Source organism: Manihot esculenta, chromosome 4 (genome assembly GCF_001659605.2).
Source record: "Manihot esculenta cultivar AM560-2 chromosome 4, M.esculenta_v8, whole genome shotgun sequence".
Classification (NCBI taxonomy): Eukaryota; Viridiplantae; Streptophyta; class Magnoliopsida; order Malpighiales; family Euphorbiaceae; genus Manihot; species Manihot esculenta.
In genome coordinates, this window is record NC_035164.2 from 9,763,959 (window position 1) to 9,836,047 (window position 72,089).

Consider the following 72,089-nt stretch of genomic DNA (forward strand, 5'->3'; position numbering starts at 1 on the left):
ATTAGCATATTCATGGATGAAACTTCGAACTAGATGCCTATATGTACTACTATTATTTCGATTCAATTTATGTCATAGCACATCGAGAATGCCCTTTTGTTGATTGCAGGCAAAACTAACCTAAGAACCTTATTATTTGCCATCATCAGTTAGTAGACCCCACACTAAATTAGTTATTGATTCAGTCTATTGACTCTAATGATATGTCTCGTTAAACAATACAAATCATTTCCTTTTATATTTGGATTCATTGGCAGATTGGATAAATTATTCATCATGTTGACCACTCTAAACCGTTGTTGTTGAGTACAAATTGTTATTGGTGTTCTCATTAAAAACACAATAATATTCTATAATACATTAAAAAATAAGACTCAAATAAAAATAATTTATACACAAATTAAATTATTTTTCTAATAAATATTGTGACTTAAATTAAATAATTAAATAAATAAATAATTGGGATAATTTTTCATATTTTTTTACAGTAACATAAATTTTTATGATTTGTTTAAATATATTTCTACAAATAAAAATTTAATTTTAAGTCACAAATATTTTAACATTATTTGAATAATTTAGTACTTTTCCGGTGAAAAAAATCTACTGTAAATAATTGAAAATGATTAAAATAAAAAAATATGCATTTGCTAAACCAAGTGTCGTTAAACCTGAACGATGCGTCGTTTAATGTAAAATACCATGATATCTATACAGGATGACATGATGATTGAAACACTGAGAAGGCTGCATGATGTGCTTCATACATGATGTGTGTCTCATGCGTGCAATTTATGCGCACCACTATATTGACACCTTCAATATTTCATATGTCTGCTATGGGAGTTTTTAGATACATACTTTTCATTGGTGGGTTTGTTTGAAAAATATTACACCACTCAATGGATTTAAAAAACACACAAATCTTTAAATGAAGAGATCTTCTTCAACCTCTAAATTTTATCAAAAAAATTTCACAATTGGGTTGATTGTTTGTCAACTTTAAAGAGCTATAAATATCTAATTTTTATCCAAATTGATCATGCAATATATTGTTGTAAAAGTGTGACATGTCTACTTTATATTAGTATAAATATATGAATTAATACTGAACTACATAGTGAGATATAATTGCATAAAATAGATTTGGTGAATATATTTATAAAAAATTTAGAAAATGCACCAAAAATTTCAAAACCAATTTTGATTATTCTAACTCATCAACATGTTAATAACACATCAAAAATAGAAAACAAAATGTAATGACTCTAGTATCGATAAAAGAAAATATATCTAAGAATTCTAATCTTGAACCATGCATTAATCCAAAAAATTTATTATACATTATTTTACTAGTATAGATATTAATAATATATTATTGTACACAAATTAAACTTATAATTTACAGTCTAAATGTAATCTTTAATCGCATAAATTAAATGCTCACAGGTTGATTATTTTGAGAGTTTTGCAAGAGTCAAGTAGAAATCTTTCCAAGAATAAAACTTTTTCTCATTCTTAGTTTTTTTTTTTTCACCAAAACTTTTTGATATATAAAAAGTTTTGGCCACTTTCGACCATAAAAGTTAGCAATTTATTAACGTTGCAAATCCCATGTGCAGTTGCATTTCCATTTCCTTTTCTTAATAACTTATTTTATTATATAATAATAATAAATAATATAACCCAAATTATTTTAATCCAAAATCCGAGAACTTTTTACAATTAAATCAAATAAATTAGAGCCTAATAACATTTCCTAAAAAAATTTATAAGAAAAAATAAAAATTTATATTCATGCCAATTTTTCAAATATAATTGAAAATTAGTTTTATGATTTATGAGCAAGTCACCGTATAACATATCTAAATTAAAAAAAAAAATTTAAAAATAAATAAGTATTAATAAAATTTTTAAATATGAAATTTTTTAAAAAAATATTTTAATTAAAAAATATTATATACTGATTAATTTTTTTAAATATCTCAAATATCAAAAAGTTAAAAATATTTTCTTCAAAAGGATTTTCGGGGGAATAAACCGCTACTAAATTTTTAAAATTTAATTAAAACATTGAAACTTTGAGATTAATTTAAATTTTAAATAACGCAATGAGGAAAGTGAATATTAATTCTTTTAATAAATTAAATTAGATTGGATTTCATGGTCGCCCCTGCTGCTGCTGCCCCCAGTACTACCACGGCGGGAAACTGATAAAATCGCTCCCTCCAAAATCCTCCCAATCCAAATTCCTCCTCTTTAAACCCTAACCCTTTTTTCCTTTTTCCAATTTCCCAAAATCTCCCGCTGAAATTAACAATCAGGGAGAGCGAGAGAGCAAAAGAGCCCATCTCTCTCTCTCTCCCCTTCCTCTGCCGCTCCCACCTTTCCAAAATTTTTCTGTTCCATGGCATTTCTCCATAAGCGTAAATACCACCACCACAAAATCCAACGGCCACCACTTGGGCGCGAGTTCGACGAAGAAGGTGAAGCAGAAGAGGATATTAACGTTGATACCCACACTGACGCGCCACTGCGATACGTTTCTTTGGACCGTGTCTACTCGTCTGCTTCTCTCTGCGTCACTGCCAGTGGATCCTCTAACGTCATGTCCAAGAAAGTTAAGGCTCGGAAGCTCTTGGTCCCTGATATTGATGATCCTCGTCTTGATAGACCCCCGATCCTTCACGTCTACTCTCGTCGACCCAAGAGACTCCGGCATTCTCCCCCAACACCCTCTTTTTTTGAGTCATTGATTCTACGCGCTGCTGAATTGGTGCCCAAACTTCCAGTAAAGACTGAATTTTGTGGGTTTGAGGATTCGATTGACAACAATTTGAAGAGAAAAAACAAGAAGAGTAGGATTGCGAGCAGTGAGTTGATCAAATTGGGGGTTGATTCTGGTATGTTCGAAGGGGTTGAAAGGCCGCGGTTGAGGGATTGTCGCAACCATAATGTGAATAGTAATAGCGGAACTTTACGGAAGAAGAAGCGTGACTCTTCACAGATTTCTAACAAGGTTTTGTCACTGCCGGGTTCTTCTAAGAGATGGGTCAGGTGGGTTTTTGTTTGTTTTCCAATTATTGAAGAAAGTGATCTAATTAGGTGCTGGGATTATTACCGGGTAAAGCGATTGCAAATTAGTTGCTTTGACATTGTCGACCTTTACCCTTTTCCCCATGGAGATGTATTCAACTGCTGCACTTGATATGCGAAATATGTATACACTGTGTTTGGTATAAAGGTTTTCTGGAGGTAAGTAATGTTTATGTTTGAAAGGAAGCTTTTTCTAAAGCAAGGTAAGGTTTTTGGAGTTTTTAAAACTCAGAATCTTCACTTTTTTAACCCACTAAAAATTGGAGAGTTCCGGAGGTCTTTCACCTTCCACTAGTTTGCTTAATTTTTTTTTTTCTAATAAGAATTCCCTTTACTCCATTCAAACACACAAATGTCAGGCTTGCGGGAGCAAGCATTCTACTGGGTAATATATTATAGTTTGTTTTTTCTTAGTTTAATAGTGCAAAGAGATTGGTATTTGGTATTACTTTTGTTTCCTTCACTTATTCTGCTGGTACTTTCCCTTTATTAATGTGAATGATTCCTGAAAATTTTGGTTTGATGGATATAATGTTAACTTGCATAGGTTAAGTTATGATGATGTTGATCCAAAAAGGTTCATTGGGTTATCTTGCAAGGTATGCAAATATCTGCGATTTCAATTCTTATATTTTGAAGTTGTTATATTTCCTAATTGCAGACATACATTTTTTTTTCATAATTAAAATGTTTGTGCACAGGTTTATTGGCCATTGGATGCTGATTGGTATTCTGGTTCTGTTGTTGGGTACAATTCAGAGACTAAACGACATCATGTGTGGTTCTGATGCCTAATTCTTTCATTGTCATTTTAAAGTTTTGATGTTCTTGGTGCGTCAAAGTACATGATGACACTTCTGTTGATTATAAATGAAATATAATGCAGATTGAGTATGCAGATGGAGATAAAGAGGATTTGATTATTTCAAATGAGAAAATGAAATTTTTTATTTCTCGCGAGGAGATGGATCACCTGAACCTGATTTTCAGTGTAAAAAATACTGATGGTGATAGCTATGACTATGATGAGATGGTTGCTCTAGCTGCCGTTTTGGATGACTGCCAAGATCTCGAGCCTGGTGATATTATATGGGCAAAACTTACTGGTGTGGACTAAGTGCATTTGATTGTTGTATTTTTGGCTTTTCTTCCCAGTTTGTATAAGCTGCACGCTAATTTAAAACATAAACATCTCAGAGATGCTAGTTTCATAATTTTCTTCATATCATGGGATATGCTTGGGTCATTTTCTTTCCGCTACACATTACCTTTCTTAGTGCCATATGAATGGATTGGTCAAGTGGTTTGCTTGTAACTTTCCAAGTGTGCTGTTGCTGGTTTCAATTGCACATGTTGATGAAAACCATGCTTCTTACGTTATGGGTCAATAAATGCGAGTACATAATCCCTCTCCTTTTGGTTGATTGTATAAGAGAGACGGCTAGTGTGAACGTTTATCAACTCATTTGGAGATATTGACTGAGATATGAAAAGGAAGAAGAAACATGCATTTATCATACTTGCACCTGCACCAACTTAACAAACAATAGCTCATTTTTGCAACTAGTAAACTAATAAAATATGCCAGTCATTAGCACTTGCACATTAGGTTTTTTTCCAATTTTAATTTTAGCATGTTATTTATAATTATTATTATTTAACATTTTTGGTTTTACACAACTGGTATGTTTTAATTGCTTTGGTGCAGGTCATGCCATGTGGCCAGCAATTGTTGTGGATGAATCACTTATTGGTGATCATAAAGGCTTAAACAAAGTTTCTGGAGGAAGATCAGTATTTGTCCAATTTTTTGGTACCCATGATTTTGCCAGGTTTGTGTTTCTTTTCAAGCATGGAAGAGAACTAATGTGTGTAGGATTACTGTGTTTCTCAGAGATTGATAACATCTTTATCTTGTTATTTTTGTTATTTGTCAGAATTAAACCGAAGCAGATAATCTCATTTCTCAAAGGCCTTCTTTCGTCTTTTCACCTCAAGTGCAGGAAACCTCATTTCACACGAAGCTTGGAAGAAGCAAAAATGTAAGCTATATTTACTAGCATTTAATATATCAAACTGGCATTGGAATATGGTATTTCACACAAAAGCATGTTATAGGTCATAATTATACCACTTTGTTATCAGGTCCATGACAATTGTTCTAGGCTTCTAGCTGCATAGGGGTCATTGTTATGTGCCTTTATTATTTTGTCGGTCAGCATTTTTACCACCATACAAACATGTTAACTGAGACATGAATAAACGCATGTGTAGTAGTTAAATAGACTGTAAAACAAGCTTACAATCAATAGATGCTTCTGATCCAACTATTTGTTCATAAGGCTAGAATTGGTTAAATTTTTGCCTAAAGGCTTAATAATATTCAAATTGAGGCTTTTTGGTATCACTTGTATCATAATTAGTTTAACATAGCATGGATAGACTTTACCATCCAGCGACCCTGTCCTTGCAATTTGCTGCTATTTAAAGACTTCTCAATCTGAAATTTCAGTATAAAGTTATTCTGGCTAAGTGTAAACTTCTGTTCTTTTTGTTATAGTAGTTGCAATAGGAGATGTGGCTTGTTTTTGCACTAAGGGGATGCTGGTTTCACAACTGTTTTTATTTGGTCTTTGACCAGGTATTTGAGTGAGCAAAAGCTTCCAAAAAGGATGTTACAGCTGCAAAATAGCATGAATGCTGCTAGTTGTGGCAGTGCAAGCAGTGATGATGAAGGGAGTACAGATTCGGGTGAAGACTGCATAAAAGATGAAGGCATACAAAGGATATTGAGGGGCCTTGAAACTTCTCCATATGTGATTGGAGATTTACAAATAATAAGCCTTGGTGATTTTTCTGCCGTTGAAAGTTGCTCTTAGCTTCTTTAAAGCTAAGAATTAGTTCAAACGTTATTGGTCATGTAGCAACTTTTTCATTTCATTATTGATGGCTTAGTTATGATCATCATTAAGAATTTAGATTTCAAAGCTGAGCTACTGAGGACATGGACGTTTTCACTTTAACCTCACCCACACCCCAAAAAACGGGGATACAGAAATTATGTGCTGTTTACTTGAATGACTTGACATATTCAAGCAGTAAACTTTTGAGACATTATTTCCGTTATTTTTTGGTTTAAACTTTAAATCTACATTATTTCACCTCAGGGTAATCTTACTACAAACAACTATAAATGTGTAGGAATTGTATTGGTAATAACGTTTTTTATGGTTATTGGGACGTAATAATTTTTTCTTTCTGTTTTGGCAAACTTTTGTTACAGGAAAGATTGTCAAGGACTCAGAATATTTCCAGGATGACAAATTTATCTGGCCTGAAGGATATACTGCCTTGAGGAAGTTTACTTCAATAACAGGTGGCTGTTTTCTACATAATCTCACTATCTGGCCTGAAATAAATTTTGTATATCTCATTTATATTTTGTATTTGCACAATCTCATTTTAGTTTATGGTTTTCAGATCCAAGCATTTGTACCATATATAAGATGGAAGTGTTGAGAGATGCTGAGTCTAAGATTCGGCCTCTATTTAGAGTGACATTAGATGGTGGAGAGCAGGTCAGCTACTATTACTAATATAAAGCTACAAATAAAGAATGACTCCATCAAATCAGTTGGTATTCCATGTCATATCAGTTGGTCACATTTATCTATGGCCAAATCAACTTCTTTATGTCCACCAAATCTGATTTGCGATTGGTGTTGCAAAACTTGTGTTATTTCTCAATTTACTAAGCTTTTCAGTTGCTGAATGCAATGTTTATTCATAATAATCTCTTTTCACAGATCAAGGAATCCACTCCATCAGCTTGCTGGGAAAAGATATACAGAAGAATAAGGAAATCAGAAGATCGTAATTGTAATGGTTTTATTGCTGATGGTGAAGTAGAAAGATTCTATGAATCTGGTTCTGACATGTTTGGTTTCTCTAATCCTAAAGTTATGAAACTTATAAAGGTATTTTTTTCCTTCAATATCCTGCACCTTAACCTGGGAAAATTGCTCATATTTATTATTGGTGTCAGTTTTGCATCTTATTTTATGGTGGTCTTTTCTCAGCAACTCAACTTATTCTGCTGATAGATAATGATGGAGGTGACTTTTTGACTGTTTCGACGTAATAAAATGCTAAAATGTACTACTTTGTTGTTTTATGTCACTGATGGTGCAGTGGAAAGATTCTATGAATCTGGTTCCGACATGTTTGGTTTCTCTAATCCTATTTTCTTTTCAATCACCTTAACCTCTGGAAAAGTGCTCATATTTAATATTGGTGTCAGCTTTTCATCTTATTTTATTGTTGAAGTCTTTTCTTAGTAACTCAACTTATTATGCAGATAGAGAGTGATGGGGGTGACTTTTTAACTGTTGCTATTATAATAAATGCTAAAATTGTACTACTTTGTTGTTTTAACTTTTATGTCAAATTTTTATCATTAGATCTTAAAGTAGCATGTTTGAGTTTACTTTGAATTTTGAAATTCTAAAGAGCTCAGTTAGTGGAGAATTGTTAGAGAGTTGTACTTTCACCTTTTTTTTTAAGCTGGCTGTTCTTTTGACATCTACCGTCGTGCAGATATTGTAGTTTCTGAATTATATGTCTTGCTTGCCACTGAAATATATTTTTGTTTAAAAGTAGAATTGAGATATTCTTAAAACTTGTCTTTAATTTTATTTCCTTACTCTTGGTTATATTTTTTCATGTTCTTAGACATGCCTTTGTTAGTACATTAACTAACCGTTGTCTGTGGTAGATAAACAAGATAGAATAGGAAGATAACATTCTATCCACTGGATTGAATTACATCCTAGATAATATATATCCTAAAACGGGAAACTAACAATACAGAGATAAATTAGACTATAAATTAGGCTATAGTGTAGGCACTACTCTGCAGCCGTAACTTATTCTAATATACAGGTACAGCTAATTACATCCTAGCATATGTTTTTAATAAAGTTGGAGCATAGATTATCATCACAGGGAACTTCTTGTTTAGTCTGGACTCAGACAAAGTTGTCCTTAAGGGCCTTGGTAAACATAGCCACAGTATGTTCCTTTGAAGGTGTAAATAGAGTGCAAATCTTCCTGCTGCTTTCATAAAGTTACAATCAACTTCAACATGCTTTCTACATTTGTAGAAAACAAGATTGCTTGCAGTGTGAAACTGCTGTTTGATTATCAGTGCATAGGAATAGAAGCCATTTATCAAATATCAAAAACTTCTGGCAGTGTCTTCAACCATATTGGTCGACATGTTGAGCCGGGGTACAAATACAATGCTCAGCTTCAGCTAGATCTAGATACAGCTGTCTGCTTCTTGCTTTTCTAAGTTGCTAGGTTACCTCCTATAAAGTTGTGGTAACTTGATGTTGATTTTGTCACCCACCGGCATAGTTAGATTATGAAAAACTGACTAGATCCATATGTTTATTCTATTTCAACCGCAGACCTTCCTGGATTTTTCTTGACATTTCTCAAAATATTGCAAGCAGCCTCCTGCTCCGGTGTCATTTATGTTTCTCGATAATCTGACTAGTCAGTGCCAAAGCATGCACACTATCTGATCTACTCACTGTTGAAAAATAGTTTGCATAGTGTCTTCAAAGTCTTTATCCATAATGCATAGCTTGTTGCTGTTTCATTATCACAATTACTACAGATATGTGTTGCATCCAAATGTGAATTATTTTTTCTCAGGATATTTATACCGTGTTTCCTGCAAATTTTGTAATTAGCATTGGAGAAATTTGAAAGAGTGAGTCTTTGCTGTTTGCTTGGTATTTTATATTGTGTACTGGTGATGTTTTGATCTTCTTGTGTAGTTTCATGAATCCTTCTCAGCAAATACTCAGAACTTTGATTGTAGGCCTATAATCTTTTCCTGTTACTGACAGGGATTATCAAAATCCAGGCTATCTTCTAAAATGGCCTTCTGCAAGTTAGCCTCTGAAAGATATCAGGACTTACCTGCTGGTTACAGACCTGTCCGTGTTGACTGGAAGGACCTTGATAAGTGCAGTGTCTGCCACATGGATGAGGTGATCCTTAGTGCTGTATCTTAACAGTATTTTTCAATGCACATTTTCAAAAGAAGGAAAAAGTAACTTCCTATTCCCATTACCCCACAATATTATTTTCTTGTTCTTTCTGCAAATCTCTATCTTCAGTTGCATCTGAAGATTGAATTTCTTTTCCTTGCCTTGTGGTTTTCATGTTGGCATTCTAACTATTGGATATCTGCTTTTTAGGAATATGAAAACAATTTGTTCCTACAGTGTGATAAATGCAGAATGATGGTAAGGGTTCCTATACTGGATGTCCTAGTATTAGTTTCACAGGATATGCATTGTGGATTGTACAATTGCAGCAGCTTATGAAAATTTAAGTACATTTTCAGCATTGTTTTTGTTTGGTTCAATATGTTGATCATTATGACAATGTTGTTCTCCAGTCCTTCCTATTTCATTTTGGAGCAAAAAAAGAAAAAAAAATTATTTGCTTGATTTGATACTGTTCAATAGAATTTTCTAGTCTCTTCATCAGTTTCATCAGAAGTAATGCACTCTCAGGTCCATGCCAGATGCTATGGAGAATTAGAACCTGTTGATGGTGTGCTATGGTTGTGCAACTTATGCCTTCCTGGGACTCCTGATTCTCCACCACCCTGCTGCCTTTGTCCTGTTATAGGTATGCTAATATTACAAGGTTTCGGTTCTTATGAAGAAATGGGTGCATGCATTACTGACTTTTTTCTTAGGTGGTGCTATGAAGCCTACAACTGATGGGCGCTGGGCTCATTTGGCTTGTGCCATATGGATACCTGGTATGGGACTGTAGCACATTAATTCATCTGTTATATGTCAAGTCTTGTTGACTCAATTTATGTTGCAGAAACTTGTTTTTCTGATGTCAAGAGAATGGAGCCTATTGATGGGTTGAACAGGATCAATAAGGTATATATATTGTTTTTTATTTTTTGGTTTTTTTAAACTATGTTCTTCATTGCGGTGCAATAATTCCTTTTTTTTTGGTGTGTGTTTGTTATTTTATTTCTCAATATTTTCCTGTATTAAGCTTTAGCCATGAGAACTGGGTGGTGTATTGTTGTCAACTATTATTTAAAAATAATCTTGAGTTGAGGGTTGCTATCGTTAGATTCTGTTATATTTGGAGAGAGTTCTGGACATATTACATATTAATTCATTTTTGACGCAGGCTTGTGCAAGTTATTGAGTTGGTTTACACATTCAAATGACTAACCAATTTAGTGCTACAGTTCACCATTTATATTATGCCTTTTCATTCTTTTCATTTCTACTGCAGAATTTTTTAACCAATTCATTTTCCCGCACTCCCCCTTTAGTGCAACCACATGGTTGTCACTTGATAATTAGTTAGTATTAACCATTACGGGTTCAATTACACAGCATTAGAGGCTAAATCACAGTCCAAACTGCTCTGATATCACGTTGAACACATTAATCTAGTTTCGATATGGGTATACAAGTAATTAAGTTGCTAACACATCAAAATTACATGTCAATTCCAATAGCTTAACCATTAATATTATGTCCTTTTGTTCCTTATACAATATGTAACCTATTCATTTCACAAGATCTAATAAAAACACCTAGTGTAAAGGGTATATAAAGGTGAAAGACTATTAGTAATTTTTAGTTCTATCCTTTAGTTAGGGTTGGTCCAAGCCTAAATTTTATATTTCAGGGATTTTAGCTTGTATCGCTGTTATTTACCTCCACCTTTCAATTTGAAATTCTAATAGTGAGTTGGACTTGACTTTCAGTTGAATTTCCTGGTGTTGCCGTCACAGTCAATTTCAATCTGGTTTGGATGTTTAGTCCTAGTGAGATTCAATTTGGTTTTAGGGGGAGGATTTCAAGTGCTAATGTTGTCCAAAGTCCAATCCAGCTGCCACTTGAGGGGAAGTGTTAGAATCTAAAATCTAATAAAAATAGCATGATCAAGTGTATAAGATATATAAGGTGCAAGGCCGTTTAACTAATTGGTTGGTCCTAACCTTTTAGCAATAGTTGATCCAAACCCAAGTAAGCCCGATATCATACTTAATGTATTTTAGCCTCTAGACCAGTTATTCTCCTCCACCATTCAATTCAAAATTCTAATAGATCCTTCAATCATAGGCTATTTCTTTTCCCTTTTAACATTTTTTTTGCCATTAAACAGGATCGTTGGAAACTCTTGTGTAGCATTTGTGGTGTAGCATATGGAGCCTGCATTCAAGTAAGCTCATAATTATTCTAATAAGAGGATATATTTATGTTGATCTTCCTTGTAATAGTGTAAGCATGGTAAATTTACATTATTGATTTATTGTAATATGTTTGAACTCAGGATAGCTTAGAAGCTCAGTTGGTTTGCTGCTTTTTCTTTGTATATATTTCTGTGTTCATTTTTGTAAGGTAGCAATAACTTCTCATGTAACCGACTGTTATTTACTAAAGAAATTTAAGGAATAATGAAATTATAAAAGTGAGAATGAGAAAGCAAGTAAAAGAAATGTGTTTGCTTTAATAATGATTGATTCGAAAAATTTATGTGCTTTATAAATGATGCTATTGTGGAAAAACTCAGTTTTACTTCATTCTAGCTATATGGGCCTCTGTATGATCTTTTCTCCTCACTGCTGTCTTTGGTATAGATGCAGGTGATCCTATTGTTTTAGGCTTAGAAGTGGTGGGTAGATGCTCCTACCCTAATTCCTTGGTTCTGCTCTCAAGTCACCTTTGTTGACAGTTCATGCAGATGCTTAAGGTTGATAATGAGTAGTAATTAGAAGAAAAATAATGCAATAACGAAGAGGTTTCAGGGGCTGTTTGTGGTACAGTTTTGGTGTTATGAACCATAATACAAGTAGCATCTTGTGGAAAAATTTGAAGTAATTGATGCTATTTGATTAGGGTTTGATGGAAGTGTGATTGCTGATTAATTATATTGAAATTCTCTTGTGAAATTGCAGAAACGCGATGAGAATTGAAGCTTGACATTTAGAATCTTATTTTCCTTAGCATCACACATAGGGGGCTGAATTGAATTGCTTGTTGCTGGAACTTGTCTCAAGTCTAATAAGTGTGTGAAAAAATGTGGCATGCAATTTATAAATTTAAGCTATTTAAATTAATCCTCTCAAGTATTATAATGATCTAGTAGATTCAACAATTTATAGTAAAAATCAATGTTGGTCAAAGAAAGTGCAAAAGGTCTAAGAGAACCGGATCATTTAGTCAAATCCCTTGTTATGAAAGCCTTAGTTATAATAAGGAAAATTGAGATAAAATCTTATCAACAGTTGCTGCTGTTTCTTTATCTACTTGCTGGGGATTGAGAAACAACCTATTTTTATGTTAGTCCTGTATTTGGAAATTGATTTATATCAACAATCTTATCAGTCTCCAGTTGTCCACTTGTCCTGCTTTTGGCTATTGATTGGCCCTTTTTGGTAAAATTGTATAGTGACTGAGTCTGAATATAAATAAAAAGTTAATATCTGAACTCATTTACTTGGTCTAAAAGGCAAAGTTGCTGTTTTCAAAAAAAGATTTTTTTTAACAATTAATTAATTGTCTATGTCTTAGTAGAGAATGTAGCTTTAAGGAATAGATGTGAATTTATAACCATGGAAGTAGCAGGCTGTAATTAGCACCTATGGCATTTGAAGCATGCTGTACAACTTTTGGTGTTTTCTAGATGCATTGGCCTACGTCATCTTTGCTTATTTTTTTCCTCTTCATCGATTTATTTCCTTTTTAATGTTCTTTGTTTATAGTGTTCAAATAATAATTGTCGGGTGGCATATCATCCGCTCTGTGCACGGGCAGCTGGCCTTTGTGTTGAGGTATTCTTTCTTTTTCATTTCATGCATTCAAATTTTTGTAGTTATGCATATGTTTCAGTGTTCCCTTGGCTGTTGGCAATGTTGCTTGTCAATAATATAGCATACATGTTGCTGTAATTTATCTTTCTGCATGTTTGCGTAGCTTGAGGATGAGGACAGACTCCATCTCCTTTCTGTAGATGATGATGATGAAGATCAGTGCATTCGCCTTCTTTCCTTCTGCAAGAAACACCGGCAGCCATCTAATGAGCGTCCAGTGACAGATGAACGGATCAGTCGAGTTACTCGTCGATGTTCTGACTATGTTCCTCCATGTAATCCGTCTGGCTGTGCTCGTACTGGTATGCTTCTCCATATTCTTATGCAAGTACTTACAGTACTCCTGCTGCTATTCTGTTTGTGGAATATAATTTAAAGCTCTCTCTCTCTCTCTCTCTCTCTCTCTGTCTGGGTGTGTGTTGCTTGGGCATGCTGTTCCAGCTTCAATTCTCATTCTCAGGCATATATCCTCTGCTTTTGCTAATAATAATCATTGGTTTCAGTCATTGCATCATTGCTTGCACATTTGGTTTATTTCATATTATTTGTTTATCTAGTTAATTTGTGAATTTGTCAAATCAATCTGGCTGATGTCGTGTTGCTCAAGTATTTCCTTTTATTGTTGTAGAGCCTTACAATTATTTTGGAAGAAGAGGGCGGAAAGAACCTGAAGCTATTGCTGCTGCATCCTTGAAGCGCTTGTTTGTTGAGAATCAACCTTACTTGGTTGGTGGTTACTGTCAACATCAATCATTGGGCACTAAACTACCTTCAAATGGAGTCGTGGGCTCTAGATTCTCTTCAAACCTTCAGATGATAAAGGCCTCGCAGCTTGATGCTCCTAAAAACATTCTCTCTATGGCTGAAAAGTATAAATACATGTGGCAGACCTTCCGGAAGAGATTAGCTTTTGGTAAGTGGTAGTTTTTATTTCATAATGTGACAATTGATACCAGGCACCTATATCACTTGGGATTCTTGAAGTGTGTTTCTGTCTTCTTTTGCTTTGTTTTACTCTCAAACTTTGTCCATATATTTCTTTTTAGCATAGCATACTCTAAAAAAGCCTACTTGCTGGCCAGAAAAGCAGCTCTGTCATGCATTAATTGCAAACAAAGATGTTGGCCTTGGAAAATTGTGTAGTCTATTTGTAATTACCATCATGATAAGTGTTTTAGGCATCTCAAAAAGGCAACTTTTTTAACAAGACCTTCCAAGGTTGGGGACAACTGCAATTGGTTGGATGTAGCAAATAGCGTACTTTAAGTATTCCATATGATAAACTGTGTAGAGCGTAGGCCAGCTTCAATGGGTTAGTATTTAGGTTACTAAATGGTGCGATTTATGAGGACAAATTGGTGTTTTTATGGTTATGATTAGGCGAAACTAGAAAAGTCTTGCAGTGCAGATTTTCTTGTGTTAAAATATCTGTGAGAAGTATTTTCCCATCTTTTGAAGGTTTGTCTTACTGTGTTACCTACTGAATTGATTGAACTTCCACTTCAATGTTTGAAGCTCTATGATCTTTTTTTGGGCTCTTATTCCTTAATAACATATGTTGAAGGGAGCATATTTAATTTTTTCTTTTAACTTGGTCTCACGGCCTTTTTAGTTCTAATTTTTCCATTTTATTTGCTAAAGTATTCTTAAATTCTTGCCATGAGCAGCATGGACTGTACATGCTTGTGGACAATTTTACATGTTCAAAATTTGAATTCAAATTTATGAAGGAGCATGTTTATGGAGCAGGATTCCCCATTTCAGAGAAGAGTAGAAATTAGAGATAAATAGAGAAAGAAAGGGAATGGAAATATAAGAGAAGAAATATAGAGAGAAGTGGTACTTAGCTGAGAGAGAATAGAGGAAATTAGAGAGGGGAAATGGTTATTTCTTGCGTCGATTCTTTCCAGCTGATAGACTGTTGCTTGTTACTGTTTAGTGACAGGGGTAACTGTTCCCGCCACTGAACCTCCATTTTGAATTCACTAACTAATTATCAGCTACATCATATTCTACTCTCTTCACCATACAATTACAGTCCCTTATTTTCCTTATTTGTCACAGTAGAGCATTTGGATGTCATTTGATTGCTTCTCGCTGATAATTTGAATTCTTTGGTTCAGGCAAATCAGGAATTCACGGGTTTGGTATTTTTGCAAAGCATCCACACAGGGCAGGGGACATGGTAAATGAATTTGCTAACTAGTTTGATTTGTTTCCTATGGAATGTACATTTAGTGTTGAATTTTATGATATGTAGGTTATTGAATACACTGGTGAACTTGTTAGGCCTCCTATAGCTGACAGAAGGGAGCACTTTATATACAATTCGCTGGTGGTATGTTTCTCTTTCAGTTGAGCACTGGTGTTCTTGGTATGCATATATTTGTGCTATAATTAAGTCTAACTTGTGTGTTTACTTTGAGAATGTTGAGTTAAACTACTAGTTTTTCTGTTAGAAATCAAAATGTTATACTTCTTTTAAATCCAGGGTGCTGGAACATACATGTTTCGCATTGATGATGAACGAGTCATCGATGCAACAAGGGCAGGAAGCATTGCTCATCTGATTAATCACTCATGCGAGGTGCATTTCTTCTGTTTCTTATTTCCTTTCTGCTTATAGCTATAATGGAAGTTTTGTTTTGGTTCCACTTAATCTAACAACTGATATTTTCCTTCCAACTTGCCAGCACTAGTTTGAAGATAAAGATCACACTTTTTTTTGTTGCTGACTGATGTGCAATTATATCAAATTTGAAGTACCCTTTTTTCTTTTGTTTTGGTACAGCCCAATTGCTATTCAAGAGTAATAAGCGTTAATGGTGATGAACATATAATTATATTTGCAAAGAGAGATATTAAAAGATGGGAAGAACTCACATATGATTATAGGTATTCTCAATCCCTCTTATGAAAATTCCTTTTATATTTGTTTTCTTTTGATGCTGATTTTGTTCCTTCCAGATTTTTTTCTATTGATGAACAACTTGCCTGCTATTGTGGCTTCCCACGATGTCGTGGTGTGGTTAATGACATTGAAGCTGAGGAGCAAGTGGCAAAGCTACATGCTCCTCGCAGTGAATTGGTAGACTGGAGAGGCGAATAAAAAAGTAAGCATAATTTAAGGGCTATTGATCCTGTATATTTTCTTGCTTTCTCAGCTCAATTTATTAAGGCACACTACAAGTTGGCTGCCTCAAATTGTTTTATCTTATGCAGTACCTATGTTACGAAATATGTTATGAAATCCTAGTGTAGTACCCTAAATCCCAATAAAAAGGAAAAAAAACAAGAGAAGTAATGAGAGGCACCATATCCAATATTTGGTACTACACATGTTAATGCCTGCGATCTAGCATCTTTATATCTAATAATAAGCTTGTCCTCAACCTGAACCCTATTAACTCTGTATTGAGTTTCAAGAAAGTGAAGGACATGGATTAGTTGAATCTCTTAAAAATTAAGCATAGCTCAATTTAAAAAAAGAATCAAATAAATCACCTATTAGAGATAGACCTAGCTTATCTTCAACAATTTCCTCAAGCCTAAAGATTAATCTTTTGCCAAAATAATGAAGAGAGCAGCTAACATTAGAGTTGGTCATTTGATGCTGTTCCTCATACCATTAGCAATCCTACCAACGAGTCTAGCATTGCAATCTGCAACTCTTAAACATCTCAATCTCCATCCCCAAACCTCATCTGCATCAATGACATCTGATTGCAATTAACTGTAACTTTTATGATGACCTCTGTAAACTCATTTTCGACAGAATTTGGATAAAACCATCAACCCGCCAGTGGGTTTAACTTAATTTTGAGTTTTGACATCACTAAGTATATTTCTTTTTTTTTCCCCCCTCGACTTTTAGAGTATGTGCTAGAGAATCTTATTTTCTTCATAAATGTAAAACCTCCAACCCTCCAAAATTCTCTATCGCTCACATATAGGTATTTGTCAAATTAACAATTTAACAATCAATTCGTACAAACTGGATTAACGTCTACCGGCATCAGCAGAGTCTTCAATAAAAATTAAGGGAAAAAAAGGAAAGAAAAGCATCTAGAGAAGAGATGGGATCCCAGAGGCAGCTAGTAAAGGAGAAAGAAGAAAATAGTTGTGCAAGCAACAAAAAGGGGAATGAATTGGGAGGCAGCAGGGGCAGAATTAAGAAAGGGGTCCTGAACCATCATTGTTTTGATTGAATGAATGGTAGAGTATAATAGATGAGGGGAAAAAGAGAAAGCATTGAGGGGCTAGAAGAAAAGAAAAGAAAAGAAAAGAAAAATTAGAGTTGGAGTGGAAACAATTACAGATGGATGAGAAGGATGATATGGGGACACACACACACAACCTGGTTGTTTAGAACCTGAGTTTTTACTGCAGAAAGATCCTAAGAGAGCAGTATTTTCTTGGCTTCCTTTTTTCTTTTTGTGGTTTTAATAGATTTGGTGTGCATGAGATAATTGTAAGATCACTTGCACTGTGGAATTGACTATGGAAATTTAGATGAAATTATCATTTATAGAAAAGGAAAATAAATATAACAAAATATTGAGGAGCTACTAGGTGCACGCCTTACTAAGGTTCCCTTCTTTTCAATGATTGAGGCAGCATGCGAATAACCATTATGTTCAGATGCATGGCCTGTGACTAACTTTAAGGCATTGCCAACTGTGCTGCATGCTAATCTTGTGCTATCTTCTTGATTATGTATATGTATTTATATTGAACTTATTATATAAGATAAATTTAAATTATATTAAAATAAAATATTTAAGAAGTAATCACATATTATAATTGCAATGAAATATGTAAATTTATATATTTTATCAAATTATGGTATGAAAAACAAATTATATCAATAATTGATTTAAATGTGTATTAACTTAAATTATTATATTATTTAATAATTTTAAATCATAAAAGTATGTAAAAACATTCTTGTTATAAAATTTTATTATATTAAAATTTATTATTATTGATGCAAGTATCTTTATTATCATGAAAAGTTTATTATAAAAATAGTATTATTTAAATCTAAAATTTTGAATTTCAAATTATTTTTTTAAAGTTATACTTTGAAATATAAGTTTATTTTAATATTACTTGTAACATATATCAAATTAATAATAATAACAAATGCATTATTTTTTTTAAAGATATTATTAAATACGTGATTAATATTTAGTCTATATCGGTTAAACTCCAGTTTGACTATGGTTGAACCTTTAATTCTCGGACCCTCTTGTCTTTTTCGGTTCAATGACTAGGCCGGTTTAAATGGCCTTGCTTATAGACATAAAGCAATGATAGAAGTATCTCAGAGATATATTTACAGATAACCATAAGGCTTTGCAAGGTCTGGATATATTAATTGAAGGAAAATTTCTGCAGTCATAGAGTCCAAATACATTTCATTCATTTCCTTCCTCTCTAAAAGGAATAGGTCTTAAGCTATTTACAATACTATTTTAACCACTGTGAATAGTACCAGTGGACATAATTCTGGGGAAATTTACCAAAACAAATGTTTGGATACGGTTCTATGGAGCAGAATATTGATATAAATTTTATCTAAATATTTGAAATTCAGGAAAAATGTATTCAATGCAAGAGATTAGGGGTGTGCAATCAGTCGGTTCTTTTCCGAACCAACTGAATGTGATTAACCGGAAAACTGGATTGCTTAAAACTTTAGACCAAACTGAACCAATATATTAAGAATAACTAAGTCAAACTGAACCGAAAAGTATCGGTCAGTTTGGTTCATTTTGATGGAAACTGAAAAATTACTAGAAACCAAAGAGATGAACAACTCTACAATGGGTTCTCAATTAAGAATAAAACTAAATCCAATAGACAACATCAAATCACATTATATTATTTGTCAATTAATTCCAAACAAAATAAGAAATTAGATGGTTACAATAATATTAATTTACATAAACAAAACTGAAATCCCAATTTGTGAGAAATCAAATCCCAATCTATGAACAAAACCCCAATCCATGAACAATCACATTCTATTTGTGGCAAACAATAAACAAATCAAATCAAATCCCAATTTGAGATGAGTTTAGAAGAACCCAAGCTGCAATCATTGATGAATGAAGCATGGTATGAGATGAGTGGAGAACCACCCAAGTTGCAATTGTCGATGTGGTAATGTGTCTTTGTTATGGATTTGGTCTATCCGTTATCCATAACATTCTTCTTCAAGATGCCATCCTCCTTAAAAAAGGAAAGTAATGGGGACTGGTGAAGCTTGAAAAAAATCTAAGAAGTGGGCATCGAAGATTAATCGGTGAGAAGAAAGGGAGAGCTACTGTTAGAGGATAATTATCGATTCGGTGAGAAGAAGAAACTATGGAGAGATTTAGGGCTGACTGAGATTGGGAATGAGGATATATATATGCACACACATGCATATAAAGTGACAGTTTATGTTTTGGTTTGGCTTATTTTTTTTGGTTTTTGATATAAATAACCGAAACTGAACCAAAAACCAAAATAATCGAAATAAAAAACCAAACTGGACCGATTGGACTGAAAAAGGAAAAATTGAACTGATTGAACTGAACCAGGTCAATTCAGTACAGTTTTTTGGTTTAAACTGAAAAGTGCTCAGCCCTGCAAGAGATTGGAGTCGTATGACTTGTCCACATCCTATAGAGATATGGGCCCTAGAAAATTAAATGGATTATTTATTTCCGTAGATGAACTAAGTTAAGAAATACATCCATCCAGACTTGTGGAGAAGAGGGAATTGCAACAATTGCCCTTCTTTGTTAACATAAAAGAAAAATCTGCAAATTTATAAGTTAAGGAAATATATAAGGAAATATCGAACCAAACTCACTATTAAGTAAGAAAGTCTAGTCAAACTTCCAATCAAGCTTTTTATTATTGTATATAAATCATTGCTTGGGCATTACATCCAGCTTTGGCACACATTTTATATTCAACCTGCCATTGCAGGCTGTTGTCTCAAAATTTAGAAAAGAAACTCCAACCTCAACATCAGATAGGGCCTAAGCCTACTTGAATGATCAATATTTTATCACACTTGCTGTTTCACTTTATCATAGGAAGAATATTTTTATCACTGCTAGAATTGGAGTGGGTTGAGTTGAAGGGGACAATATTAGCCTTTTCCATAGCATCACTATTGTATCCAGGAGGAAGAGTAAAGAGTTCGAGATATGTTGTTAGGGTACTATGTTGATTATTTTATTTTATTTTCTTTTGTGATGCATCTGTATAGATTTTCATTTTGAGTTTGAAGAGATTTTTTACACCCATAGTTGATGGTTTTCGACTGGTATCTCATATTTGAGGTGAAGCATCATTGGTTAAAGTAATAGGAAGACTAGAAGTGGTAAGGTAGTTTTTGGACATGGAAAAGGTACTGATTCATGGTCTAATTGATTATAGTATTATTAAATGAATTATATCCTAATGGTTTGGTGAAAAAAACTCGAGGTGTCATTACTTGTAACTCTTAAAAATAGTCCTCAACAACTGGTTATTAGTGTAGGCAAAATTTTAATGAAGTCTGATCATTAGAGGATACTTTTTCTTCCTCAGTTTATTCCATGCTGGGAGGCAATTTTGATGTCACTATTGTGGCTGCTGAAGTTTTTAGTGATTCTAAGAGGAATGTTGGGGTGTTATTTCTAGTTTGGATTTTGAGAAAGCTTAGCACGTTAGAGGTTCTTGACATAAAAATGGATAGGAAGGCTCTTAGGTTTGCTTAAAGTCAGAAGCAGAATTTATCATTTGTGGTTGTCTTTTTCATTGTTATTGGAGAACCTAGGTTCCATTAAATTCTTTTGGGAGATGTCTAAGGATGATCTTTTGGTTTGCTCCTTCGGTTGGTATTCTTAGATTAATGGTGAGTAGGAGTACTGAGTGGTGGTTATATTGCTGTTAATAGTCTTTTATTAAATGGAAAAGGGACAGTGGGCATGAATACTTAAGAGGGGGATGAATTCATCGGGATATATTGATGGTCTTTTACCTACAGTTTGTTTCTTTTGTGCTCTTTTTTTTTTTTGGTTTAACCTTATTATAGATTTTTGTGGGGCTATTGCTTGAGGATTAATGTATATAAAAATGTGTTGGTATTCCTTCACATCATTAGGTTGTGTCACCTTTTTCTAATTTTCTTCTTTGGCAGAGTGTTTTGATTGAGGATAGGACTGCTAACAATTTTACACGCGAGTTATATTGGGGGTAGGTAAAGGTCAGTTGCTTTATGGCATCTACTAAGAATGCAGGCATTTCTTCACAACTAGATGGATGGAAAGGTGCCTTCCTTTCCCTTCTTTCATGGGTCTTAATGAAACTTGTCCGTATACTGTTGATTCTGTCTATTTAGGATTCTTGTGAAGGTGAATGCTAAGATTGAAAAATTCATGACAGATGTTCTTTAGGCCTAATATAACATGGTGAGAGGGCTTGGCTTTTGATTATTTGGTGTCCAAAAACTTTGCTCTAATGGTAAAGTGATTGTGGCAGGTTCCTTTGAAGCTGGATTCCTTAAAGTGTCCATTAGATAGGAGTAAGTATGGCTTTCAGCAAAATGGTTGGCATGGTAGATAGCAATTGATGCCGCTCATTGAAGCACAAACATTATAAAGTTGGTAATGCTTCTTGAATGCCTTTTATGAGGATCTGTGGGTAGGGGATAATTCACTTGTTGATACCTTCTTTTTATTCTTGGTCTGCTCTTCATGAAGTCAATTTCATGTTTTATAATACCAACCTGGTAATTTAAATAGTCTTGTGCTACGTTTGAATATCAAAATTTGAAATTATGGATTTAGTTTTAGGGGGAGAGGGCTTGGTTTAGGTATTGGATGCACTTGCTAGCTGATAGATGTGCAAATAACTAAACCAAGTGATTGGTAAGCTTTCAAAAAAGCAACTGATAGCTGATAGGTGGTTGATGTAAGGCTTATCAGCTGCATTTTGGATCAACTATAAAATTAGAGCTGTTTTCCATTAGCTATCGGCTGTTTTGACTTTATTTTTTTTATTCATACTATATTTCCTTTTTAAAATTTATTAATTATAATTTTTTTAAATTAAAGTTTCACATCAATAAATTATTTAAAATTACAAGACATAATAAATAAATTAAAAATAGAATAAATAATAATTAAACTAGTTATAATATGTATATGCATGAAAAATTATTATATTTTAAAATTTTGTTTTTAATTATTATATATGTTGTTATTTATTTCATTAATATAATAAATTGATAATACCAAAGATATATCATCTACAATAAGTTACAACTATCAGTTGTATCCAATTGCTAAACCAAACAGTCCCTTAATCTTAGTATAGACTATTGATAAACATGGATTTGAAATAATACCATATTACTTCTATCTTACAATTCATTTCAAATCCACATTAAAATATAATGATCTCTATATGATCGACCAATATATATATTCATTGACTAATTGAAAAAAACAAAGCATAGAACTTTTTAAGGTTAAATCCCATATTTCAAGTTCTCTCATCTAGACACGGTTAAATAATTTATTTGGTTGCCAATTTTCAACTAATTTGGATTGTGGTTTAGTCGAGTTTAATTATTTTTATTTGACAACATTCATAACATTGGCAAAGGTCAAAATTTTCGAAAAACTTCCATTGCTTAATCCCAATTATAAGTGGGCCTTCATCTGCAGTATCTATCATCACCTTCTTGCATGCCTTGTTGCTCATTGTATTGATACTGTCATTTATCTGTACTTCATTCAGAAATCAGAATTGGCTTCCACTTCTTGAATGTACCTTTTAAATCTCTTAAATCAAAGTTACTTTTTCCTCTATTTTTTCCCCTTGTTTTCATCACTCGATTGCTTCGTCTTTGCTAATATTAGTTTTTGTACACAGCTCTTCTGCACATCGTACTGATAATTCTTCCCATTTTCCTTTGTGCAGAAATCTCAAAGAGAGATTGTTTTCTCTCCACAATCTGCTCATCATCATTGCATGCCATTTTGCCAAAGACTAATGGGTTGTGGAGCTCTTGTTTATCATCCCATCTTTTGCTGTTTTCACTTCTTATTGCCATAATGTAAAATCTTCTTTTCCTCCGGCCGGTTTCTTCACTCAGTCTAGAGTATATTAACATCTACTAATCAAACTCCTAATTTACTGAACACTTTATTTGTATATCTCCCTCAGGTATCTTGATTCCCTATTTGTAAAACCTTTGTAAATGCCTTCTCTATTTTGCAAATGAAAAGTTATTCCTAAGAAATTCTGTGCTTTCATTTTTCCACCTCAGTTATCAATTGAAAGTTTCCAGTGCACTCGTTAAATTTGTTTTCTTTACCACTTGTCACCTTCACGTTTTGCATTGCTTACTTAGAAAGGCCAATAAAAAGTTACAAAAAAAGTTTAGAAAACAAACATTATCCATTTCTGTTGTTGAGGCTTAATTGACAAAAGCTCTGTGGCATATTATATTTTCTGCTAGCATTATAAGAACAACATTGATGATACTAAATTTTGAACAAATTATTTTTAGGAAATAAATCCAATTAAGCTTTAGTACTTTGCTCAAAGGTCAAGTAAACTCTATTCAAATTTTTTTTGGCTAAATAAGTCATTTGCTAAGGGCAAATAAAAATGTTTGGCTCAGTTTATAAGCTGATAAAATCAGCTTATAAGCTCTTAAAACTTAAATAACTTGTTTAAGTTGCTTATAAGCTCTAAAACTTAAATAATTTGTTTGTAAGCTGGTTTCTTAACTTTTTATTTTGATGTTTTTAAGCACCATGTTTATAAGCTAGTTTGACCCATGGTACTGAAAGACTTGTAATGGTCATAACAGTGAGTTTATTATGGTGCAATGTTTAAATTTTTTTTTTAAAGTTTATGAAATTGAAAATATTTAAATATAGAGTTAATTATACTTTATTCTCTAAATTTTAATGTAATTAATTAATCGATTTTTGTATTTTTAAAATTAAACACTTAAATTCTTTTATAATCAGAGGTTTTTTTATTCATTTTTGCTGTTAAACGTGTGGAAATGTCTTTATTATCATTTTAAACGGACTTGAATTTTTGAGTTTTAGCATAATTAACAGATTGATCATTATATTTTTAAAATCGTATATTTAAATCTCTTTATAATTAATTCGTTCTCATCTATTATAATTTAAATATTTTGATTCTTCATTTTTTTATTTAGAAAAACACTTAAATCCACATTAACTTTTGTTTATAATATCGTTTAACTAATTTTTAACACTTTTTGTTTTTTAATTTTCATTCATTAAAATATTTCAATATTTATAATTTCAGAACTTTTTGAAAATATTTGCTAACTTTAGCTATTTTTAAAAGGTACCAAATAACTTTTAAATAAGTTGTAAACTTTTATAAAGAGTATTTTAGGAAGAAATTTTACTTTCAAAAGAAATTGGACCATCTACTAGTTTTGAACTTATATCTATAATGGATGGAAGAGCTATAATTTTAGACGAATTAAATATAAAATTATAATTTTAGACAAATTAAATATAGATAGATTTGAGGATTTAGTTTTAAAAATACAAGACTGATTCGTCAATTATGCTAAAATTTAAGGACAAAAGTGCAGTATATATAATATAAAATTCTTCACCTATATTGGAAAGGATTTAAGTGTTCATGAGGGTGTTTTAGGTATTTGAAATGTTTATTCTCTTTTTGGCTGGTTGACTAACAGAATTATGGATGGAAGGACCTTCAATTTGAATCGATTGATTATATAGAATTTAAATGTTCGATTTTAGAAATACAGAGTTCGATTCGTTAATTACATACAAATATATCAAATAAATATATAATCTATAAATTTTAAACATTATATATAGTAATTTACCTCAATTATCACCAGAATGAGTGTCTAGAAGTTCTTGAGTAGATTCACCATCTTCATTTTCGTCTTGTGATTGAGAGCTTTGATCTTGATGACATTGATAGTATTATAATGAGTTAAAACTGAAGAATGAACTCTTACTAAATTGATCACCAAGATTGGACTGCGTTTGGGTTTGGGTGTGGGAGAATGGTTGCTCTAATGAAGACAAATTAGAATATGATGAAGACAAATCAGAATATGATGCAGGAGGCTGATATGAACATGGATATAGATTTGAGTATTCCTTTTGAGAATGTCTCTCCATATCCATAAAGGCTGCTTCTATTGAAGATTTACTTGTACTATATAAGTTTCATATTCATAATTATTTGCATCTATAGAACATTCTCCATGTATATCTTTTCTCTTATCACCACTACCACTTGAACCGTGGAACTTGTGATATGTATGTTGCAAAGATGAAGATGAAGCTGGAGGTAGAAATGGCCTGTTTTTTTATATGATGAGGTATATCGTGTGACTGTAATGGACTAGTAGCTCCACGACTTTCACCCACCACCGTCATCATCCTTCAGCTGAGAATTTTCTTCACCATCAAGCACAGGATTTTTCCTTTCCTCCAATCAAGGATTTAGTGGATCGTCTTTCTCAAAAATGTAATCCAAGTTAATTGTCTATTTTAGCTCATGTTGTCTCCTACTTAAAATTTTCAACTTCAGCTGCATATCGTAGTGAATAAAACAAGCGCTGTAATTCCTCATCTTTGTATATATAAATGAAAAAGCGCTTCAATGTATTTTATAATTAGATGCAGAAGTTGTTTGATTCAATACTTTTGCTGTAATTTTTTATAGTTCAGGAGCACTTTCACCTAGGGGTGAGCATTCGGTCGGTTCGGTTCAAAACCGAACCGAACCGAATAAACCGAAAACCGAAATTTTAGTTTTTATGAAAACCGAACCGAACCGATTTTGGTCAGAAACCGAATCGAACCGAACCGGTCTGATTCGGTTCGGTTCGGTTTGATCAGTTTTGATTTTTAATATTTTTTTAATTTTTTACTCTTTATTTTTAGTATTTTAAAATTTAATTAAAATATTTTAATTTTAATATAATTTAATTTCTCTATATTATTGAAAAAATATATTATTATCCCTAATCGGTTCGGTTCGGTTTTTTCGGTTTTTTTCTGATCAAAACCGAACCGAACCGAAATAACCGGAATTTCTGAAATTTAAAACCGAACCGAACCGAAATGTATAAAAAACCGAACCAAATTTTCAAATCGGTTCGGTTCGGTCGGTTTTTTCGGTTTGAACCGGATTCTGCTCAGCCCTACTTTCACCATAATGTATTCATTATTCTGCTGCATTAAAACATAATAATATTAATAATATAGTTTATTGTTTCAAATATTTAATATTTGTATTTTAGAATAGTAAAAATATAACATTAATGTGTAAATATTTTATTTTTATTTGGATCCATGAACTTAATGGCTTTTTGTGCTATTATTTAGATTAGTAAACTTAATGGCTTTTTGTGCTAAGGTGAATTTAAAATTCTCCATTTTATACTATTAGAGTTATATCTATACCAAAAAAATTATTTATTTTATTATACATGCAAATGCTAAAATTGTTTATTAAAATTACTCAAGTTAGGTATATATTATATACTTGGTTAAATGTAAGGCATTGATTCATCAAATCACTCTCTAGCAATAACACTTTTAAGGCTCGCTTGATTTCACTATCATTTCTAATATCATGTGAACCATATTGATATAGAGTATTTAAAAAATAGATTGCATTATAAAACTATCATAAAAATTTATAAAACATAAAAATTAGTAAACTATTAAGTTTGTGTTTCTTACCCGTTGCATGCAAATTTGAAAATTTCATTGAGTATAGAGATATTTCTAGTAGGTTGTAGTAGGTTTTTGTATTTTCTAGTAAATACCTTGTAGACTTGGATCACCTATAAATAGGTGAGGTATGTATACTGGAAAAATACTTCAGAATATACAATACCAATATATGTCAAGATATTATCATTTAATCAAGATACTATCATTCAATCAAGATGGTATCAGAGCCATCAATTACCTAACCTCTTTCCTTCTCCCGTCCAGAGACTCGAAGACCCAAACTCCTTCCTTCTCCAAGCTTCCTCTGCTCTTTTCCGTCTGCAACTTCACCGACAAATTTCTTCTCCATCCTTTTCAAATTTGAGCTGTTTCTGCCTCTTCATCTTCTACTTCAATTTTCGGTTCAAAGTCGAAAGTCATCGTCACAAGAGAACGAGGCAAAAGCGGTAGAATCCGTCTCCCCTCACGATCAGAAACATTTCATCGAGACCTCTCTTTTCTCCAATCAGATATTTCCCTGAAAAAAAAATGACAGAAAGCAGTTATGCTAGGGCACTGAGCAATTCGGCTCCGACGATCTCCAAGACGGTCGATGATGCCTTGATGCTGCAAAACTCAGATAATCCGGCGATGCTTCTCGTGTCTGTTCAATTAAACGGAATCAATTATCGAGGATGGAGCCGGGCGATGCAGATTGCTCTCGGTGCGAAGAACAAACTCGCATTCGTGGAAGGAAAAATCGATGCACCTGAGGACGGATCTGAGGAATACGAGAAATGGAGACGTTGCGACTATATGGTGACGTCGTGGATCCTCAATTCCATTTCGAAGGACCTCGTCGGAAGCTTCCTCTATGCCACCACCGCTCGAGAACTGTGGGTTGAGCTAGGAGAACGATACGGCGAAAGCAACGAACCAATGATCTATCAAATCAAACGAAGAATAGCGTCCATCTCCCAAGATAATCTCTCTGTGACAACATACTATGGCAAATTGAAGCAACTGTGGGACGAATTGGCCAACATTGTCCCTATACCTCCATGCATCTGCGGGTCAGAGAAGCTAGCAACAGAGATTCACAATGCGGACCATCTCATGCAATTTCTGATGGGGCTCAATGATACCTTTGATCAAGTTCGTAGTCAAATCCTTCTACTGGATCCATTACCATCGGTGAACAAAGCTTTTTCGATGGTTCTACGGGTAGAGTCTCAGAATGAAGTTCAATCCAACCTCACAGAACACTGTGAGGTAGCTACTTTGGCCATCCGATCTCAAGGTAACAGACGAGACTACAAGAAATACGACGCAAGGAAGGGCCATTGTGACTACTGTAATTTGGATGGACATACACGAGCTGGATGCTTCAAATTGATCGGTTATCCGGAGTGGTTTAAGAGCAAAAACAAGCAATTCAACAATCCAGGGACGTTCAAGCCGAGATACACTGCTCACATCTCACATTCTGAAAGTCACAGTATACAATCTACCCCGAAAACACCGTTGGCAAGTGCTGGACCGGTCGCCTCCAATGAATTAAGCAGGATAGAAGAAGTCAATACAAAGCTGGAGCTACTGCGACAAGAGATGATGAGATTGGTCAAAGGGAAAACGGTTGCCTCAATAAACACAACCTACTGTCACAATCCGGCCAACTATACTGGTAACGGCTTCAGCTCTTTCAGTCCGACTGATTGTTCTGGTAATGGCTCTTTAAACTCTTTCACTTATAAAATTTCTTCAATATTCGCCTGTTGTGCTATGATAACTGGATCAGAAGCATGGATAATTGACATTGGTGCATCAGATCATGTCACACCGTATAAACATCATATGAAATCTATATGTTCTGTTACTGCTCCAATAACTGTACACTTGCCGAATGGCTCTTCCACACAGGTCACACACACCGGAAATGTTGCATTAAACACACACATGCAGTTAATTGATGTCCTCCTTGTTCCTGATTTTAATATGAATCTTCTGTCTGTATCCAAGCTACTTAAGCATGCCAACTTGACAATACAATTTTATTCATTGTGTTGTTTTTTTCAGGACCAGAAGAATAGGTCTGTTATAGCTGTTGGCAAAATGATTAGTGGTTTATACATTTTAGACAATAATAGCTTCTCTGTTTCCAGTATCCAGTCCTGTGTTGACTCTGTGTGTAATAAAATTGCCCCAAACCTCAATGTAAAAATGGCTGAGCTTCAAAAGTGCAATAAAGAAGCTACACATCTTGCAAATTCTATAATAAAAATTCCTTTCTCTGTGATTCATGCTAGATTAGGAACACTCGTCTTGTCATAAAATATCTCATATACCTATGCTAAAGCAGATTGTTGACACTAATCACACGTGTACTTTATGTCCTCTAGCTAAAATGTCCAGATTGCCCTTTCACAATAGTAATATGGTTACTGCCAATCCTTTCGATCTTGTGCATATGGACTTATGGGGACCTTTTTCTATTCATTCTATCACGGGTGCTAGGTTCTTTTTAACTATTGTTGATGATAAGACTAGGGCAACTTGGACCTATATGCTTAGATTTAAAGATCAAACATATTCTGTTTTGACATCTTTCATTCAATATGTCAATACACAATTTGGAACAAAAATTAAAAATATAAGGTCCGACAATGGAGGAGAATTTATTAATAAAAGGTGTACTTCTTTGCTTTCTTCATACTGTATTGTTCATCAAACTACTTGCCTTATACACCTCAACAGAACGGGACAGTAGAAATTAAACATAAGCACCTTCTCAACATAGCTATAGCCATCCAGTTTCAGGCTCAATTTCCAAAAAATTATTGGTCTGAGTGTATATTGGCTGCCACCTACATCATTAACAGAATACCAGTCAAAGCTTTAGGATGGATAACTCCTTTTGAAGCCTTGTTTCATAAACCACCCAGTTATGATCAACTAAGAACTATTGGTTGCTTGTGCTTTGCCATTAATAACAGCCCTCAAAAGGATAAATTTGACCCTAGATCTACCAAATGTATTCTCCTTGGATACTCAACTACACAGAAGGGGTATATATTACAAAACTTAGACACAAAACAAATTTTTGTTAATAGAGATGTTCTTTTTCATGAATCCACTTTCCCTTTTCGACATAATCCCTCTCAGGAGTCTTCCTTTTCAGATATTGTTCTTCCTGTTAATTTAGTTGATGACGAATCAAGCTCTTCCTCTAATGTTCAGGTTCCACCACATCCGGGTTCTGTTTCCTAATCACGTTCCCAGGAACAGGTCTCTTTTCCCACTCTTCCTTTAAGAAAGAGTACCAGAATTCATAGTAAACCCACTTGGATGCAAGATTTTGTTGTAAATCATCTATCCACTGTTTCTAACGTCGGTTTGTTTGTTTGCTTTACACCTTCACATCACATTTATCTTAATATAATTTCTCACATTCATGAACCCTGCACTTACACTCAAGCCTCCAATGACCCTAATTGGATTGAAGCCATGGACCATGAACTTTCAGCTCTTGAAAAAAATGGAACATGGATTCTCACTGATCTTCCAAAAGAAAAAAAGGCCATTGGTTCTAAATGGGTATACAAGGTTAAAACCAAGCCCAATGGGAAAGTTGATAGATATAAAGCTCGTTTAGTGGCTAAAGGATATAATCAAATAGAGGGATTAGATTTTAAAGATCAGTTTTCTCCTGTAGCTAAAGTCGTCACCATTCGGATCTTTATTGCCTCAGCTACTTCTAAAAACTGGCCTACCTTTCAAATTGACATTAATAATGCCTTTTTACATGGTTTCTTGGAAGAACTATACAGATTTCTTCGAATTACATGAGGATTTGATTCTTCTAGAATGGGAGATACATAGGAAGCAAAGTATCACCTAGGTGAAAATCTCAAAAACACAGTTAGTCAAGTCGATTGTACAAGTCCTGATTTGGTTCAGGCAAGACAAACGAGTCATAGAAGATAGTGAGATCAAACCTCATGTTGCATTAGGACACTTTGATAAACCCTGGACATCCTCCAGCCTTCGCTAAAGTAGGGGGAAACTGTAATGAAAGGTTTGAAAAAGAATGAGACTTGTCATTCCTACGTCAGAGAAGAAACTTGTCGGCTATAAATGGGTGTTCACTGTTAAACACAAGGCTGATGGTTCAATTGAGAGATACAAAGCTAGACTGGTGGCTAAATGATTCACTCAGACGTATGGAGTAGACTGCCAAGAGATGTTTTCCCTTGTTGCAAAGATGAATACAATAAGAATTTTGCTATCTTGTGCAACCAACCTTGATTGGGATCTACAACAGTTTGATGTGAAAAATGCATTTTTCCATGGAGGCCTAGAGGTGGAGGTATATATGGAAATTCCTCTAGGATTTGCTGATAGAAAAAACACAAGGAAAAGTATGCAGGTTTAAGAAGACTTTGTACAACCTGAAGCAGTCTTTCAGAGTGTGGTTTGATAGATTTAGCAAAGCCATGATCTCTTTTGGCTATCAGCAGAGTAACGCGGATCATGCCCGGTTCATTAGGTACCACAAGGCAAAGTCACTCTTCTTGTAGTTTATGTGGATGATATATGATGACAGGAGATGACTCAACTAAAGAAACTTATGACCCAAGAATTTGAGATTAAAAATCTAGAAAAATTTCAGTATTTCTTTGGGATTGAAGTTGCAAGATCAGAAAAAAATATATTTATTTCTTAGAAAAAAATATATTCTAGATCTATTGGAAGAAACGATATGCTAGGATGCAAGCCAATAAAATCTCTCATAGAAAGCAATCACAGCCAACAAGCGAGGATTGGCGAGACAGTTGATATGAGATAACAGAGATTGGTGGGAAGACTAATTTATCTATCGCACACTAGAGCCTACAAGCAAGGATTGGCAAGACAGTTGATATGAGGAGATAACAGAGATTGGTGGAAAGACTAATTTATCTCTCGCATACTAGACCTGATATAGCCTATGCAGTTAGCTTAGTAAGCTGGTTTATGCATAACACTCGTGAGTCACACATGCAGGGTATCCTTCGGATTTTGCGCTATCTGAAATATCTGCATCAAGAAGAGGGCTCCTGTTTGTTTATAAGCTTTTGTGATTACAAAGATTATTGGAAGAATTGAAATTATTGAAAGCATTATTTGATTTCACAAGGTTGGATGTTGCACTAGAAGAGGAGGCAAGATGGGACAAGAGGCACTTGAGACTTTGTATCTCAACAGATAATATTTCCGGAGAATGTTGTGAACGTTCATGCTAATTTTTTGATTTCGAGGTAATGACATTATCCCCCTTGATTTATAATTTTCAACACAACATTTATTCCCAAAGTGCAATTTTGATTTATAGGGTGTCTGGCTTAACCTATACAAATTATCTTATAAGCACGATTACATGTTTAATTAAAATGTTTATAAGTAACTGATAACAGTTGACATGTTTGGTAATAAATGGCTTATAATAATATTTATTATTAAAATTATTAAAAAGGATATTAAATAAAGTATGTGATGAAATCTTAAAATTAAATGAGGGTAATATAATAACTTTTTTTATCAAACTAATTTATAAGCATCAATATGAAGAGTTAGTTCGTGCAACTTATTTATTAATTTATTTTTAACTTATAAACTCAAAAAAAATTATGCACAAACAGTTCAGTTCAAATTGATCCAAATAACTGTTGGACATACTTTTTCACATTACTTAAAATGATTAACCCAAGTTATTTAATAGTATTAAGTTAGGATTTATATATTACCAATTTAATTGATAATTTGTCGATGTGGGACTCTTTCGCACGAGCAAGCAGCTGAATATTACATAAGGCAAATACATTCTGAACTTCATTTTGCTCTCTTGTAGTTGTCATTCAGCGTAATAAATCCACCTGTTGTTTTTTGGTGCTGAAATTTGATTTTCTGGATGTATTATCTTTTATTGCAGATAAATGATAAGTTGCACAATCCAGCAAACTTAAGGAACTTGTCACAAATAGACAGGTTTGTGATTTTAAATTTATCACTTCAGGTATTTTGCTGTTCCTTTTATTTCTTTTAAAATTTATTTTTCTGTGCTTAATGGGAATTAACCTTTGCATTTGCAGATTATTTATTTTTTCAGTGAAAACAAATTCTTTACTTGATGTCAATGCTTGATTGGTCAGTTCTTTCATCCCTGTGAAGATGGAGAAGAAACTCTGTTAGTAATTATATGCAGTTGATACTTAAACGCAAGTACAGATATACTTTTGAGCTCACTGAAAATTCAGAGCTGATTTATCTGTGTAATTGATAATCTCCATTTTGAAAGAAATGGAAAGACTAATGCAGAGAATGTAAAATTTAAGGCTAACTAGAAGCTCAAATTTAGTAGTTTCTAAAAAAAAAAATAAAATTATTTAGTAGTTTTTGCTCGCGTGTTTCTAATACATTCGAGTATCGGGAGTTCTTAAATTATTTGAAGGACTTCTTAATTTTATGAAATGAAAAGGATAGAGGGGGTAAGAAAAACACATTATTAGCCATTGCAAGTACTGTGCTGTATAATTTATTTTTGTGTGCCGATGAACTTGCAAGTGCTGTGCTGTATAAGAAAAATTTTAAATTTGAAATGCTAAGAATATTAAATTTTATTTTTGAGTTTAAATACTTTTAGAATGTATAGATAATTTATTTGAATTTATTTAATTTTTAATAATATTAAAATTAATTTAGATTTGAAAGATAAAATTTAATATTTTTAATATTATATAATTCTTGACTAAATCTAATATTTCTGCTTTCGAAGTTGTAAGAACCTTTTAAGCATTTCATGCAAAGCTCACCGGATATTTCAATGTATAACGGTACGATTAACAGAAGATGTAAGGAAATTTTTAGGTCCACGTGCACCATTATTCCACAGAAATCCGTAGTCAATAAAAACAAGCCATCATTTCAAAAAAAAAAAAATAATAATAATAAAAAAAAATAAAAACAAGCCATCAATCATGAACACTGTTTAAAATATAAAATAATTAGTATTAAATTTTATTAATAAATTCAAATCTATTAATAAATTTATTAGTAATTCACATTTTAATTCATTGATAAATGTGAAAAAGTGTTTGAAATTATTAATAGATTCTAAATTTATTGATAATGTGTCTATAAATTATTGATGAATTTAGAAATTTATTATTAAATTAATAAATAAAAAAATTAAATTTTATTGGCTGATGAAATTTATTAATAAATCTATTGATAAATTTAAGTTTAAATCACATGTAAAATTCAAATGTTTCTTTTTTAAAATTTAAAATTTTCACTTATCAATGAATTTTTAACGAATTTTAAATTTATTAATAAAAGTTTAAAGGTGAAAATTTTTTTATTTTTTAAATTTTAATAAATGAATTGCGAATTGATTATTAAATTTGTTAGCAATATCCTCTTCTTTTACCATTTATCCATTCTATCATTTTTCCTTTCTTTTATTTATTTTTTATTTTTCTTATTTTTTTTATTTTTTTATTATTTTCTTTCATTTGTCTCATTTCATTTCTATCATTTCTTTTTTCTATTATCCTTATTCTCTCATTCTCTTCCTGTTATCTTATTTTCTTCATTTTCATTTATAATTTTCCTTTCTATTACTTTCTCTATTTTCTTTTCTTCCATCATTTTTCTTCTATTCTCCTTTCTTCTTTTTTTCTAAAATTTTTATGAGTTTATCCCATTTAATTTATTTTTTTCTATTATTTTCTTTCTATCTTTTTTTTTTAAAATAAAAATTAAAAATTAAAAATTAGGGATTGGAGAAGTAGAATCTGACACATTTACTCAAATGCACTTATCACTAGATTAATTCTGTGAGTGCCATTTTCTTTCTATCTATAATTTCTTTCTATTATTTTCTCTTCATTTATGTTATTCTCTAATAATTTGTTTCCCTTTTTCTCATTTCTCTAATTATCTTTTTTTTTTCCTTCTCTCATCATTCCCTTTTTTTTTTTCATAATTTTTTTATCAATTTTTTTTCCTTTTCTTACCATTTTCTCTCATTTTACTTTACTTTTCTCTTATTCCTATTTTCTCTCATTTTCTATTTTTCTCATTTTATTTTATCATACACCCATGAGTTTCAAATATTCTTACATTTCTAATAAATATTGAACATAAATAATAATAATAATTTTAAATTTTACTTTAATAAAAAATAATATTAATAATAAAATTTATTTTTAATTAAAATAATAATTTTTTTTTAAATTATTTAAATTAATATAAATTTATTAATGAATTACAGTATGTTACAGATTTACTAACAGATTTTATGTGTTTAATAAATTATTTTTTCTCAATTTATTAATGGAGCTAAATCTATTAATAATAATAATAGAAATTCTATTAGTAAATTTGTTAATAATGCTAACGAATTTAAAAATAATCGATAAAATTTTACTAGCAAATTTTTTAATAATGGATTGTAATTCATTAGTAAATGATTTACTATTAAATTTTTATTGGATTACTAATAGAAAAATTCATCGGTAATTTAGAAATTTCTTGTCGTGCGAAAGCTTTTTTCATTGCAGTATTTTTATATAACATGTTAAAAATTAGGCTTAAATGTTTTTAAAAAAAATCTAAAACTTTAGTGCTTCTATCAATTTTAACCATTTTTTTTTATTAATTTTTGTGTAATTTGAAACTTTGATATTAATTTTAGTCCAAAATTGAGATTGAAAATGGCTTATGTGGCAGCTAACATGTTATTTATATTAATATTTTAATTATTATTTATATTAATATTTTAATTGTTATTAATGATGTGGATAAAAGTTTTACAATAAAAAATCTAAAAGTTTTTAATATTTATCCATTATAGCCTAATTTTAAAGTTTTATTTCAATTACAGTTGAATGATTAATTTTAATTTAAATTAGTTAAAAATAATTTTTTATTACTTGATACAATAAAAATTTATTATATTTATTTATTTATTTTATATATATTATATTAAATTAATTAATTAAATATAATTTATCACCACGTAACGTAATGCATTATTTATTTTAGTACAACTCAATTATAACATAAATATTTATATTTTCTTTTCGAGTAAAATATGTATTAATTGATGGTTGCAATTTTCTTTCATTATTTTGGAAAGTATACGGTTGGTCTTTAGCGTGGGTATTAAACCTACCTTATTGTGTAAAATTATAACAATTATTACAACAAATAATATTTCTTAAAAAACATAGATATAAAATATAATAAACAATATTAAATAATTAGTAACAATAAAAAAATACATTATTACTATCATTTCTTTAAAGAATACAAAAGCAGGTAAAAATATTAAAGACAATCTTACATGCATCTACTTTAATATTTTTCTGTTACTATAGAAATTAATTTTTTTTATAAAATTACAGGTTTAACCAAAACTCAAAAATATTTCATATTTTATAAATATTAATTATATATGCTTAATTAAATTTTAAGAAGAAATAATTAATTTAAAGAAAAATAAAGTTATTTCTAACGCTGCTTTAAATAATATAACATTTCTAATCGTAAAATATTATATTTATTTATAAATAATATTTATAAATATATTTATAAAATATAATATAAAAGATAGAAAGAAGTAAAAATTTTATAAATTATATTAAATAAAATAATTTTATTATACTAAATAAGAAAATATTAATTTTAAATAATTTAGATCAAAATTACTTAATTGACTATAATTAAAATAACAATTTGAAATTGGACTATAATTGATAAATACCGAAAAGTTTTAAATTTTTTAAGATTTTTTAGAGACTTTTAATATCGTAAACAATATTAAATAAAATATTAATATTTATAATATATCAACTGTCATATCAGCAATTTCCAATTTTGATTTTGAGTATGAGTTATAATTAACACCAAGATTTCAAATTGTACTAAAATTGACTAAGAAAAAGAATTAGTTAAAATTGACAAAATCGCAAAAGTTTTAAATTTTGAGATATTTAACCCTAAAAATTATTGTAATTTATCAGTTTTATTATGAACCAAATAATTTAAAAAAAAAAAACATTTTTTTATAAGGAATACAAATTTGAAGTATAAAACTTTATCCTACTATAGTTAAACATAAAAAAGAAAATTATAAATACATTCGACCGAAATCACGCTTCACTCAGTGCTGATCTACAACTATTTATTTTCTAAAGTATTTCTACTAGCCCAATATAGTAATGGTCAAAATTTAATCTCCCAGTGGAGAGAATTATAATATATTTTGAGGTTGATACAGATCTCTAGGCTCCTCATCTGACACTGTAACTATCTACTATTTATTATGGTAAAATCCATTGTGCTTAGCTTATGCTCAATGAATGTTCGAATTCTATATAAAACCATCAAGTATACAATACAGCATGGCAATCATATATAGTTACTAGCTTCTAACACAACAAATTAATAAAGCATATTTATCACAATATTAGCAAAAGGCATAACAGGCTGGAGAAATTATGATTTATGCCATTTCATGATAGATAGATATAAGCATACGGACATGTCATCATGCTATAGTCCTTTGCCTTGGAGACGTTGATTTGTAGTCTTTGTAAGTTTTTTAGTCTATAAACTCATAGCAGAATCAACCAGGTAAATAAAGAAAAATTATAAATGTAGAATACAAAGTGCTGAACTTTATAATTTGAGACAGGAAATCGGAACGGTATGACTTGAAAGTTTATAAATTTTATGTTGCTTGATGTTCTAAAATTATTAGTATCATATAGCCAAAGAGTCGCAATAGTGCTAAACTATATATTGCATATTATACTTTTATTTTAATCTAGAACTTCTATGGAGTTTCTAAGAAGCACATGTTTAATTCATTTCAAGTATCACTTTCCTTATTTCGATATATAAACACTTATGCAAACAACCGTACAATGATTCTTTACAATTATTATATTATCACAATATCACATACTCATCATGCTTAAAACATGTTAAATATAAGTTAACATAATATAAGACAAGCACACACCTTAACTTCATTACATGTATATCCGGCCAAGTCATGAAGTTTAGCCTAACCACTTTTTCAAATCATCAAGTCTACACAATTACCAAGTATTCAACATGTTCATTAAATTTTTAACACATAAGTAACAAGCATAGACCTTAAGATTATAAAGCATGCATTCGGTTGGCATAAGAGTTATGCACCAAATTGTTTTATCCATTTTTATCATTCCTAAATTCATCATTCAACTCAAATAACAATTGCTAAATTTTTATTAGTTCAATATTACACCTTATACCCAAACTCTAATTTGATATATTCAGCGTAAATAAAGAAAAGCCGTAAAACTTTTGAGCACTAAACCTTTTACTCAAAATTCTTTCAAAAAGGTTTTAAGCACTTTCTTTCAGCATTTTCTTTGCCTTTTTCCTTTGAAGATCTTTCACATGTATTAAGTTATCCTTTTACTCGAAATTCTTTCAAAAAGGTTTTAAGCACTTTCTTTAAGCATTTCTTTGCCTTTTTCCTTTGAAGATCTTTCTCATATATTAGGTTGTTCTTTGATATAGGAAATGAAATATAATGCCTTTTAATGCGAATTTCAACACAATAATGCTTAAAAGCATGTAAAAATAAGATTTAATAGCTTAAATTTCCATTACCTTCACTTTCTCTCTTCAAACCCTTTTGAACCCTAATCTTCTTTTTTCAATTTCTTATCTATGACTCTTTTCTTCAATCTTTAACTTAGAAAGATGTTACATTAAGAGTGCTTTTAATTTCATGCAAGAAATATAAAAATTTGAAGGAATGATAAAAAATGAAGGTGGAGCATGGAATAGGTATAAGTTCTGCTAAGCTTACAAAAGGAAGAAGATGATAGTTTTTTCATTCTTTCTGTTATCCTTTTATCTTTTTTAAGGTAAAATACTAGAGAATTGAGGAGATTTTCAATGTGTATTATTCTTTGAATAAATTTGTATGAAAATTATCTATAATTATTGTCCTATAATTAATCATATCATTACTCCTAATGCTAAGTTCCTGGACATGGAAAGGTAATCAATTACAAGCTATATATATATATTCTAACACTCCTCCTCAAGCTGGAGCATATATATTAATCATGCCTAACTTGTTACAAAAATATTCCACTCAAGATCCATTGAATGCTTTTGGAATCAAGTCACCTAGTTGCTTTCATGTCTTCATATATTCGATAGAAATTTCAATTTATTGAATCTTCTCATAGATAAAGTGCCAATCTACTTTAACATGTTTTATTCGGTTATGGTATACTGGATTAGAAGTAATATGGAGATCATCCTGATTATTATATCAAAATTTTGTCCGCGATGAAAAATCCAAACCAACTTCTGCTAACAAATGATTTATCCATAGAATTTCATAAGTAGATTAAGCCACTGCTCTATATTTAGACCCTACACTTGATATGGATACAATACTATGCTTCTTACTCTTCCACGACATTGGGTTTTCTCTAATAAAAATAAAATAGCTTGCGGTTTATCTTCTATCACTTTTGGATTCAGTCTAATCAACATCTAAAAAATACTCAATGTCAGTGTGCCCATGATCATTTTTGTGTACCAAGTCTCGAAGTTTCCTTTAATTAGCATAATATTTATTCCAAAGCTCTACCATTTAACCGTAGGTACATATATGAATCGATTCAAAATACTTATTGTAAAGCAATATTTGGCCGAGTTATTAGTTTAAGATAATTTAGCTTTTCAACTAACTTCTTGTAATTTTCTGGTCTTCAAAAGGGTCGCCATTATCTTTTGTAAGAGGTACATTAGGAATTATTGTTGTATTACAAGCCTTTACTCCTAAATTTATGGTTTTTGCAAGCCAATCAAGGAAATATTTTATGAGATAGAAAAATTCCCTTCTTACTTCTTAAGACTTCTACTCATAAGAAATATTTCAATTGGCCCAAGTCTTTAGTATAGAAATTAGCATGCAAGAAAGATTTGAGAGAAGAAATCCTTGCATAATCATTTCCTGTAATAACAATATCATCAACATATACAATAAGGAGAATCATGCAAGCTTTTGAATGTCTGTAGAAGAATGAGTGATCATATTTGCTCTTTTTTAACCGAAACTCTTGAACTATTTCACTAAACTAGCCAAACCAAGCATCAGACCTCTGCTTCAAACCGTATAAAGATGTCTTCAAATGAAAAACTTTTCCATTTTCTTCTTGAGTAATAAAACAGGTGGTTGCTCTATATATACTTCTTTTTTGGAGATCATCATGAAGAGAAGCATTCTTGGTGTCAAATTGATGTAAAGGCCAATGTTGAAAAGCAATGATAAATGTGACTAAACGAATCGTGGTAATTTTGGCTACAGAGGAGAAAGTGTCTACATAATCTACTTCATAAATATGTGCATATCCTTTAGCTATAAGTCTGGCCTTGAGTTGTGGCATAAAACTATTTGGATTGACTTTGATTTAAAAACCTATTTGCATCCAACAACTTTCTTGCCCGAGGGTAAATTGACTAGATTTCATGTATGATTATCATCCAAAACTTTTATCTCCTCAGGCATTATGTCATGCCAACAATAATAAGACAATGCCTTTTTGAATTTTTTATGTATGAAAATAGAATTTAGGGGGTGCAATTAAAGAGTTAGACAAAGAAAATAAGTGATCATAAGAAACAAAATTAGCAATAGAATAAGTGGATTTATATCAAGACTAATTGGGCGATTAAGATCAATAAGTGGTGAATCTGATTACGAAGAAGATGCTGGTACAAGACATGTATCATTGGTTCCTTATCTTCTAGAACGAACTTGAACAACTGATGACTTGACTGGAGTAGAGGGAGCAACACCACCATTTGATTGCTTGTGAGGAGAGACACTAGATGAAATTCCATTATTTGATGTGAGTTTGTAGATAGCCATTCATCTTCCTCCCCTTGACCTGCTGAGTTAAGTGTTGAAGAATAGAATGTTGTTTTCTCCAAAAAGGCCACATCAGTTGAGACCAATACCTTCAAAGGTATGGGGAATAACACTGATACCATGAGTTTCCTAAAAAGACTTACTTCATAGCTTTAGGACCCAATTCGATGACATGAGACCTTACTTCTCAAACATAGCATGTGGTGCAAAACACCTACGGCTCTAATGAAAATAATGGTTTATTAGAAAAAAAATATTATAAGAAATTTCACCATTGAGTATTGTAAAAAGCATGTGATTAATCAGAATGCATGCTCTAAGATGACATTAGAACCAGGACTACTTAGGAACTTCCATGTAGAACAATAAGGCACGAGCAGTTTAAAAAAGATGCATATTTTTTCTCTCAACCACCCCATTTTGAGAGGGTGTATTAATACAAGAAGATTGATGAAGAATACCCTATTGAGTCATATATGTTTGAAATGATTCTCACATGTATTCGTTAGCATTATCACTTCTCAATATATACATAGAAACGTTAAACTGAGTTTCACTATAAGAATTATAACTTTTAATAATAAAAAGAATGACTAATTTAACTTTGTTGGAAAAATAGAATAAAAAAAATAAAACCTAAATCGTGTTGGACACTGTTCTTAAGGATTTATTTTGTAATCCCACAGGATTAAACATGTTCTTCTGGGATTTAATTTCCAGGATCAGGACAAGAAGAATTTATTTCTAATTTATAACCCAGCAGAAAACATAAAGAAGAAAAATAATAAAGTAGGAAAAAAATAGAATTGCCTTTCTTTGTAAAAATGGAGGCTATTTACAGTGGAAAAAATAACAGTTGTAAGTGGTTATAAAAATTTTGAGATAGTATAATAAAATCATAGCGGTCAGATTTAATATTAGATTTAAATATCAAACCTGCAATAGCCAAAAAATCTCATAAATAAAATCTTCAACAACCATAAAATCTTCAACGACCATAAAATTTTTAACAACCATAAAATCTTTAATGACCATAAAATCTTCAACGACCATAAAATTTTCAACAACTACAAAATCTTTTGAAATTTAAACTAATTTTATAACAATCCCCACATATTTCAAAAGATTTTTCATTACTGGGTTTAAAAATTTAGTGTATATGTTTTGAATCTGATGTCTTTTGGACTACGAACCAGACCTAGATTAATAAGACTTAACATACATAGCAATCGCTGAAACTTTTGTTTCTATGAACCAAAAACTCTTTTTTATATGCTAATATCCCATCAATCTCATAACACTCCACATATCTTATTGTCAATGCTGTTTTGCGCTAATAGGCCATGCGCGCGCCTAGTAGTTCATAAGTGCTCTAGAGATTATGCCACAATCTCATAGAAGCAACCCCACTCCACACTTATATAGGTGATATCATCAAGTGTATACTGCAATTTATACACCACTTATAAGGGATATGAATATCATTAAGAGTTTTCATCTCATCCTCTCATTAATGCAATCTATCACTTCTCACACCATAAGAAGGGACAACGACAAATAGTACTAGCAGAACTAACAAGTGACTTGTTATTACCCATATAAACCTTTTTCATGGGATCTTCAATTACAAAGGTTGAGTTTCTATCACTGTTAATTTCAAATTGGCTCAAGTCCCATTCCCCTCGATGTTTCATTTATTAGTTTTCTCCCTAAAGGTTTAGTCAGAGGATCGACGAAATTCACTTTTGACTTTACATAATCAATGGAAATTGTAATACCCGGCAGATTCAGACATCGGAATTTCTACCGTCCGGTGGAATTCGAGGATGTCAGAGGTTTCTAGACGGGTAAGAGAAGGTTTTCTACATTATTTGTAAGTATTTTAAAGGTTTAGAATGAAAAAGGAGTGAGTTTTGAAGAGAAAAGGCTTTGGGGACAAAGGCCAGGTTCGGCTGCCGAAGGTAAGTTCGGCCGCCGAAAGTGCCCAATGTTCGGCCCCCGAAGGTTATGTTCGGCCCCCGAAAGTTGCATGGTTTTGCATGCAGTTTCGGCAGCCGAAGCTGAGGTGGTCGGTTAGTTGTGCACGCTCCTCAGTCCGTGGTTTGGCCAGGTGTTCACCTCCAGATCATGACCAGAGGTTAGGCCACGTCTCCCTTGACTCATCTGCAAGCTTTTATCAGCTCGTGCAGAGGGTTGAGTGTGTTTCAAAGTGTTTTGAAGGGTTGGAGAGAAAAGAGAGGTTTTCGTGGTTTGAAGCTTGTGAAGGGGATTTGCTGAGTTCAAGTTGTTCCTCTTCTAGTTTCAGGAGGTAAGAGAGTTGTTCCTCTTCTTATTTTATTGGTTTTAACAGTTTTAGTGTTTTCATGGTTTATACATGATTAGGTGTAGTTTTGATGTTTTAATGGTGTAAGCATGTTATGTGTATTGTTTTGTTGGGTTGAAGTAGTTTGACGCTCCTTTCTGCTTGTTGAAGTGGTTATGCATGTTTTAGAGGGGTTAACTGCATGTATTGAGGGCTGAGCAGGTGCTGGAGGGACTGGCAGGCGTCCTTGTGCACGAAACTGAGTTCTGGATGAACTCAGGTTCGGCCGCCGAAAGTCCAAGTTAGGCCGCCGAACATGCCTGACTTTCGTCTCTGGAGGAGACATTCGACCGCCGAAGGTGCTGCCGAAGGTGCCCTGTCCAGCCTTCCTTTGCTTGTTTTGCCTGCATGTTTTGAGGTGTTCTAGAGGGGTTTTGGGGAATTGTTTTATCAGTGGCATAGAGTATGTGTGGTGCCTCATTTACATCCTCCATTGTAGGATTGGACCCGAGGAACCGAGGTGTTTAGCAGTCGTAGCTATTGCAGAGTTAGAGGTAGCCCAGAGTTAGCCAAGCAGTGGCTACAGGTGAGTGGAACGAACTGTACTATTTTACATTCAGAAATGACACGAATCTAGCATGATCCATGCATCATAAAATGCCATGTTATGTATTAGGTTGTATTGCATTAGATTCCACGAATATGCTGCATTGCATAAGCTGATATTTGTGTGGATGAATGTTGGATGATCCTTAGCCCTTGATAGAGCACAGATACAGAGTTATGGCATGAGATAGCCATACCAGGTCGCCCCTGGTTAGTCCAGGTCGCTCCTGGTACTATGAGTGAGACAGCTGGGCTGTCAGATCAGAGCTCAGAGCAGTCCAGGTGAGGCCTAATCGCCTCTGGCACAGTTGGACATGTTATGATATGAGTTACTTCAGAGTAGTCCAGGTGAGGCCTAATCGCCCCTGGCACAGTTGGACATACTATTATGTATGTAGAGGGCTATGGTGACAAGTTCATCCTTGAGATGATATGTTTGTGATGTGATGCATTTCATGAGAGCATGTAATGAATGAACTGTTTTTATTGTTCCTCCTCACTGGGCTCTAGAGCTCATCCCACTCCCTTGACCCCAGTTTTGCAGGTTCTGAGATAGCTAGGAGAAGTCAAAGTCAGCAAGAGTACAGAGGACAGTTATGCATGAATGTATGTTGTAATAGGATAGTGGACATGATGTAATTGAAAGATTAGTTGTAATGTAATAGATAGATATGTACTGTCATATACTGGATAGACTTATGCTTTCCCTAGTGTCACTGCTATAGTGTGATGTATGATTCATCCCTTGTACACAATCCTGTTTTACGTTTCTTGATGAGAAATGTGTGAGTTAGGCTTAATGTATGGCTTCGATGAGATACCAGTGGGATGTGTTACAGATTGTGTTAATCCCTGGACCACAGCAGATAGTAGTCCCTGGTACAGGCCCTGAGGGCCATTTCAGATTGACATATCTGAGTAGCAGTGGTTAAGCCTACAGAGTTTTACAGGATTGTGAGTATTGTTTTGTATTATGAATGGGATTTATCAGGTACACAGAGAGTATAGTTGGCTGACTACGGGTCCCGGCGGCCTTAAGCCGATCTGGATCCTAGTGCCAGTGATGGTTCGGACCGTTACTGAGGGGTACCGGTTTCCGGGTCGTTACAGAAATAGTTTCATCTTTCAGTAGCTGCTTAATAACATTATGTCTCAGACAAATATATCTATTCTTACCATTGAAAGTTTTATTCTTTGCAATGGCTATTGCCGCTTGGCAATCACAACGCATTGATACAGATGGTGTTGGTTTTATTCCTAACGGAATATTTGCTAAGAAGTTTTTTAGCCACTCAGCTTTAGTTCCAGCTAACTCCAGATCAATAAACTTTGACTCCATAGTAGATTTAGCAATAATATTTTATTTGGTTGATTTTCATGTAACTGCACCACCTCCTAGAGTGAATACATAATCACTAGTGGATTTTATCTCATCTGAATCTGAAATCCAGTTAGCATCACTATATTCTTCTAATACAGTGGGAAATCCAGTATATAAGATACCATAGTTTATGGTACCTCTCAAATATTTCATTAGTCTAACTAATGCAGCCCAATGATCGTCATTAGGATTATGTGTATACCTACTCAATCTACATACAACATAAGCTATATCAGGTCGTGAAAAATTTATTAAATGCAACAGACTCCCAATGATCTGTGTATATTTAGATTGAGCAATAGAGTCACCTCTATTTTTCTTTAATTGACAGTTAGGACCATAAGGGGTACTCACTGGTTTGACGTTGAAATGTTCAAACTTTCGTAGAAGCTTCTCAACACAATACTCTTGTGATAGCATTAGACTATCATTCTTCCTTATGATTCTAACTCCCAAAATCATATTTGCCTCTCCCATATCTTTCATATCAAATTTAGAGGTAAGAAAAACTTTTGATTTACAAACTATATCGTAACTCGTACAAAAAATAAGCATATCATCCACATATAAATAAATAATAAAAAATTCATCATTTATACATTTTGTATATACACACTTATCAATTTCAACAGAGGTAAAACTATCATTCAACAAAAATTGGTCAAATTTCTCATGCCACTGTTTGGGGGCCTGTTATCCTAATGATGCTTAACATTTTTGTGCAACAATTTAGTTAATGGGGGTAGCAATAATTGAAAATCCATTTACAAACTGCCTATAGTATCCAACCTATCAAAAAAACTCCTACCTCCGCTACATTCTTAGGTGGTTTCTTCAAGATAGCTTCTATCTTTTTAAGGTCTATTTTGATTCCTTTTGTAGACACAATGTGCCCAAGAAAGGATATATCATTTAGCCAAAACTCACATTTACTAAGCTTGGCATAAAGTTGTTTCTCTCTTAGAGTCTGTAGTATTATCCTCAAATGTTAATTATGATCTTCCTTGATCTTTGAGTATATCAAGATATTATCTATGAACACTACTACAAATTGATCTGGGTAAGGATGGAAGATGCAGTTCATTAGATCCATGAAAGCTACAGGAGCATTAGTTAGCCCAAAAAGCTTAACCAGAATTTCATAGTGTGATATGGGTTCTAAAAGCAATTTTAAAGATATTTGCTTCTTTTATCTTCAATTGATTATAACCCGATCTCAGATCAATTTAGAAAAAACACTTGCTCCTTTCAGCTAATCAAACAAGTCATCTATTCGGAAAAAAAGGTATTTATTCTTAATTATCACTTTATTCAGCTGTCTGTAATCTATACACAATTTAGGGTCCCATCCTTCTTTTTAACAAACAGTACAAGTACGCCCCAAGGTGAGATACTAGGTTATATAAAACCCTTATTAAGTAATTCTTGTAACCTTATTTTTAACTTTTTTAATTTTGTAGATGCCATCTTATAAGGAGAAAAAGAGATAGGTGCAGTGCCTGGTACAATATCTATGACAAACTCCACCTCCCTCTCTAGTGGTAACCGGGATAAATCATAAAAAAAAATCAAGGAAATCACACACTGTGGGTATGTCATGCACATCTGGATTCTCCTTTTTAGTTTCAAATTCACAAACTAGGTAGGCTTCACAACCTTTATTGATTAATATCCTAGCTGTGACGGTTGATATAATATTAGATATGTAATATGATCTCTCCCTTACAGCTACTACATCATCATCTTCAAGTATTTTCAATGTAATTCTTTTTGATCTACAATTTACTCTTACCCGATGCCTAGATAACTAGTCTATTGTCAAGATTACATTAAACTCTCTAAAGGGTAACTCCTATCAAATCACTATAGAAAGTTTAACTATGGATGGATATAGGACAATGTCTATATACTTTACTCACTATTGCACTTAGGTTAAGAGGGTTGGTTACTATTACATCTTAGTCTAAAACATCTACCTATAATTTCCCTTCACTGATAATGGGTATACATATGTATGAATGTGCAGATCCTAAGTCCATTTCTGCATGCACAGGTTTATCAAACGCTGAGAATGTACCAACTATCACATCTGAGGAGTCCTTATCCTTTTTAACCTTGATGGCATAGGCTTTAGCTAGTATTTAGAAGTCTGGTCTATCTACTATTTTTCAGTTATTCTCTGATTGGCTAAACTTACCCAAGTCTGATCACCTTTAGCCTTTCCTCTTCCTCTAGGTCCAGTAGGAGTGAGCCTCTCTATAGGTGGTGCTGATGATAGATATCCCCTAGGATAGTCTCTCATAAGATGGTCGGTGGATCCACACCTGAAGCATGCCCCTGTTAGTTTTATGTAGGGTCCCACCTGATCTTGTTTAAAAATCTAAGAGCATCCCTACTAGCTTTTTGAATGAAATAATCTACCTAAAATGTTCCACTCTCTATTACTTGAAAGGAATTGTCACCAACTGGCCTAACATGGTAATTGTTTGTTATAATCCCAATATGGCAGTGGTTATGAGATCTATAGTATCATGATCCATCTGTGGCTATGGTAGCAGCTGCTCTTCAGCTTGAGCAGCGGTTTGCCTCTACCTTGTCGCTTAGGAGCCGAAGTCTTAACATGTGCAAATGCCTCATCTTGTGCATTTGGCTTCTATACCACAACAGGTCTCCTCCTTTTATGCATCACTTCTTGAAACTAAAGTCATATTAGTAACATACTACAATATTAAAAAATCTAATCATATAAGACAAAAAGAATTACATAAACTAGACTTAATGCATAATTTTAGAAGCAACGATTACAAACAAGGATGAATAAAAATCCTACATTCTACATGGGATGCCCTATATGCAATTCCTAAGATTTTAATGCCTAAGCTCTAATACCAACCACCACGATTCAACTTTAGGTCGGAACAACAATAGGGCTTAGGCCAACCTAAAGCCTTCAAAGCTTGTAGTAAGCCTATTATCTCACAATTCACAATTAAGACTTAACTAAAAATGCTCAAAGTAAAGAAATTACAAGGATAGAGTTATGCCATAAATTGGAGCCACTTCCATAATGCTATCAAAATTGAACTCCGCAGTTCCAGGAATGTGGAAGGTTACTTTCTTGTTCCTATAATCCAATATGGCATAATGATTGGATAGCCAATCCATTCCAAGGATGATATCAAAATCCATCACTAGAAGAGGAATGAAGTCTGCAAAAAGATCCTTACCATCCACTTTAACCGGACAAGATGAAAAAACTATGTTAACCTCAAAAATATTACTTATAGGAGTAGCCACTGCTAAAAGACATCCTAAATTTTTATGAGCTAACCCGAACCTCATGGTAAAAGTTGAGGAAATAAATGTGTATCACGATCGATCAAAACATGTGCCTATAAAGAGTGGACTTAAGGTATACATGATACCACAACATCGGATGCATGTGCATGCTGAAAAGTGAGGGTGAGGACTCGAGCATGCCTTCTACCTAATTGCATAGAACTCTACATCTAACCTCTAACAAAAGATTTACCACCTGAATTTTGGCCTCCAAAACCTCGACCCTATTGGCCACTAAACTAAATGCTAACACATTCAGAAGCACTCGAGTATCCAAGTCAAATTATATGGGCCATAGGACCCTGCAATCCTGACTGTTGTTCTCTAAAAATCATACACTCCCTAGGAAAATGTCCTTATTGGCAACATTTGAAATAACTAGTTTTCATGAAGTAAGGGCCTTGGTGAATGCAACCACATTGGAGACATGGTGCATAAGATGATCCTGATCCTAAACCTAATTCTAATCCTGACCCTACACTGCTCTGTCTAGAATTTTGCTCATTACTACTAGAGCTATAACCATGTCTATAACATCTACTCTTATGTCTATATTCCCTTTGTTTAGATAATCCAAAACCAGATCTATGACCATTCTAACTAGGGCCTTTATTAGAACCCATGTGGAAAGCTCCACCATAACTCAGATTTTGTGTGTCATATTTTCTTAGGCTTGCTATTATCCTCAGCCTCATATCTCATCTCAACCTAGCACGCCCTATCCATCAGAATATCAAAAGGTTGGTCTACTATGCTAAGGTTAGCATATCTCTTGTCTAGCCCCTTCAGGAGTCTTTTCACCTTCATTGGCTTAGTAGCTACAACTGTAGAGGCATACTAGAAAAATTCTAAAAACTCTATAGTATACTTAATAATTGACCTACCATGCTATTTGAGGGCTTCAAAGACCACTATTGACTGTCTCTAAATCTCTCTACTATGAATCTATTAATAAATATTCTAAAAATTAAGCTTAGGTTATACCCTCAATTCTTAGGATAACATAGTCTGTAATCTATTGTGAAACAGCGCAGCCCAAACTGACCCAAATAACTTTTGAGCCCACTTTTCCACTTGGCCCAAAATGATTAACCCATAGTAGTTCGTGCTAGCTATTATATATAATTTTGATTTTATGTAAACCGCTGATGTGGGATTCTTTCCCAAGCAGGCAGCTGAACGTCACATTCTCCTCTGCTAAATTTGTGACGTCCTCATTGCAACTTGAATCAAATACAATTGCTAATCCAGGACCGAACCCTTAAGTATTGTAGTTCTCTAGTACCTCGAACGGCTCCATCTCGTCTCACATGGGTAGCCCTTTCCTTGCAGGTCCATTAGCTCTACACAATTTTTTTAACCCAGAGTGGCTGTAATACCAATTGAAACAGTTCAATCCAAACTGACCCAAATAAATTTTGGGCCCACTTTTCCACGTGGCCCAAAATGGTTAATCCAAGTTATTTAGTAGTTTCGTGCTAGCTATTATATAAAATTTTGATTTTCCGTAATCCGCCGATATGGGATTCTTTCCCAAGCAAGCAGTTGAATGTCACATATTGTCTGGGGATTGGTCTTGACATGTGTGTACATTCAATTAGACGCCTAGCAAACAGTTGCATCTCATTACCATGAATAGGGAGAAAGCTCAGCTCACCCTCACAATCTATAGAATACTTAAATAATTCATACAAAAAGTAATAACATCATAGGGAGCTCAGTTCACTAAAAAGAATTGCAATATCACAATTTGAAGTAAGGATTCTTACTACCTAAGGGATAAATTCAATAGTCACTATGGAGTTCTAGACTTAAAGTTTTAAAAATAACAAAATAAAATATAAAATATAGTGTGAGAAAGATTTGCAAGCCAACTCTAAAAAAAGTTCACCTGTCATCTACAGAAAAAAAAAAATTGAATAGAGGTGAGTATTCTACTCAATGATTATAAATATTAATTATAATCATAAATTCTATAACTATCTATTAATGATGTAATCCTATCAATGAAAATTCACCAATTAGTTAATCACACAGTCTTTGCACAAGAGCATAAACTAAAGCTACTCATGCAGTCATTCATAATAAATATTAGAAGCCAACCTTATATCTTGGCTCTCTTAGTCCAACATGTTCTCTTGTACCATTTTGTGAGAGTCAGCAAAATACAGTGTCGTACTTACTCCGCCTATCCATATCCTCCGAAGTTAGCGAGATAATGCATCACACTTACCCCGGGAATCCACATCCATCCATCTCTCTCTCTCTCTCTCTATATATATATATATATATATATAAAAGCTTCAACTTATCCTAAGCCAACAATACAAAATAAATAAAGCAAAATATAGATGATGCTTCTAACATATTAACTAGGTATGTAATACAAGTGATGCATTTACATAATAAATAATATTGAATTTATAATAATAATTAATATCCAACTCATAAAACAGAGTAACTCATCACCTAACGGTCCTGCTTAGAAGAAGATGGTTGATTCAGATTACTTATATAAAATCATCATAAGATTATCAAAGACAGACCATAAGTAAAGAAATAAAGAGGCAAAAATACTCTAAGCTTATTCCAAAATTTGAAAGAGCTTTCGCTATACCTAAGACCTAACCTTCCTGCAAGAAAATACAATTTATTTATCTCAATAAGCACAATAGCCTCTACCCCACAACACAAAAATACATTGCTCATCCAATAGTTACTAAAACCATCCAACTATTACAAGTTATAAATTTTAGCTCAGGTGTCTTAACATCTCTACAGTCCAATAAATCAAATGACCTTTAAAAAATTCTATAATTATTCGTTAGGATCCTTAATAATATTGTCTTGCTATAATAATTGACTTTACTCAATTATACTGACCCTAAGATATTTAATAAGGCATCAAGGTAAACATTAGACAAAAATTTTAAGTTTGGGCTTACCAAGATTAATTTTGTCACTTGAAACTCGTCTGGAGCGTCTAAAAATGATGGAATAGAATATAATATTGACTCCTTTCAAAGGTCAGTCTTGGAACTCGTATGTTCGAATCAAAATTGCAGTCTTAGGTGTCGATAAAATTTCTCTGAAATGAAGGTGCTTACACAAAGTCTATAACACCATGAGTAAGAATATAATTTTATTTTATAAAAAACACGACTTCGAGGACTCAAAAATTCATTGTAAAGCTTATGGGTCTTTAAAATTTTTTGGTATCAAAAAATTATGAGATTAATGTCGTCCACATGAAGTCTTGACAAATATGACACATTGGTGGCTTAGGATTTTTGATAGGATGTCTGGTGAGGAGAAATCGTAGTGGTAAGACAAAAGGGTTATAAGTTTTGGAGGCTTGATTCGTACAAACTCAACGATGACAACTAGTAATCTTATTATCTATATGAAGCCTTTGACGAGAGGAGTTTAAAAAGTCTAACCTCGCCTAAAATGGTGGTCGGAGGAAGGAGAAATCAAAGAGAGAGTGAAAAGAGAGAATGAGAAGACAATAAAAGAAAATGGAGGAGGACGCACGCAAGAAGAAAATTAATGTGGGACTAGTTTGATTCAATTGGTCTAATATGATTAGTTTGATTTGATTGGTCTAATCTCTTTTTTGTTTTTTATCCAAATGCAAGATTTTATTTTTGATCTTTTTGCTCACCCTATAGCTGTAAATAAGTTCAAAAAACTCTAAAAAATATCATGGAAGTCTGAAAAAATTTTAGAATACAAAAATAATTTAAAATTGCCACATGATCTTTAAACAATTTAAAGTAATTCTGGAAATTTATCAATAAAATTTAAAAACTCAAAACTAAAAATCAAAAAATCCCAAAGAAATTTCATAATGAGTATACATTTAAATATAAAAGATTTTAAACTAATAATTAAATGAATAAAAATTTGGAACATTACATATCTCCTAAATTTATGAATATTTACGGTTAATTATTATAGAAGCAGTATATGCATACAGCTGAGTCCTTATTAAAATAAGCTATTACTTCATTAAGAGTATCTTTACTTATTTTCATTCATTAAACTAGAGCTAACTTTTATGTGTCATTCGATGATTACAAATTCAGTGTCTAGTTCCCTTACATTAACTTGTTATTATCCTTTGAACATTGCTTTAGTGGTGTGTTAAAGAAACTTTGCTTTAGTGGTGTGTTAAAGAAAGTTGAATTCCTATCATTAAAAAATCTAACTAATTGGTCTAATTATAATCTTGCAGAAGTATTCTTTATCAAGTCTTTTGAGAGTTCTTTAGAAAATGGATCTGACAGGTTATTATAAGATTTAACATCAATAATGGTTATTATACCATCAACAATCAATTGCCTTACATATCCATGTCTGAAGCTAACATGTATAGACTTACCATTAAACATTTTGCTATAAGCTCCAAATATACTTGCTTGACTATCTGAGTGTAAGAAAATAGGTGCCGTTGGTTGTGACCACAATTTTATATATAATAATAAATTTCTTATCTATTATGATTCTTTACCTATTGCACTAAGAGTCATGAACTCAAATTTCATTGTAGAATGTGTTATATATTTCTGTTTCTTTGATGGTCAAGAAACAACACTATTTTCTAAAGTAAAAAATCCATCCAAAGGTAAATTTATTCTTATCAATACTAGTCATCCAACTAATATTAGTATAACCTTCTAATACTACATGAAAACTTATTATAAAGCAATCAATAGTTTATAGTTTTCTTTAAGTAAGCATGTACCCTTGCAATTGCTTTCCAATGTTTTGTACTAAGATTACTAATATATCTTGATAATTTACACACTGTAAAAGCAATATTTGGTCTTGTACAATGCATAGTATAAATCAAGCTGCCTATAGCACTTGTATGTTCACGTTGAGCTATTGTTCTGTAGTATTTATAGTTACTTGGCATGATTATCATGAGAAGTATTTGCTTCTTTTATATTCAAATGCTTAAATTTATTTAGTACTTTCTCAATATATTGAGATTAACAAAGAGCAAAATTCCAACAATATTTTCTTAGTTTAATACCCGAGATTTTAAATACCTCATTTAGAGTTACTTCTTTGTATCAATCACACTCAATATGTTAGTTTCAATAATTAAATACATATCATTTATATAGAGATATATAATAACTCCAAAATCATTTGAAAACCATATGTTAAGGTTATAGAATCAAATATCTTATGTCGTAGTTGGGTGCTTGTTTAAGATGGGAATTGGCTTAACTTATGAAATTTAGTTTAAATAATAATATTCAATTTTATATAATTAAAAATTACGTAAAGTTAGAATTTTATAATAACTTATAGCAAATACATATTAATATATTGAAATCATATAATAAAATAAATAAAAAATTTATGTATTTTTTACTTTTATAAAAAATATGTAATAATTTAATTAATAAATAAATAAATAATTCTATTAATTTTGTAAATGACATTTTAAAGAATTTTTTAATAATGATTTATTATATGTTAATAAAATTAATTTTGAATAAATTTATATATATTGCGAAAGAGATGTTCACACTTTTACCATATGTTACCTTACCCTGATCCATGCATATTTTTCCCTGCTCGACCACATGACCCAAGAATTTAATTCTGGTTTGAGCAAACACACATTTCTCTTTTTTCACGAAGAGCTTATTCTCCCTTAATTTCTCGAATACCAAACTAAGATGTTCCTTATGTTCTTTCAGCGAAGAGCTATATACCATAATATCATCAAGATAGACCACCACAAATTTGTCAAGATATTCGTGAAAAACCTGGTACAATCCAGGGACTCAACAAGCCTACGGTGGCCAGTCGGGCGCAGCCCTTGTTGGTGGCCAACTAGTCACTCCCCCCTAAAGAGTCTTAAGAACAAGTAGAACTATGGTGGGAGGAGACATCAATATGTCTAAGGTGACACCCCCCTTTTATAAACAAATAAAAAGGAATTACAAGAAACTGACACGACTCTTTTCTTCCTACTAATTTCTACTAATTTATCCTAATATTGTTTTCTAAGAATTTCAATATTGGAAAATTACAGTTTTGGTCCCTGAAACTCTATGACCCTGACACTCCCCCACTTAAATGGTCGACGTTCTCGTCGACTGAGCGTTAATGAAGTCCACTATCTTGTGTGCATATGCCTGTCGACTTTACTCCTTCTCCCAACTGGTTTCTTCAACACCAAGGCCGTTCCACTTGACAAGGTACTCTTTGTGTGGTGGACGCCTGGTGGACTTGACGATTCGTTCCGCTAAGATTTCTTCAACTCCTTGATTGACAGGTGGTGCGCGGGTTACTGTTGGTCGTGATGTCGTGTTACGGCTTGCATTTGACTCATTGGCATAATATGGCTTCAATTTGCTGACGTGAAATACTGGGTGGACTGTCATCCACTTCGGAGGTTCGATCCTGTAAGCAGCTAGTCCAATCTTGGCAACTACTTGTAATGACCCGAAAATCGGACCGCTACTGGCGCTAGGATCCAGATCGGCTTAAGGCCGCCGGGACCCGTAGCAAGCCTGACATGAAACCTGCAAATCTGATTAATCCCATACATGATCAACAATCATACATAACAATTAAAACTTTTCTTTCATTTATACACCAAACTCAACCTGTGCATGCACTGAACATAAGCATAACTACAAACATTGATCCCTCTGTGGAATCTCATCAATGCCCTAATGGGCGATATACATGTGTTGAGTTGGCTAAACATAGACATCAATAAACATTAAGATCATGTATCAAAAAGGATTACAATATACTATGGTCAAGCACACTTCTAACCTTAATATCGTTACATTACATATCTATACATCATTATACAATCTGTCATGTCCACATTCTAACTATTACATACATAAAACTTCATTACTCTTCTTGACTTCTTTGTCTAACCCGTACCTGCAAACCTGGGGAATTTGGGAGAGGGGTGAGCTACTAGAGCCCAGTGAGCAGAATCATAAAGCATTTAAAACACATGCTATCATGGAATGCATCACATCACAACTAATCATATCAAGGATGAATTTGTCACCATTTAGCCCTCTACATAGTCCAATCATGCCAGGGGCGTAGTGCAGGCCACACCTGGTCTTTCTCTTATACATAACATAACATAACATACATATTCCATGGTGCCGGGGGCGTAGTGCAGGCCACGTCCGGTCTTTCTCTTACATAGTGCCAGGGGCGTAGTGCAGGCCATATCTGGACTTCCATATCATATCATCATGTCATAACATATGAGGGCTAATGGATCATTCAACATTCATTCACATCAACAACATGTTATGCAATGCAACATATTCGTGATTTCTAATGCAAACAACCTAAAATATCACATGGCATCCATGATGCATGAACATGCTCAAAACTGATTTATTTATTTATTTGCATAAGAGTTATTCCACTCACCTCTGGCTAGCTCTGACACTGACTGAAGCAGCTGACTCACTACTGGGGTCCTCGGTTCCTTGGTTCCGAACCTACACAGGTGGACTCAAATGAGGGACCAAACAACTAGAACATAACTCTAAAAACATCCCCCAAAAACCCCCAAAAACACCTCAAAACATCATGCTCATGCAAAGGAAGGCTGGACAGGGCACTTTCGGCGGCAGGTTCGGCGGCCGAAAGTCCCTCCAGAGCCGAAAGTCAGGTTCGGCGGCACCTTCGGCGGCCGAAAGTCCCAGACAGAGACGAAAGTCTCTTTTCGGGGGCAACTTCGGCAGCCGAAAGGCCTGCCTCCCCAGCCATGTTCGGCGGCCGAAAGTTCCTTCGGCTGCCGAACCTGGTTTCTGCCAAAGGGCAGAAACTTGGCTCCTTTATGCACATTTGCCTCCAAAACTTCCAATCATGCATTTAGCTCATTCAAATAATGCAAATATACATACATTGGCTCCTAGGGGCCTCAAACTAACTTAAACCCCAACTACAACACACAATAACAACACATTGCTCAAAAACACACATAAACGCAAAAACCTAACTACGAGCTAAACATGCATTCTACCCCATAGATCTTGCATAAAACTTACTTTAAACATGAAATGAGCTTAAGATCAGCTCTTACCTCTTGAAGATCGAGAGAGAGACATCCTAAACTCGGAGGTGGGAGACTTTTGAGTTCTTGAACCTCAAAGCTCCAAAACTTGCTTTAAACTCGAAAATCTTCAAAACAGAGCAAAAACTTATGAAAATCTTGAAAGATTTGAAGGAAAAACTCAAGGATTGGTGAGGAACGGCGGAGAGCTCACCTTGGCCGACAATGGGGAGAAAAACTCGCCCGTTTTCGGCTAAGGGACCCTTTTATAGTGGCTGGCCAGGCCACGTTCGGGGGCCGAACGTGCCTCCGCATGCATGCCATGTTCGGCGGCCGAACTTGAGGTTCGGCGGCCGAACCTGGACTCTCCTCAACCTATGCCTTCGGGGGCCTAAGGCACACCCGAAATGCCTGCATGTTCGGCGGCCGAACTTGAGGTTCGGCGGCCGAACCTGGGTTTTCCTCCAAGGTTGTTTTCATTCAAAAACTCATTTCCTCTTTACTTAAAACCATGAAAAACATTAAAACATTTTATGAAAACATGTTTTTACCCTTCTAGAGGTCTCCGACATCCGAGATTCTACCGGACGGTAGGAATTCCGATACCGGAGTCTAGCCGGGTATTACATTCTCCCCCCCTTAAGAACATTCGTCCCCGAATGTTCCTCAACTAACACATAGCATGGGAAACACATAACATACTCATAAAACATATAGAACTCACAAATAACTAACCTTAGAAAAGATAAGGGTACTGCTGGAGCATGGACTCCCGTGTCTCCCAAGTGCACTCTTCCATATTGTGGTGGTTCCATAGAACTTTCACCATCGGGATTTCCTTGTTTCTCAGCTTTCTGATCTGGGTGTCTATGATCCGCACTGGCTGCTCAACATAGGTGAGATCCTCTTGGATCTCCACATCAGGCTCACTAAGAACCTTGCCCGGATCTGACACAAACTTCCTCAACATTGAAACATGAAAAACCGGATGGATTCTTGCCATTGAAGCAGGTAAATCTAGCTTGTACGACACATTCCCAATCTTCTGCAAGATTTCAAAGGGTCCGATGTATCGTGGGGCTAGTTTACCTTTCTTCCCAAAGCGAACCACTCCTTTCATTGGAGACACCTTGAGCAATACCAGATCCCCCTCCTGAAACTCTACTTGCCGTCTGCGGACGTCTGCATAACTCTTCTGTCTGCTTGCAGCAGTCTTGATTCTCTCTCTGATTATGGGTACCACCCTGCTGGTGATCTCTACTAGCTCAGGCCCTGCCAAGGCCTTTTCTCCAACTTCCTCCCAGCAAACAGGTGACCTGCATTTCCTCCCATATAAAGCTTCATATGGAGCCATCCCAATGCTAGCATGATGGCTGTTATTGTAGGCAAACTCCACCAAAGGTAGATGCTGCCTCCAAGAACCGCCAAAGTCCAGCACACACATTCTAAGCATATCCTCGATAGTCTAGATGGTCCTTTCGGACTGTCCGTCCGTCTGGGGGTGAAAGGCAGTACTGAAATCCAATCTAGTACCCATGGCATTCTGCAGACTCCGCCAAAACCTGGAGGTGAACTGGGGCCCTCTATCTCACACTATCGAAACAGGAACCCCATGCAGCCTGACGATCTCATCCACATACACCTGCGCCAACTTGTCCACAGAATAGCCACTCTTGACAGGAATGAAGTGAGCAGATTTGGTGAGTCTGTCCACAATCACCCATATGGAGTCTAATCTGTTGGACGTCGCCGGTAACCCCACTACGAAGTCCATAGCTATATTTTCCCATTTCCACTCTAGAATAGGTAGCGGGTTAAGCATTCCAGCCGGCTTCTGATGTTCCAGCTTCACCCTCTGACACACTTCGCAGGCTGACACAAACTGTGCCACTTCTTTCTTCATCGCTGGCCACGAATAAACTTTCTTCAAGTCTTGATACATCTTGGTGGCTCCGGGGTGAACGCTGTATCTTGCATTATGAGCCTCTCTCATAATGTCTCCTTTTAGCCCTATGTCATCTGGTACACACAATCGACTCCCATAGTGGAGGATCCCCTTACTGTCAAATCTGAACTCACTGTCTTTGCCTGACTGAACAGTCCTGGCAATCTTCACTAACTCTGGGTCCTCATGTTGTTTCTGAGCCACTTGCTCCAGAAACACAGGTGTCACTCTCATCTGGGCCACTAAAGCACCGGTACCAGACAACTCCAAATGTAGACCTTCATCAATGAGCTTGTAAAACTCCTTCACCACTGGTCTCCTCTCTGCCGTGATGTGGGATAGACTGCCTAGTGACTTCCGGCTTAGGGCGTCTGCCACGACATTCGCCCTACCCGGATGATACTGAATCTTGCAATCATAGTCTCTACCCATCTCCTCTGTCTCAAATTCAAATCTCTTTGACTCAGGATGTACTGCAGGCTCTTATGATCTGTAAAGATCTCACATTTTACCCCATAGAGGTAGTGCCTCCACATCTTGAGTGCAAAGATTACTGTTGCCATCTCAAGGTCATGTGTGGGGTAATTCAACTCATGCTTCTTCAGCTGCCTAGAAGCATAAGCAATCACCCTCTCATTCTGCATCAGTACACAACCCAGTCCCACATGGGACGTATCACAAAAGACTGTAAAGTCCTCATCACTAGATGGCAGAGCTAAAACTGGTGCTGAAGTCAACCTCTTCTTAAGCTCTTCAAAACTCTCTTCGCACTGGTCGGTCCACAGAAACTTCTGATTCTTCCTGGTTAGTCTGGTCAGAGGAGCTGCTATTTTCGAGAAGTGCTGAACGAACCTCCTGTAGTAACCTGCCAAACCCAAGAAACTCCTAATCTCCGTCACTGAAGTGGGTCTAGGCCAGTTAGCCACAGTTTCTGTCTTCTTGGGGTCCACCTCTATCCCATTCTATGACACTACATGCCCCAAGAACGAAATGTTCTTCAGCCAGAACTCACACTTAGAGAACTTGGCATACAAGCCATGTTCCCTTAAGGTCTGCAAAACCAACCGCAGATGATGGGCATGCTCCTCTATATTCCTGGAATACACTAAGATATCATCTATGAAGACAATAACGAAGTGATCCAGGTATTGGCTAAACACTCTGTTCATGAGATCCATGAATGCTGCAGGGGCGTTGGTTAACCCGAACGGCATTACAAGGAACTCAAAATGCCCATATCTGGTCCTGAAGGCTGTCTTTGGCACATCCTCATCTCTGATCCTCAGCTGATGGTACCCCGATCTCATATCTATTTTGGAGAAACAACCTGCTCCGGCTAGCTGGTCAAATAGATCATCGATCCTTGGCAATGGGTACTTGTTCTTGGTAGTGACTTTGTTCAACTGTCTGTAGTCGATACAAAGTCTAAGGGATCCATCCTTCTTTCTGACAAACAAAACTGGAGCACCCCAGGGTGAGGTACTCGGTCGGATGAAGCCCTTGTCTACCAGCTCTTGCAACTGTTCTTTCAATTCCTTCAACTCCGCTGGAGCCATCCTGTAGGGAGGGATAGAGATCGGTCGGGTTCCAGGCATCAGTTCTATCTCGAACTCTATCTCCCTAGCAGGTGGTAAACCTGGCAGCTCGTCTGGGAAGACGTCTAGAAACTCTCTAACCACTGGCACCGAGGCGGGCTCTCTAACCTGACTGCTAAGCTCTCTCACATGAGCCAAATACCCCTGACATCCCTTCCTAAGCAACCTACGAGCCTGAAGAGCTGATATCAGACCTCTAGGTGTACCCCTCCTGTCTCCCCTGAAGACAACCTCTGATCCATCCTGACCTCTGAACCTGACTACCTTGTCCCTGCAGTCCAAGGTAGCACCATGGGTAGATAACCAGTCCATCCCTAGAATGACGTCAAAATCTGTCAAGTCTAGAACCACAAGGTCGGCGGACAAGCATCTTCCCTCAACAAACACATGACTACACTGGCAGATTGACTCCGCTACTGATGGATCACACTTGGGTCCACTGACCCAGAGAGGACACTCTAACTCATAGATCATTAACCCCAACCTCTGAACGGCTCTCGGAGCAATAAAAGAATGAGATGCACCAGGGTCCATCAAGGCATACACATCTGAACAACCAATGACTAAATTACCTGCCACCACGGTGTTAGATGCATCTGCCTCCTGCTGAGTCATCATGAAGATCCGTGCTGGAGCTGATGGACCTTCACCTCTGAAACCCGCTGAAGAAGAGGCTGCCCCTCTCCCTCTGCCTCTGCCACTGGCCTGAGTCATGGCTGGAGCTGCTGGCTGCGCTACACTACCTGAAGCTGTCTGCTGGGACTGTGCCATCGGGGCTGCTCTTGGACATTCTCGAGACATATGCCCCTCCTGACCACATTTGTAACAGGCTGTCATCCCGAACCGACATACTCCCTTGTGTGGCTTACCACACCTTGCACAAACGGCGTTATCCGCACCAGAGCTAGAGCCACTCCCTAGTCCCAGACTGGACTTAACCTTGTTCTAGAACTTGTTCTTCTTAGACTTCCTGGGACCTCTGTCCCACTTCTTACTACTTGAAGTTGCTGCACTCATTGAAGAAGAGCCTGGGGTCTTAGAACCAGAAGGCTGTGCCACTGACTGTTTAACTGTCCCCTGAACGATGGCACTGGCCTCCATTTTCCGAGCCATATCCACTATGGCATGGAAGCTCTCCCTATCTGCTGACTGGATCAAGGAGGAATATCTGGAGTGGAGTTTCATGATATACCTCCTTGACCTTTTCTGGTCTGAGTCAAGGTTTTGCCCTGCAAATGGCAACAACTCCAAGAACCTGTCTGTGAACTCCTCTACACCCATCTCATCAGTTTGCCTCAACTGTTCAAACTCTAGCATCTTCAATTCCCTTGAGCTGTCAGGGAAAGCCCATCCTGCAAACTCGTTTGCAAACTCCTCCCAAGACATGCTATCCACTTTCGGGTTCACATAATTCTTGAACCACTCCCGTGCCTTCTTGCACTTAAGTGTGAACCCAGCCATCTGAATGGCTCTACTATCATTAGCCCCAATCTCATCTGTGATCACCTTAACCCTTTCCAGATACACAAATGGGTCATCCCCTTTTTCATACTGAGGAGCACCCAATTTCATGTAGTCGGTCATCTTGACCTTGCTCCCACTGGCTGAGCTAGGTCTAGAGGGTTGGGTAACTGGGGCTGCTGGTTCTGTAGGTGGTGGAGGTGGTGCAACATTTTCTGAGGTAGGGTTTGCTGGATTTGGATAGTAAGGTGGGGGTGGATACATTGGATACTGTGGGTATGGTGGATAATAAGGTGGGTATGGCATCTGTGTGGGATAAGGGCTAAAGCTATGGTAATCCGATGTGCCTCCCATCGAATACCTAGGGTTTTGTGAGAAGGGTGGGTAGTAAGGTGGCTGAACAAATCCCGAGGCCTGAGTGCCTCCTTGGGATTCTCCCATTCCCTCTTCTGACATGCTAACTCCCAAACTGCCATCCCTCCTCTGCTCTACATCCATATCATCCCCCATATCCTCTGACGCTCCTCCCTGAACTGTTCCTCTGACTGATCTGCTTCTACCCAGATCCAAAGACCTTCTAGGGTCTCTTACTGCTCTTTCTCTGCTAGACCTACTAGACATTGCCCTAGGCAATGCTGGAGGACGGACGCTCGTGCCCTCATCCTCAGGTGGTACTCCAGTCAATCTTGCTGATCGACGAGTTCCTCTCATCCTGTTTTCTGAAAAACAGTACACATCACATAAACATTAGCATCATATGGTTCATGTGGGCACACATGAACCCGCATCACACATCATAGCATATCATTAATGCACATGTATATAATCATGGCATTTCACATCATCATAAAAGACAGGACTCCACATCCTATCCTAGTGGACATGACCTTCCTATTGTGCTTGACCTTCTATAACATCTATGAGCCCGACACTCTAGGTCCGATCATATGAACCAGGCTCTGATACCATTCTGTAACGACCCAAAAATCGAACCGCTACCGGTGCTAGGATCCAGATCGGCTTAAGGCCACCGGGACCCGTAGCAAGCCTGACATGAAACCTGCAAATCTGATTAATCCCATACATGATCAACAATCATACATAACAATTAAAACTTTTCTTTCATTTATACACCAAACTCAACCTGTGCATGCACTGAACATAAGCATAACTACAAACATTGATCCCTCTGTGGAATCTCATCAATGCCCCAATGGGCGATATACATGTGTTGAGTTGGCTAAACATAGACATCAATAAACATTAAGATCATGTATCAAAAAGGATTACAATATACTATGGTCAAGCACACTTCTAACCTTAATATCATTACATTACATATCTATACATCATTATACAATCTGTCATGTCCACATTCTAACTATTACATACATAAAACTTCATTACTCTTCTTGACTTCTTTGTCTAACCCGTACCTGCAAACCTGGGGAATTTGGGAGAGGGGTGAGCTACTAGAGCCCAGTGAGCAGAATCATAAAGCATTTAAAACACATGCTATCATGGAATGCATCACATCACAACTAATCATATCAAGGATGAACTTGTCACCATTTAGCCCTCTACATAGTCCAATCATGCCAGGGGCGTAGTGCAGGCCACACCTGGTCTTTCTCTTATACATAACATAACATAACATACATATTCCATGGTGCCGGGGGCGTAGTGCAGGCCACGTCCGGTCTTTCTCTTACATAGTGCCAGGGACGTAGTGCAGGCCACATCTGGACTTCCATATCATATCATCATGTCATAACATATGAGGGCTAATGGATCATTCAATATTCATCCACATCAACAACATGTTATGCAATGCAACATATTCGTGATTTCTAATGCAAACAACCTAAAATATCACATGGCATCCGTGATGCATGAACATGCTCAAAACTGATTTATTTATTTATTTGCATAAGAGTTATTCCACTCACCTCTGGCTAGTTCTGACACTGACTGAAGCAGCTGACTCACTGCTGGGGTCCTCGGTTCCTTGGGTCCGAACCTACACAGGTGGACTCAAATGAGGGACCAAACAACTAGAACATAACTCTAAAAACATCCCCCAAAAACCCCCTAAAACACCTCAAAACATCATGCAAAAACATGCAAAGGAAGGCTGGACAGGGCACTTTCGGCGGCAGGTTCGGCGGCCGAAAGTCCCTCCAGAGCCGAAAGTCAGGTTCGGCGGCACCTTCGGCGGCCGAAAGTCCCAGACAGAGACTAAAGTCTCTTTTCGGGGGCAACTTCGGAAGCCGAAAGGCCTGCCTCCCTAGCCATGTTCGGCGGCCGAAAGTTCCTTCGGCTGCCGAACCTGGTTTCTGCCAAAGGGCAGAAACTTGGCTCCTTTATGCACATTTGCCTCCAAAACTTCCAATCATGCATTTAGCTCATTCAAATAATGCAAATATACATACATTGGCTCCTAGGGGCCTCAAACTAACTTAAACCCCAACTACAACACACAATAACAACACATTGCTCAAAAACACACATAAACGCAAAAACCTAACTACGAGCTAAACATGCATTCTACCCCATAGATCTTGCATAAAACTTACTTTAAACATGAAATGAGCTTAAGATTGGCTCTTACCTCTTGAAGATCGAGAGAGTGACGTCCTAAACTCGGAGGTGGGAGACTTTTGAGTTCTTGAACCTCAAAGCTCCAAAACTTGCTTTAAACTCGAAAATCTTCAAAACAGAGCAAAAACTTATGAAAATCTTGAAAGATTTGAAGGAAAAACTCAAGGATTGGTGAGGAACGGCGGAGAGCTCACCTTGGCCGACAATGGGGAGAAAAACTCGCCCGTTTTCGGCTAAGGGACCCTTTTATAGTGGCTGGCCAGGCCACGTTCGGGGGCCGAACGTGCCTCCGCATGCATGCCATGTTCGGCGGCCGAACTTGAGGTTCGGCGGCCGAACCTGGACTCTCCTCAACCTATGCCTTCGGGGGCCTAAGGCACACCCGAAATGCCTGCATGTTCGGCGGCCGAACTTGAGGTTCGGCGGCCGAACCTGGGTTTTCCTCCAAGGTTTTTTTCATTCAAAAACTCATTTCCTCTTTACTTAAAACCATGAAAAACATTAAAACATTTTATGAAAACATGTTTTTACCCTTCTAGAGGTCTCCGACATCCGAGATTCTACCGGACGGTAGGAATTCCGATACCGGAGTCTAGCCGGGTATTACACTACTGGTACTGGTCCTTCATACTTTCGGACTAATCTTTTGTCACGATTGCGGAGGAATCTCAGCTGTTCTGGCAATAACTTCACCATCACTAAGTTACCGACTGTGAACTCCTGCGGGCGCCGGTTCTCATATGCCCATTTCTTCATATGACTCCTAGCTTTCTCCAACTGAGCGCGGGCAAGCTCCACATTTTGTCTCCACTCCTTACTAAATTGGAATGCTTTCGGATTGCGAGCTGAATAAAGCCCATCTACATTATAAGGTGCAAACGGTTGTTAACCTGCCACAATCTCAAAAGGACTTTTGTTAGTAGTAGAGCTCTGTAAAGAATTAAAACAAAATTGAGCAACATCAAGGAAGGAAACCCAATTCTTCTGGCTGGCACTAACAAAGTGTCGCAGGTACTCCTCCAACATTCCATTAACTCTCTCCGTTTGTCCATCCGTTTGAGGATGGTAACTTGAGGACATCGCCAGGTTGATGCCCAATAGCTTGAACAACTCCGACCAAAATGACCCTGTAAATCTTGCATCACGGTCACTAACTATGCTCTTTGGGATTCCCCAGTATTTTACAACATGCTTGAAAAATACTTTAGCAGTCTCCTCTGCCGAGCAATATTTTGACACCGGCACGAACGTGGCATATTTGGAAAACCTGTTGACAACCACCAAAATGTGATCAAATTCCCCCACTCGTGAGAGTCCAACGATAAAGTCAATGGAAACACTTTGCCATGGCCTACTTGGCACTGGTAATGGCTGTAACAACCCTGCTGGTTTCTGTCTATCCGCCTTATCCTGTTGACAAACCAAACAAGTCTTTGTATACTCTTGGACGTCATTCGCCATTTTTGCCCAAAACTACCCTTGCTTCAGAAGTGCTAAAGTACGCTGCCACCCTAAATGGCCAGCCCACCTAGTGTCATGACATTCCTTTAATAACAAACTTCTAAGTCCCCCTACTTTGGAAACATAGATTCTGTTCCCTCTTGTCATGATCAAGTTTGCTTTTAACCAAAATTGCCTAGTTTTGCCGTTGTCCACTAGTTTCCTCAAGGCCATGGCTTGGGGATCCTTTTGTAACTCTTCTCGAATCCTTTCTTTCAACATTGACTTGGCTACGCTCTGGGATAATTGAGCTATCTGCTTTAGGGTTGCTATCTCAAGTTTTCTGCTTAAAGCATCAGCCACCCTATTAGAACTTCCCGGGTTATACACAAACTGGAAATCAAACTCAGATAAACATTTGTGCCACCTTACTTGCTTAGGTGTTAATCTCGACTGAGAAAAGAAATGGCTGACACCCGTGTTGTCTGTCTTGACTACAAACTTCAACCCTAGTAAGTAATGTCTTCACGTTCTTAGACAATGAATCACTGCTAATAACTCCTTCTCTTGAGCTGTTTATCGAACTTCCGCCTCCTTCAACTTTCAGCTCTCAAATGCTACCGGATGTCCTTCTTGCATGAGTACTCCCCCTAGTGCCACGTTGGAAGCATCTTTCTGCACCTCAAAAGGTTTGCTCATGTCGGGAATAGCTAATACTGGTTCGGCCATCATCGCATTTTTCACCTCATCAAAAGCTGCTTGGCACTCGTCTGTCCACTGCCACTTGTTTCCCTTCTTTAGGAGCTCTGTAAGGGGGCACACCTTTTGGGAATATGCCCTCACAAATCGCCTGTAATAGTTTGCCAACCCCAAGAAGGATCTCAACTCTGTTACACCCCGGGGTACCTTCCAATCCCGAATGGCTTTTACCTTACCCTGATCCGTGCATATTTTTCCCTGCTCGACCACATGACCCAAGAATTTAATTCTGGTTTGAGCAAACGCACATTTCTCTTTCTTCACGAAGAGCTTATTCTCCCTTAATTTCTCGAATACCAAACTAAGATGTTCCCTATGTTCTTTCAGCGAAGAGCTATATTGTAACAACCCGGAAATCGGACCGCTACCGGCGCTAGGATCCAGATCGGCTTAAGGCCGCCGGGACCCGTAGCAAGCCAAACATACATCCTGAGAACCTGTTTAATCCCATACATGATCAACAACATACATAAAAATTAAAACTTTTCTTTCCTTCATTTATTCTCTCATATACCAAACTCAACCTGTGCATGCACTAAACATAAACGTAACCATAAACATTGACCCCTCTTTGGGATCTCATCAATGCCCCAATGGGTGACATAACATGTGTTGAGTTGGTTTACATAAACATCATAAACATCTGAGATCATGTATTAAAAGGGATAACAATACTCTATGGTAAAGCACACTTCTAACATCCATGAACATCTTTACATTATATTTCTATACTGTACTTATACATAACGTCTCAACATTTTTCATGTCCACACTATCTATTACATAATCAAGACTTCATTACTCTTGCTGACCTCCTGGTCTACCCGGTACCTGCAAGCCTGGGGTTTAAGGGAGAGGGGTGAGCTATAAAGCCCAGTGAGCAGAATAATAAAAACATTATATTAACATTTCATGCTCTCATGGAATGCATCACATCATAAACATATCACATCAAGGATGAACTTGCCACCAGTAGCCCTCTACATATCCAATAGTGCCAGAACGTAGAATGGGTCCTGGTCTTTCTCTTACATAGCATAACATAACATTCCAATATGCCAGAACATAGAATGGGTCCTGGTCTTTCTCTTACATAGTGCCAGCGAACGTAGAATGGGTCCCACTGGTCTTTCCTTTCCATACCGTACATATCATATCGTCACATCATAGGTCGAGGGCTATGGATCATCCAACGTTCATCCACATCAACAATAAAATATGCAATGCAACATATTCGTGAATTCTAATGCAAACAACCTAGTATATCTCATGGTATTAATGATGCGTAAATCATGCTAAAATGTCCATTATTTACTTTAAAACGTAATGAGTTATTCCACTCACCTCTGGATAGCTCTGACCAGACACTGGAGTAGCTGACTCACTGCTGGGGTCCTCGGTTCCTCGGGTCCGAACCTACACAGGTGGACTCAAATGAGGGACCAGACATACATGAACATAACTCTAAACTACTCCCCAAAAACCCCCTAAAACATCATGAAACAATCATAGAAAAACATGCAAAGGAAGGCTGGACAGGGCACTTTCGGCGGCAGGTTCGGCAGCCGAAAGTCCCTCCAGAGCCGAAAGTCAGGCAGGTTCGGCGGCACCTTCGGCGGCCGAAACTCCCAGACAGAGACGAAACTCATGCATATTCGGCGGCACTTTCGGCGGCCGAAAATGCCCTCCAGAGACGAAAGTCCTCTTTCGGGGGCAGGCTCGGCAGCCGAAGGCTGCCTCAACAAGCGGGTTCGGCGGCCGAAAGTTCCTTCGGCGGCCGAACCTGAGTTTCTCCAAAGTGGCAGAAACTCAGCTCCAATATGCACAAATGCCTCCCAAACCTTTCAAACATGCATAAACTTATTCTACAACACTCTCAATCATACACAATCAAGCATACAAGTTCATAGGGGTCTCAAACTAGCCTAAACCCCACTACAACACATCAAACATACCCATATTGCTCATGAACACACATTAAACCCATAAACTCAAAACAACCTAACATGCATTTCTACTTCATAAACTTGTATAAAACTTGTTTAAAACACAACATAAGCTAGAGATCGACTATTACCTGTTGAAGATCGAGAGTAGAGGCGATCTAACTTGGAGTTGGGAGAGATTTTAGCTCCTTGGGTCTCCAATCTCAAAACTTGTCCTTTTGCTCAAAAATCTTCAAAACAAGGTGAAAACTAGTGAAAATCGTGAAAGATTTGAAGAAAGAAACTCAAGATTGATGAGGGGCGACGGAGAGCTCACCTTGGCCGAAAATGGGAAAAAAGCTCGCCCGTTTTCGGCTAAGGGACCCCTTTATAGGTGGCTGGCCAGGCCACATTCGGGAGCCGAACGTGCCTCCGCATGCATGCCATGTTCGGCGGCCGAACATGAGGTTCGGCGGCCGAACCTGGACTTCCCTCACTTATGCTTTCGGGGGCCTAAAGCACTCCCAAAGTGCATGCATGTTCGGCGGCCGAACTTGAGTTTTCCTCCAAGGCTATTTTCATGCAAAAACTCATTTCTTTCTTGATTAAAAACATAAAACACATTAAAACATTTTATGAAAACATGCTTTTACCCTTCTAGAGGTCTCCGACACCCGAGATTCCACCGGACGGTAGGAATTCCGATACCGGAGTCTAGCCGGGTATTACATTCTCCCCCCTTAAGAACATTCATCCCCGAATGTTCCTCAACTAGTTGAAGCAAGGCATACAACAACATAAAACACATGAACTCACAAGGAACTAACCTTAGAAAAGATAGGGGTATTGCTGGAGCATGGACTCCCGTGTCTCCCAAGTGCACTCTTCCATATTGTGGTGGTTCCACAGGACTTTCACCATCGGGATTTCCTTGTTTCTCAGCTTCCTGATCTGGGTGTCTATGATCCGTACTGGCTGCTCAACATAAGTGAGATCTTCTTGGATCTCCACATCAGGCTCACTAAGAACCTTGTCCGGATCTGACACAAACTTCCTCAACATGGAAACATGGAAAACCGGATGGATTCTTTCCATTGAAGCAGGTAAATCCAGCTTGTACGACACATTCCCAATCTTTTGCAAGATCTCAAAGGGTCCGATGTATCGTGGGGCTAGTTTACCTTTCTTTCTAAAACGAACCACTCCTTTCATAGGAGACACCTTGAGCAATACCAGATCCCCCTCCTGAAACTCTACTTGCCTTCTGCGGATATCTGCATAACTCTTCTGTCTGCTTGCAGCAGTCTTGATCCTTTCTCTGATTATGGGTACCACCCTACTGGTGATCTCTACTAGCTCAGGCCCTGCCAAGGCCTTTTCTCCAACCTCTTCCCAGCAAACAGGTGATCTGCACTTCCTCCCATACAAAGCTTCATATGGAGCCATCCCGATGCTAGCATGATGGCTGTTATTGTAGGCAAACTCCACCAAAGGTAGATGTTGCCTCCAAGAACCGCCAAAGTCCAGCACACACATTCTGAGCATATCCTCTATTGTCTGGATGGTCCTTTCTGATTGTCCGTCCGTCTGTGGATGGAAAGCAGTGCTAAAATCCAACCTGGTACCCATAGCATTCTGCAGACTCCGCCAAAACCTGAAGGTAAACTGGGGTCCCCTATCAGACACTATTGAAACAGGAACCCCATGTAGCCTGACGATCTCCTTAACATACACCTGCGCCAACTTGTCCACAGAATAGCCACTCCTGACAGGGATGAAGTGAGCAGATTTGGTGAGTCTGTCCACAATCACCCATATGGAGTCCAATCTGTTGGACGTCACCGGTAACCCCACTACGAAGTCCATAGCTATATTCTCCCATTTCCACTCTGGAATAGGTAGCGGGTTAAGCATTCCAGCCGGCTTCTGATGTTCCAGCTTCACCCTCTGACACACTTCGCAGGCTGACACGAACTGTGCCACTTCTCTCTTCATAGCTGGCCACCAATAGACCTTCTTCAAATCTTGATATATTTTGGTGGCTCCGGGGCGAACGCTGTGTTTTGCATTATGAGCCTCTCTCATAATGTCTCCTTTTAGCCCTATGTCATCTGGTACACATAGTCTGCTCCCATAACGGAGGATCCCCTTGCTGTCGAATCTGAACTCACTATCTTTGCCTGACTGAACAGTCCTGGCAATCTTCACTAACTCTGGGACCTCATGCTATTTCTGAGCCACTTGCTCCAGAAACACAGGTGCCACTCTCATCTGGGCTACCAAAGCACCTGTACCAGACAACTCCAACTGTAGACCTTCATTCATGAGCTCGAAGAACTCCCTTACTACTGGCCTCCTCTCTGCTGAAATGTGGGACAAACTGCTAAGTGATTTCCGGCTTAAAGCGTCTACCACAACATTCGCCTTACCCGGATGGTACTGTATTTTGCAATCATAGTCACTAATCAGTTCTACCCACCTTCTCTGCCTCAAGTTCAAATCTCTTTGACTCAGGATGTACTGCAGGCTCTTATGATCTGTGAAGATCTCACATTTAACCCCGTAGAGGTAGTGCCTCCACATCTTGAGTGCAAAGATTACTGCTGCCATCTCCAGGTCATGTGTGGAGTAATTCAACTCATGCTTCTTCAGCTGTCTAGAAGCATAAGCAATCACCCTTTCATTCTGCATTAACACACAACCCAATCCCACACGGGACGCATCACAGAAAACTGTGAAATCCTCATCGCTAGCTGGCAAAGCTAACACTGGTGCTGACGTTAACCTCTTCTTAAGCTCTTCAAAACTTTCTTCACACTGGTCAGTCCACACAAACTTCTGATTCTTCCTGGTTAGTCTGGTCAGAGGAGCTGCAATTTTTGAGAAGTCCTGAACGAACCTCCTGTAGTAACCTGCCAAACCCAAGAAACTTCTAATCTCTGTCACTGAAGTTGGTCTAGGCCAGTTAGCCACAGCTTCTATTTTCTTGGGGTCCACCTCTATCCCGTTCTCTGACACCACATGCCCCAAGAATGATATGCTCCTCAGCCAGAACTCACACTTAGAGAACTTGGCATACAAGCCATGTTCCCTCAAGGTCTGCAGAACCAACCTCAGATGATGGGCATGCTCCTCTGCATTCCTGGAATACACTAAGATATCATCTATGAAGACAATAACAAAGTGATCCAGGTATTGGCTAAACACTCTGTTCATGAGATCCATGAATGCTGCAGGGGCGTTGGTTAACCCGAACGGCATTACAAGGAACTCAAAATGCCCATATCTGGTTCTGAAAGCTGTCTTTGGCACATCCTCTTCTCTAATCCTCAGCTGATGGTACCCGGACCTCAGATCTATTTTGGAAAAACAACCCGCTCCTGCTAGCTGGTCGAATAGATCATCGATCCTTGGCAGAGGGTACCTGTTCTTGGTAGTGACTTTGTTCAACTGCCTGTAGTCGATACAAAGTCTAAGGGATCCATCCTTCTTCCTCACAAACAAGACTGGAGCACCCCAAGGTGAGGTACTCTGTCGGATGAAACCCTTTTCTACCAGCTCTTGCAACTGTTCTTTCAATTCCTTCAACTCCGCTGGAGCCATCCTGTAGGGAGGAATAGAGATCGGTCTAGTTCCAGGCATCAATTCGATTTCAAACTCTATCTCCCTAGCAGGTGGTAGTCCTGGAAGCTCCTCTGGAAAAACATCCTGAAATTCTCTGACAACTGGCACTGAGGCCGGCTCCCTGACCTGACTATCTAGCTCTCTCACATGAGCCAAATACCCCTGACATCCCTTCCTAAGCAACCTACGAGCCTGAAGAGCTGATATCAGACCTCTAGGTGTACCCCTCTTGTCTCCTCTGAAGACGACCTCTGACC

The 72,089-nt window shown here is 35.9% G+C and overlaps 2 protein-coding genes across 15 annotated transcripts; both read left to right on the forward strand.

Moving 5' to 3' along the window:
- Positions 1 to 2,164: 2,164 nt before the first annotated feature.
- Positions 2,165 to 33,232, forward strand: LOC110612526 (histone-lysine N-methyltransferase ATX2). 14 transcript variants are annotated; one of them, XR_006350515.1, is made up of 28 exons: positions 2,166 to 3,057; positions 3,644 to 3,695; positions 3,798 to 3,872; positions 3,983 to 4,202; positions 4,805 to 4,928; positions 5,034 to 5,138; positions 5,738 to 5,943; positions 6,380 to 6,472; positions 6,577 to 6,674; positions 6,903 to 7,073; positions 9,015 to 9,158; positions 9,369 to 9,416; positions 9,690 to 9,807; positions 9,878 to 9,943; positions 10,012 to 10,073; positions 11,326 to 11,382; positions 12,926 to 12,994; positions 13,137 to 13,335; positions 13,662 to 13,946; positions 15,157 to 15,218; positions 15,294 to 15,371; positions 15,525 to 15,620; positions 15,825 to 15,928; positions 16,001 to 16,146; positions 21,560 to 21,684; positions 31,970 to 32,090; positions 32,762 to 32,845; positions 32,922 to 33,232. XR_006350515.1 is itself a non-coding variant. In XM_021753301.2 (25 exons), exons 1-24 carry the CDS (start codon positions 2,408 to 2,410, stop codon positions 16,140 to 16,142), a joined length of 3,324 nt encoding a protein of 1,107 aa, XP_021608993.1. In that variant the 5' UTR covers positions 2,166 to 2,407; the 3' UTR covers positions 16,143 to 16,146; positions 25,400 to 25,590. The 14 variants fall into 14 exon arrangements, 2 of the variants coding, with proteins under 2 accessions (XP_021608993.1, XP_021608991.1); XR_006350514.1 differs by having other exon boundaries at positions 32,762 to 32,817; XR_002487489.2 differs by lacking the exon at positions 31,970 to 32,090 and having other exon boundaries at positions 32,762 to 32,817.
- Positions 30,298 to 30,639, forward strand: LOC110612568 (uncharacterized mitochondrial protein AtMg00820-like). The gene has a single exon (XM_021753343.1). It carries the CDS (start codon positions 30,298 to 30,300, stop codon positions 30,637 to 30,639), a length of 342 nt encoding a protein of 113 aa, XP_021609035.1.
- Positions 33,233 to 72,089: the final 38,857 nt, after the last annotated feature.

Coding starts and splice junctions, on each gene's coding strand:
- LOC110612526 (XM_021753301.2), top strand. CDS start 2,408: ATGGCATTTCTCCATAAGCGTAAATACCACCACCACAAAATCCAACGG. Junction 6,473..6,576: donor GAAGTTTACTTCAATAACAG/GTGGCTGTTTTC, acceptor TATGGTTTTCAG/ATCCAAGCATTTGTACCATA. Junction 12,995..13,136: donor CAGCTGGCCTTTGTGTTGAG/GTATTCTTTCTT, acceptor ATGTTTGCGTAG/CTTGAGGATGAGGACAGACT.
- LOC110612568 (XM_021753343.1), top strand. CDS start 30,298: ATGGACCATGAACTTTCAGCTCTTGAAAAAAATGGAACATGGATTCTC.